Source organism: Bidens hawaiensis, unplaced genomic scaffold (assembly GCF_021521415.1).
Source record: "Bidens hawaiensis isolate Kalapana, Puna unplaced genomic scaffold, B.hawaiensis_p1.1 tig00001685_1, whole genome shotgun sequence".
NCBI classification, from domain to species: Eukaryota; Viridiplantae; Streptophyta; class Magnoliopsida; order Asterales; family Asteraceae; genus Bidens; species Bidens hawaiensis.
In genome coordinates this window covers 1,822,646-1,875,115 of record NW_027491095.1, presented here as the reverse complement: position 1 = coordinate 1,875,115, position 52,470 = coordinate 1,822,646, and the positions used below count along the sequence as shown (strand labels likewise).

Sequence of the window (52,470 nt, the reverse complement as noted above, 5' to 3'; positions counted from 1 at the left end):
AGGACTATTTAGGTAATTTTCTCTATAAATATGTTAATATAATAATTACGTGTCATAAATATATTTTCTTTAAAATTAAAATATATATATATAAAAGAGTTTAGGTTTGAAGAGTACATTAACATTCAATTTTTGAGACATCTTTATATTGAAGAAAACTATAATAATTTTTTTTAATTTGTTTACAAATATTCAGTTTTGAAAATCTTAAATGTTCCATTTTTTATATTTATTTTAAGACTATTGTGATAATTGAACAATATTGTGTTTATAAGGACAACATGAAAGTTGTTTAAAAAGGAAAAAGTTGGTGTCTTTTGGTCTATGGTCGGGTATGGAATGTAAAACATTTTTTGTGAAAAACTTTAGCTATCTTTCACATTGTAAGATCGCATTGTTTTAAATTTTGCTTCCAATAACATTGTTTCATTAAGATTTAATTATATTTTTTCTATATGTATTAAATTATTCATTATAATTTATACGTTAATTTATCCCGTGTAATACACAGGTTTTTAAAGCTAGTAAGTTAATAAATGAAATAAATCTAAGTTTCTCTCTCTCTCTCTTCTTTTTCTTCTTTCGAATTTAAAGTTGTTTTTATTTTCTTCTATAATAATAGAATTATAAAAGAAAAAAACATCCAGATTTTTTAGTTACATATATAATAACAAAAAGAACGAATTGAACTTGTTTAAATACCATATTTGATCATATTGTGACTACAATTATGGGTTTTATTTTCCGTTTTAAAAGTAAGTACACCGAAACAAATAAAGTTATCGTCCGCATGAATGTGCAAGCATATCATGCTAGCTAGTTCTTAAAAAAATCATACTAAAGCTATTCAAATATTTTTTTTGAAGAGGTATATAATTAGGAGGTGTTAGGTAAGCTTTTAAATTTGCTTATTTGTTTTTTGAAAATCAAAAACCATTTTTTAAAAGCTATATTTTGAAGCTTTTGGAGTAACTTTATCAAAAACCTTTTCTTTTAACAAATAAATAAACAAATAAGCAAGTTTTAGAAGCTCACCCAAACACCCCCTTAAAAGTATAGGTATTAAATTTAAATTTCAAAAGCATCACAAGTATTTATCTTGTATCCATATCTTGAAGATATGATGTTTACTTTTCTATATTGCAATCGCAATCGTGCAATAATACACTTTCTTAAATAATTACGAACGCTATTTGAAGGAATGGCATAAAATATATTAAGTTTTAGTATTTTTTTTTTAATAAAAGCAACTATTAAATAATAATGATGGTTTAAATCACCATGTTAAATTTTCCGGCCACACAACCTCCATTTTCAAAGCCAATTTTTTGCTTGAATTTCTTATTTAATTGCTGTGTTTTGTGAATATGAAATTGGATTTTTGTGGCTAATGGAATGAAAATTTTAACGTTTGGTTGTAAGAAATTGGAGCCGACTCGAATGATTTTATGTTTGCTTGTGAGAAATTTAATCGTTAAAAAGAGACGAACCCACAAAAAAAGTTTTGAATCCACAATTGGGTGCAGGGTGCCCCGTAATGTGGGTCGGCCAGTGGGAAAGACACTTCATGCTATTTGTTTAATTGTTACTTGGTGTTTGTGGAAAAAGAGAAATCAGTTGGTCTATTTGGGGGTCCCGATTCACGCATCGACTTTGGTGGAAGAAATTAAGATGTTGGAATATTTGCAGATAAAAAAGGGTAAAGAAACGTAGACTTACATAGAAAGATTGAGGTAGATTTTGGGTGTTTTTTATTTGTGTGTGGGTGGTGTTGGGCATTGGGCTTGTCCCTATTTGTCTTTTTGGTGTTTTGCATGCAGTGGTGTTTGTATTTGTGGCTAGTGGCTTGCTAGTATGTTTAAATAAAATTCTTAGTAGTTAAAAAAATTGTATTTGTAGTTTTTGTTTAAGTATTGAATCTAACTTTCTAAAAAAAATCATCATTATTCAATTCTAAGTCCGTTATCAATACATATAATGGGCTAAACCCTATGTAACATTTCAAGAACTTCTTTAGAATTATGTGAATCAATGAAAATAAAAGGAGAGTTGAATATTTCTTGTGGCTTCCCCTTTGCCTTCTCACCACCTCTCATTTGATCATTTCTATATATCCAGACCCTTTTGCTCTTTCATTTGAATTCAAACTTTTGTTTGATCCATCCCCTATCTTTTTCAAACCCACCCAACCGTAACTCTGCTTTCCGCCTCTCTTATAGAGACGTTTGCAGAGCTACATAGAGGCATTTTAAACACACGCAATGGTACCAACCGATCAAGCCAATAATGTGCGTGTGCATCTCATATGTATATAAAATTTTCAATATATCATGAATTAACAATATCTAATGTAATGATATAACAGGACTAACAATTGATCAAGGGGTTGCATGTGTGTTAATGCTGGTGGCTTTGGCACTAACGTATCTCATTCACTGAGGGACTTCAGGGATATCTCACGACGAGGAATGATGCAAGAGACCGAGTGTGGTTGTCTAGATTGGTCTTGGAATAAAGTTTCTTGAAGCAGATTTTATAGATATAGATGTGTCTTGTCTTGAATTGGATTTTGAGGGGTGGAATAGATGAAATGGTAGTGAAAATTATGGTTAAAATCGTGTAGATTTTTCATGAGAGTTTCTTGTTAATATTTATGAATTAAAATCTTGAATTTTCCATTTTGATACATAATGCAATTCTTATTTGGATCATCCACCATTGGTAGAAGCAAGTATATATTATGAAAGGTTTAGTATTTGTACAATAATCAAGAAACCAACAATGAATGTACTATAAAAATCTTGAAAACAATATTGTTAAACTTATGTGTTAAGTGACTTAATTCATTTTAAAATTTACATAGTTAAAACGCCAAAAAAACCAACCTTTTGCTTTGTTGCCAACTAAAACAGCCCTAACGATATTCATTTGTCGTCATGAGGCAATGAGACGTATTTCTAAATCTATTGCTAATCTCGACATGCGGTTAGATGTATAACTGGTGGCAGTCAAGTACATGAAATGAAGACTCGCTGCGGCTTATTAGTGATAATTTATGTAGTTGTATGTTGTTGATGATGTAGAGCATACTTCACAACCTCATAAAAAGATACCACAATTCCAACCGAAGGCCCTGCACGTCCCGCACGAGGACCTACACCTGTAAATAGTCCCCTCATTCCACCATCCCTGATTCAACAAACAAAAAGCTTACAGAACACAATACTAGCTAGCGCCAAATTTTCAATTTTTGTGCCAAATTTTATTATGAATAGGAACAAACCTCCAAACTTCCATTAGAGTCTGCCTTGTTGTCATCCTTAATGCTCTAGTAGGATCCTTCTGCAATAACATATAAGAAAAGAAAAAAAAACATAGGATATAAATTCATAGTTTGCGAACTCAACGCACAAAATCCAAGGTTCAAGTGAATGCCTCTATTTGTCTTCGTGTTTTTGCAACATCGAGGGGACATGTGGCAGCAGCAGCAAGGCTGCCAGCAACAAAACCCGCAGAGAAATTTGCACCAAGCACGGTCACTGCGTTGGCTTCCTCACCCACCAAACTCAATAGCCCTCTTCTTACCGGTTCAAGAGTTGACCAGCATATTGCTGAAAAAGGCACATCACGAGCCAGTTGTGCCCCAAGACCCGTCCAAAGAGCTCGATAACTTTGCACTGCAGTCCAAAATCAGTCACTTAGAATTAATAACATAACACGTGTTAAGTTTAATAGCTCACCGTTTTTCGTATTCTCTGATGTTTTAACACTAGATAACACATCCACCAACGTCTTCCACACTCCAGGAGCATATTTCCCTCTGGTGAAATCCTTGAATGCCTAAATGTACACGTATCCATATTCCCGCTCATATTTTAAACAAAAACAACTAAAAAAAACTAGTCAAATTCATAACTTAGAACTACAGAAAGTACCTGCATGCGGGTTCTAGCAAGTTCTATAGGATAGCAGGCAGTACAAGCCAACGAACGTGACAACGATCCAGCCAGTAAAGGGGCGTATGGGGTCATGCTTGGAGCATTCTGGGCTGCAAAATTTTCAAACGAATCACGGAATATGTCATAGCAAGGAAGATATATTCCCACCTGTTCAAACGAAATATTCAAAGTTAATGTAATGTCTAATCATTGGCACCAAATAATAAGCCAAACCGTCACTGAGACTTACAGTTGGTACAGCCACTGCAAGACCAGCATTTGTGCCTCTCCATAATCTTGCAACACCCTCCTGTAAAGACTCCCATTAGATATACGAAAACGACCCTGAAACTTGTAAACCTTAGATAGAACGCCAACCTGACGAATAATTTTGTAAAATACATCGAGCGTTCCTTTGTAATGAAAGCAGTCTGGCGGACAGATCGACACTGTACCATGTACCCCAGCTCGAGTGCATGATGGAGAACATCTCAGATCCGCAAACATCTAAGTAGCCAAGATTTATAGGAATTGATACATTAAAATAATCATCAAGAATATAACCACCTATTGGAAACGTTCCTTTGATAATTGGATTGCACAACGATTTGATTGAACAAAAACAACGACAACAAGGTAAGAATGAATATGAATATATGATAAAGGCAATTCGATTGAAGATAGCAATCATAGTGTACTTAATAGAGAATGCAAGTCATGATTATATTATACGCATTTGTTGGCACCAAATAAACTGTCAACCGTTTGCAGCCTATCTAACTTATCTTGATGTTTAATCCATGTTAAGACATTTATACATGTATTATAAGTATAAACCAAAGTTTAATTTAATCTACATATAATACTAATTACCCTGATTTAGAGATCAAATAAACAGATAATATATAGGAAATATAATAGTACCATGTTAGGTCCAAAAACGAGTGGTATGATTAGTCATGGGATGAGAGTAAGGAACACCAGCAGCCTGTGCTTGCAGCCTTGTCTATATATAAACATTGTGGAATCATTAATAATTAATTATCATGGTCCTAGCTCTTGGCATAATTAAAACAAGAAGAATTAAATTACAGGGGAAAGTGAGATACTTTAGCGACATCAAGAGGGTTAACAATAATGGCGGATACGAAGGCGGCAGATAAACCTCTCTCCGAAACCCCTAAGGGTTTATGTTTATGTTGTTGTTGGTGTGGTTGAGATTTAATGGGTTCAATCATGGTTGAGGAGTTCAAACTCAACGCTAGTTCATATTCATGTGAAGAAGATTGATCGGAGTTCATATACGTATAAAATTGTAGACCGTTTCCATTCAAGTATCATGAAACAGAATCAAAATTGAATTTGTGGAAACTAGTCTAAGGCTGTATTAATTCCGACGACAGCCACATTGCTACTTAGGATGGCTTCCAATGATTTTCCAAAACTAAAAAACTGTAAGCGGTGGAGAATATAAACCCACAACACTACGTACGTGGTGGCTTATGTTTACTATACGCGTGGCATCAGTTTCATCAACGTAAAAGGATGACTAAGCAGCAACCACCACCTAAAAATTGTTTGGTCAATTGGTTGCAGTAGATTCATAGGAGTAGGACTCATAAAAATTATGCAAGTCAAAGATACTACAGTATATATCTTTTCTAAATATAACCCACCTTTTAACAAGTTTAATTTCTTCATAAGTAAACTCGAACAAACTCTTTATTACACACATTTAGATCAGAAAATGAGAAGATATGGAACAGAGAGGAGGATATTGAGATATTTTGATGTAGTTTGATAATTGATTAATTGTTATCATACATGTTATCAGGAGATAACTTACTTTATATTTTCTGCATGATTACCTTCATTTCCGCATTTCCAGTCCCACGTTTCCTTATTGCATTTCATGCGTATAAAGTTATATACGCAAAATATAGAAAATTGGGCAGCCATCTTCAAAAAGTATTAAAAAAAATTATGGTGCTTTAGTAACATTTTAAATTTACAGAAAAATCATAATATTTTCTAACTTCTTCACTAACACAAAAGACTAAATCAAGAAATTAACCGTCTTGAAAGAAGAGAGACTCGGTCACATTAAAAGAAGAAGTTAAAACAATTTTAAGTAAGTGAATAGAGTAGAGCGAGGAAGGTGCCAGCGTGAACCTATATTTAACCAGTATTTTACCCGTCCGGTGGACGGGAATATCAACGCGGGTATATGACGTCTATATTATTATAAGATCCACCGATTTTAGACATTTGTCAACTTGTATGAGATTAACACGCGTTATAGTACTTACTTCTTTTGTTAGATTTGAAAAAAAAAAATTTTTTTGAAGGCCATAGGTTCTCTGTATTGTATTAAAATTTAAAAACGTAATATGTAAGTAAATATATAACGTTTATATTTCTTGTCAACATTGTTTTAGTTATTATTAGTATTTTGCAAAGCAAATGACTGGTCACTTAACATTTACACCCTATTATAATATAAATATAAAAACAGTTTTGAGTTAGTGAGACCAAATAGCACGGTCCACTTCACAATGTCAAACAATTTTGACCAAATAGCACAGTCCAAATAGCAAATTCTAAAGTAGTAGCATCCATTTCCATCCAGTACACAAAGCCCACACAGTTATTTTACTAATAACAAAACAAAAACTGTTTTACATAATTAGTAATTCAAAACATCTTAAAGATATCATTAGGGATTAGTGTTTTCAAAATTAATAACATTAAAACTTAATAAAGATGTTCACCCAAATAAAGTTACAAACTGACCAAACATCAACAAACATAACCAAAACAGTTTACTTCAAATTAAAAACACTATTCACTCCTTAAATCGCGTTGGCTTTTGCGAACGCCTCATCGGCTTCAATTGCTGCCCGACTCATCTTGAGGGCCTGAATCCTGCCATCTAGGTGTGAACGCCATCGCCGCATACTCCACCACCGCGTCCTCCGACCACCTCCACCGCTGCAATCACTGCAGCCACCTCCAACTGTCGCCACTACCAACAACAAAATATATAAAGACCAACCCATTTTAATACACCCTTATTTCTAAAACGACGAACTTCAACCCGATTCCATATTGTCCACAAACCGTTTTGAACCAAACCAATTCATATATACTTAAAAAGAAAACCATTCCCTCAACCAAATTGATACTTTTTCAAAACAGCCCGTTTCAACCCAAACTTATTATGCTCATAACCCGTTTTGACCCGAACCAAATTTATAGTTTTTAAAACAACTTGTTTCAACCTGAGATCTCATAGCTCATTTTGACCCTAACTCGTTTTAATCTGAACCAAACTGACTCTTCTTTATAACAACCCGTTTTATAGTAATGGCGCATCCTCGTCATATGAATACTAGTTTCTAATAATCCAATTTTAGCATGATAAATTCGTATATAAGCAACGCGGTCTCCCCATAACTTTGTGTATATATAACACCCCACTGCTAGGCAAAAATACTTACCTTAAAGCCGGATCCAGTTGATGGGAATTTAGAAGTTTTATCTGAAGATTTACCGTCATCAGGCAACGGAGGGAAAAGACCAGACACAGAAAAACATTTGGAAGCAGGTAACATATCTTGAGATTCAGGAACAACATAATCTTTGTTTTCTTTTTCTAGAAATTGCTCAAATTGGTATTGAACCTTGAAGATAAATAAACACACAAACTTGTAACATCTGTAGACATAAGAGGCTTTCTAATACAAAATAAGCTGAATGATAATACTAATTATTAAAATAACCTCTCCTGCATAATGAGCAAAATCAACATGCCATTTCTATGATCCATCACTATCTAAAACAAAAAACAAAGTCTACAAGTTAAATGAAGCTTCATAACTTACTACTGCAGATTGATTTCCGCCACCAAGTCGAGGAACGAAAAGTGCAAAAATATGATCCGTGAGGTACCAACTGCACTCCAGTGACAAGAAAAACCTATCACGAAAGATAACTATAGTCAAAACAGATTGGAGTCAATATTGAAGAAATCAACTTTAACAGATCATCTTTTGGGAGTTGGTGAAGTCATCACTCAAGACATGTGTTTATGAGCATGAATAATGGTAAAATTTCTGAAATATAACTAACTATATTATGTTGAAATGGAAAAAGAGGCGTATTTTAGCACACCTCAAAGCTTTTGAGCTTCCATGATTACATTTAAAGCAAGTGTTGTCTTTCCTGGCACCTCGTGCCCATAAATTTCAATAATTTTTCCCTATATATAAACTTCAGAGTATAAGTTACAAAACTAAGAGATTAAATAATATAATCAATATGTTTCATTATACCTTTGGTAGTCCTCCAATCTCAAGATTTAACGAACCAATAGATATTACCAGTTTGACTCGTGCACTGAGAAACCGGCACAAGAACGACATAGACTCTCAATCAAAAGATCCTGCAAGTTCTGATAGGGTTGAATGAAGAGCTGTTGGTTTTTCTGCAGCTTTGATGACATCATGAAGTTATACATAAGTTCCTAATTAATGTTGCCCTGCTCCATCCTTGCAAAGCTCTGCACCTGCAAACACATCTCAAATTCTATAATAATAACAATATAGTAACAAAATTGCTTCTACCTAATTGATGTATCAAGTGATTTGGGGGGTTTCCTTCTCTGATTATGTATAAACACAAACATCCCAATTATAATAACAAAACAACAGAGTAGTAATTTGATACTATTAAATAATAATAATAACCCATAGTAACCTTGAATATACAACGACAATCAAAATCTTTGATGCTTACCTCATCAATGAAATCACGAACTTGCAAAGACATCGTCGGAAACCACCCACCAGTCACCGAAGGAGATTTTGACACCCATGGTCGACGATAGGGTGACTGCATTCAATTGAAGTATGATGCTCATTCTTGTCGGTAGAAGGTTGAAGAAATAAGTATGATTCTACGAATTAAGAAGAGGTATAATAAGGTGATAGATAGATGCTCTTTCTTGTTAGTTTCTTTCGATTTACCTCATTTATTTGAGAAAATGTGTTAATTATTTGTTTGCTTGAGGTTTAGCTCGAAAATGTGAGAACTGTCTATGTTAATACTTGCATACTGGATCATGACTTATATATGTGAATACTTGTAATCCAAATGTACTAGTTTGATTGCATAAAAATGCAGCACTATGTAGCATACAATGCTTTTATACTTTGTGAATGATAAAGTGAACTTGTGGCTAAATTGCAATATAAACACATTTGGTGTCTAAGTTTCATATCATAAATAAATGTGACACAATGACCTATTTTTCTTGTTAATTTAAACACAGACTATGCTAACAAAGCAACAAGCAGAGAGGGATGCTGCAAATGCTCGTTTGGAACAGCCGAATTGTGCTTCCATCGAGATTGGCTGACCACCACGATAACAAGTACAAAGTCATCGAAGAAGCATGTGCCTTTCTAGGTCAAGTACAGAACCACATTAAAGTCATCCTGCCCAAGAATGGTTATATGTCAGCAGAATCCTATAATGTCGGAAAGAGGTCAAACATTAAAGTCAAAGTTATTCTCTCTGCCTTTAAGTTTGCCAAGAAGTCCCTCAAAGTTGATCATCTGAGTAGTGTGTTAGGGAATGCGTCTTTATTTGCATTGAGCATGTCGGCATTGTTGCATCTTCATCAGGTAGCCGACATGGACCGTTACATGCCAGATCTCCAACAAAGACACCCGATTAATAATAAACTCAACATGAATGTTACCAAGGTTCATGTTCCAGAAGGAGGTTCTTCTAACAGTCTAGACATGTTATTGGGCAGGGGTTAAAAACTAGGATTATGCAGTAAGCATGCTTTTTTGGTTCTTGCGTCGGAAGTTCGCAGTAGTTAGTTTTTGTAGTATGATCAAGTAATTGAGCAAAAGATCTGGTTAAACATCATATAATGAACCTACATTATACATTTATATAAAAGAGAAGTAGTTAACAAAAGTCATAAAACTATATACAAGCTTAACCTTATAATCAAGTTTGAATTTAACTCTTAATTTTAAACCTATAATTCCAAACCCACCAGCCACCGTAATTGAACCGATCATTTATATTTGTTTGGGATTAACTTCCACCAAACATATTGTTGTATTATACCATTTTGGTATTTTTGGTTCAACATTTGCTATCGAATTGCCTTAAATTTAATTGTTAGATTATATAATGCCTTTTTTTTAATATTTGTAATTAATATTATGGATTATATATTTTGTTGGTTTATGTAATGTCGCCTTTTGTTATATTTAGTACCAAAGTTTTAGGCTCAATCACATTGTTTGGTTATAGTTAATCGATCCATAACTGACTCGCTATAATCCCAAAACCGATTAACTAAAACTACCATAACAGATCATCAATTATAATTATCCATTAACCGACATTTCATTCATCAGTATAGGTTTAGCCCAAAACTTTCCCAACCAACCAATACACACTCCTAATATAAGGTGGCAAACTAGACTATAGTCAAATCACGTTTTTTTTTATTTGGTCTTTTGAAAACATTTCTTTGTTCAGTTATAATAATGATATTGCAGAAATTTTTTTAGAATTAGAATTCCCACTTTCCCATTGCCTCCCAAGAAATGGTTACGTTGACATTTCTTTGTTAGCTATAAAAGTCAAAAGATTTATGTAGGAAAACACATGTAGGCCACACACGTGTGACATGTCCGACTTTATTTATCAACTTGTTTAAAGTAATATAAGTACGTTTTGCCTTCCATTAAGCTTTCGGTCAAATTTCGGTTGCCCAACAAACTAAAGGTCAACACGTGGTAAAGGAAACAACGATTTTCATGTTCCTTCGACCGGACCAAAACGAGATAGCGATATGTTTGGGCTCATTTTGGTTTTCTTTATAGTTATTTAACACTACTGTCGACATCATAGTTCAAACTGGATCCCAAGCAGAAATTTGAAGTTTAATAAATCTAAATAAATGTTTAATGTTTGGAAAATAGAAATTATTGGTCTGTTTATGGTTTCCCGAAACCGGTTATTGGAAAAATATTGAACCAAGAGGTATTTATATTTACTAAAAACATTTAACATTTATTGTTATTTTTGAAAGGTCGAATATCATTAAAACAAAAATGGGACGATACACGAGTCAGGCTGTCAATTCGGCATTTGTTTATAACACGCTTAAACATGTTAATATAAAACGTACATTGTGTGATTTTTTTATATTTTTTAGTAATTGAAATTAGTAAACTAGGCTCCATCATTTCTTCTTATTGATACATGAAACTAAAAGTTGTGTTATAGTAAGGTGTTCATTGGATCAAATAACGGATTATTCGGGTTATTCGGTTCGGGTTATTCGTATTTGAAAAATTTTGGACCCTATCCGAAATCCGTTCCGAATTAGGAATATTCCTATTCGATCCGAATCTATCCGAATTTAATTTGGATCGGATTCGGATAATATCCGAATAATCCGAAATTATCCAAATAATCCGAAATAAACCTAAAAAAATTCCTATTTTTTGTTCCTAACATTTAATAGTTTAAAATCACAATAAACATACAGACCGGAAAATACGAATTACTCTTAACACAAATTTAAAGTTTAAACTTCAAATAATAGTCTAATAAATATATTAAACCGGAAAATACCACTAAAAACATATTTTTTATTCGGATTAAACGGATATCCGAATAATCCGAACAATCCGAATTTTTAAAAAATCCATATTCGAATCCGATTCGAATCCGAATTAGTTATTCGGTTATTCGGATTGATCCGATCCGAATATCCGAATAAGAATTCGGATCAGTTTATTTGGTTTTCGGGTTCGGTTCGGATTTCGGTTTTTTTCGAATTTCGGATTTCTTGAACAACTATGTTATAGACATGACATAGAAGGTAGTTAAGCGAGTCGTATTTTATGTTTGATATTTGTGTTAGCGCTTTATCTTAAACTGTTTAACACTATAAGACTAGTTTTGCCAGCCCTGCTCATAAGAAGCAAAAGTCCAAACATACAATGAAAATGAAAAAAAATAAATAAATAACAAACCCAACTGAAAATCTGGTACTCGAACGCTACAATGGAAAATTTATAAAATTAAACTCGTGTCACTTTTCCCAATCAACGTTAGGCTGTTTGCTCCTATATTTCACCCAAAAAATGAACACTAATATTGTTCATCACTTTGGCCACCGATAAAGTAATGCTATTAAAAATCATGTCATTCCTTGAATTCCTAATCAATCCAAGAAGTAACCGTTGAGATAGCTTGAATCCTCTGGCATTCCTCCATATTGCTCTTGTGTTTTTTTGGAAATTCAAGTATCTATTCCACCGAGTCGAAGTGTCCAACGTTTGGTAATTTGACCCAAGCATGTACAATGGTCCGCACCCATTTAGCCATCTGACAGTGCACCATTAGGTTGAGTGAAGATTCATAATGCATTCCACAAAGCACACACCCGAGATTTTCGATATCAATACCTCTAACTGACAAAGCTTCTTTAGTCGCAATTAGGACCAATTTCAATATATCTAAAATGGGTCTTTACAAATATATAAAATATTATTAAGATGCTTGTAGTATATTATAATGTTTACAAATATTGATTATAATAAAAAGTGGAGTGTGTCTAACAAGTGTAAGAAGTAATCTGGTGCGTTAGATATGTTGATCTGACGGTGGATATGAAAAATGTGTTTATTGTGCGGTGTATTTTATTTTAGCTGCGGTGTGTTTGTTGTGCGATGTGTTTTATTAGATCTAATGGTGAAAACACACTTTCGACACTTATTAGAAAAAAACTACTTATTATAACATTGCTCTTTACATATATTGTTATATTGTTTCTCAATTTAGATTTTATAACTATGTAATACAAAAGGTTTACTTTAAAAAGGTTGGTATTTGGTCATGTCGATCCAATAAACAACCCTAAAAGGCTAACTTGTATCGACATAAGCCAACTCATCCACTTTGTCGTCTAAAATCTAAATTACTTTACCTCTATGAAACGAAATAACAGTAATCTTGTTCTTAAATAATTAGATTTTGTTTTGGTTAAGTCAAACAATGATCTTGAAAACGATTGAAACATCCTAAATATTAACATGTGAATGATATCTTTTCTCGTTTATTTCATTATGGCATTTATCAAAAGTACAAGTTGAAAAAGCGACACGGTTTACGGTTCATAGGTCCACCACTCACCATGATTATTTACTTTAATAAATAGTTGAGTTGATTTCAATAGTTTATGAGATTTACCGTGACTTATATTTTATGTTGAATCCTTTTATTGTACAGACCTTTCTGTTTTAGCTAAAAAAATGTAATTAAAGTAACCTAAACCGTCAAATTCGTGTCGACTGTAGTGCCCAGGACCGACAACTCTTTAAGTTTTACAAATCTCTGTGTTTTATCGATCAAATAAACATTGTTTTAAATTTTTTTATTTTTTATATATTAATCTTGTTATGTGCTTAATTCGACTAGTTTATTATTATTATTATTTGGTTTTAACGCTTGGATTTTACATAAGTTGTTTATACGATACCGTAATGAACGTAACTAAAACCGAAGAAATTTGTGTTGACTCACCGCTGCAACGCCCGAGACCTACAACGCTTGGGTTTACCGACTCAATTCCGCTATGTCGAGGACCAACAGTGCTTGGGTTTTACGAACAATTGGAATTTATACGAGTGTCACTATTGTCTCCTGTGTTGACATATTAATTTTTTTAACTTAGTATCGATATTTTAACAAACTTAACGCATACCAATCGAAAAACACGTTAGTCACCGCCGCAACGCGATTACGCCAGGTAAAATACTAGCTGTGTGTAAATCTAGTTGTGTGTAAATGTAAAAATACATTGTTCAAACAAACACAGCTTAAAATTATTTTGGCCACTAAAAGTTTAAACCAGATTTGAAAAGTTTCAAATTTTCAACTGAGGCCACCAATGTTACGTCATCTTTCAACTTTAGCCAACTAAATTTCACACATTTACACTTTTGACATAAGACTTTTAGCATTTCAACTTTGTTCACGAAACTTTTATGTTGACGGTAGCATAATGATCTGACCCGATACTAACCGAGTTATAGTCGTGCCCCTACTGCACCACGCCGTTTAGGCGGTTAAAGCATCTATAAAGAGAGGTTTTGTATTATTTTTGGTTTATAACAAGGCAACCGGTGTAGGCGTTAGGTTCATTTGCGAATCAAGTTCTAGTCACCACAAAGGACGGGATCTTCAACTTGTTTTAATAAAAAAATATTATATATAAGATAGAAATATAATATTTATATGAAAGATAAAAAAGACCAATCGTTTTTTGGTGTCCTTTTTTAAAAGTTTTAGCGTTCAAAAAGTTACTTAATGTTAAAAAAACGGGGTGATGTAATGACGTTGATAAAAGGTTAAAGATGGGATCGGGAATTTCGGGATAAGTACATGTCGGTACTGGTACCAGTATTTACTGAATTTTTGCTACGATACATGTACCGTGCCTTATAGATACTGAATCGAGCATTTTCGGTACCAGTACTGATACCAAGTTTTTAAAAATATTGGGATCAGAAAAATTCAAAAATGATACCAGCATGATAATGAGCTCATCTTTAAGACTTTGCTAAAAGTTAAAATTAGTAGTTATTACTATTATGCCATCTCCACTTTATATACCCCCAAATCATTTAACATTTTTCGTTTTCATTGATTAATCAATGGTTCCGGTTACCTACTATTATATATTAAGTCTTTGTTATTTGACTATTAATAATTATAATAGATTACGTTTTACCCAAGACGGTTAACTAAAGTAATACTTTGGATCGTTGACAGTGAGTGGGCCTTTGAACCCAATTTAACAACTATAACCCACGTGACACCAGCCAGCCTATTCACGGTCCAACCTCCAAACATAATTATTTCAAAGTTATCGTGTTGTTTTTCCAAATCATTCAATCAAATTATACTGTTATGTGTTTGACTTGTTGCTAAAACTTTTTCAAAGATTAAATCTTTCTCTTCTTCAGCTAACAGGGCCATCTCATACCCACCATATAGGGCTCGGCCGACGTATAGGGCATACTTTTGGTGAGGTCCTCAAATTTTAAAATTATATATATATATGATAAATATCATTACAGAACCCTTAAATTATTAAAGAACTTGAAATAACCCTTAAAAACTAACGTTTTTATAAAAAAATGTTTTGTATGTTAATGTTAGTTGAGTGTAACTTTATCATTTTTTATATTTATATTTACGACTACAATTTTGAAAATTAGTTTTTATACATATCTGTGTTTTGTTTTACACCTATGTAAATTTGTTAGTACATACAATTTACACATGTGTAAACTTACTATTTATTTATGTAATCAAAAATTTTTATATGAAATATGATAAAACTACTCTTAAATAATGTTAATATATAAAAAAATTAAAAAAATTAAAAAAAAATGTTTGGTTGTGTAGAGTTCCTAAGAGTTCTTAACTTTTTTAGAGTTCTTAAATGATACTAACCTTATATATATATATATAACTAGTTTTTATCCCCCGTATTACGGGGGTGTTTTATATTATTTGTTTGTAGTATTTAATTATTTTTTGAATTTTTATTTTTTTATTGTATGAAAGTTAATAATATACTTATGGTTTGATGATAAATTGTTTCACAAATAAATGAGATGTTATAACTCGGTTTAAAAGCAATATGGGTATGATGAGACCTAAGACCCGTTTATTTTTTTACTATAAATCGGTTTTTTAATTATAAATTATATATATATATCTTTTTTTTAAATAAATCATATATTAATTTTTAGTATATCCTATTTTATAGGATTTTTACATCAATAATTTGGTGATATTAATTTTTAATTTAATGAGATTCTGTAACCCGTTTAATGAATATATGGGTTTGGTAAAACCCATACCCGTGAATTCGGGTCAAATGCATGAGAAGCCTCAATTTAAAAATCAAGCAAATCTGGTGACCCCAAAAAAGGGGGAGTGACCACATCGTGACACCTAGGATTTTTTGGTTTTCGTTTATATATATTATAGATAAGAAGTTTTCTAGGAATGATAAGAACCAACAAACTTTTGACATGGGGCATTACAAATTATGGTGAAAGAATAATTATAGGAAACTATGTCGGTTATAATGATGAAAGAGTAATTCTAGGAAACTATGTCGGTTATTGGTGATTTTAAATCTCAACCATTGATTAACATAATCCAATGACTATGATTTATTTCTAGTCTTCCTAGGAAACTACTTATTTTTATGATAACTCTTCCCTATATATATAAGAGATATTTTGAGGACTTGATTAGTTTTAAGAATTTTAATAACTTAATTTTGAACCACATATTTAATTAAATGTTATAAAATATGTGACTAAGATTAAATTTAATTAAAAAATAAATCAGAAAAGATAATAAAGATTTTATTATAATTACACAAGTTTAAATGTTAATTACACATGTGTAAAAATTCGATTCGGTGTGTAAAAAAATACCGTAATTTTTTGTACATCACTTACACTTACGTATTACACATGTGTAAAAAAAATAAAAATAAAAAATTGTTACGTTGAGTTCTTTCAAGTTCTTAAAACTCAAAGTGGTTCTCAAAAGAAATCAATCATATACATATATGATTGATTTCTTTTGAGAACCACTTTGAGTTTTAAGAACTTGAAAGAACTCAACGTAACAATTTTTTATTTTTATTTTTTTTACACATGTGTATATATATGATTGATTTCTTTTGATAAGCACTTTGAGTTTTAAGAACTTGAAAGAACTCAACGTAACAATTTTTTATTTTTATTTTTTTTACACATGTTTAATACGTAAGTGTAAGTGATGTACAAAAAATTACGGTATTTTTTTACACATCGAATCGACTTTTGTGTAACTAACGTTTAAACTTGTGTAATTATCAAAAATACTTATTCTCTCTCTCCTGCTTCATTTTTTAATTAAATTTAATCTCAACCACGTATTTCATATCATTTAATTAAATGTGTGGTTCAAAATTGAGTTTTTAAAGTTCTTAAAACTCACCATGGTTCTTAAAATAACCCTCCCTATATGTATATATATATTAAACATTAATAATTGAATTGAGGTGAAAAAGGCTAATATGTAACCAATATTGGCCTAAAAATCAGAAGTCCATTAAACAATCTAATAATGTATTATTGGGTGTGAGTCTACTAATGAAGTAATGAACTTATAAATAACATGATAATAAGAGCCAATTTCATTTCAGTCTTTTTATATTTAGTGAAAAATTATACTATATAATAAATAAAAGTTTTCTCATGACACATGTCATTCTCTTATACATTTTTATTTTTTGTTCCCACCTTTATCTCATATTAATTATACATTACCGTACTTTTTAAAGTTCTTTTTATATATATTTTGTTTAATGATTTCTAATTGTTTTTACAATACATATTTTATATTTTTTAAATACGTTATGTTTATTTATAAAACATTTTTATAAACTAAACATTTTCATTATTCAACGGGTTCATTGTTAAAAACACGTTGATCTTAATTTGAACCCTACCGGCATTCTTTTCACCTGTAACCGTAATATCTTTCTTTTTATTCATATTTTGTCGATCGAAACCTTATTAATTCTCCTTTATTGTACATTCTTCAACTAATCGAACGTTTTCTTCTATTGATGGTGGGTTCGTATTGTTTCGATTGTACCGTTTGTGTTCTCATAATACTATTTTACTTTAGTTGCTATCATATTTTTAATGTATTATCTAATGTTGTATCGAAAGAAGTATTTAGAGATTTATTATTTATTTTTAAGTTTGTGAATAGTAGTTGTAATTTAACTCGTACTTAATGTATTACTCAACTTTATTTATAAAAAGTTATCACTTACAAAATTTAAATTATCCAACCCGTGTAAAACACGGGTACATAATCTAGTGGTTTTATAGAAGAACAATTATTTAGTACTCGTCATAGGTATTCAAAATTTTGAAGACAATTATGTAATACGATTGTTTCAAATGGAGGTCACATTTATTTCATTTTATTACGACTATAACAAATGTCAACTAATTTATCAAGTCAAATCTCTTTTAATTTGAATTTGAATTGACTCACTGTAAGCCTCTCTGTCATTAGAGCACTTGTGTGCTCACAAAAACACCATGTCGAACGACATAGGACCTAGCCTTGGTCCTAAACTTTAACTAGATCATACTTATCCAATATTGCAAAAATCGCTAGTCGGTAGTCGGGCGATAGGATGGGGACTAGCGATTAATCAGGATTAATCGAGATTAATCGGATCGGACTTTAATATATATTTTTCAGTTTCATACATACGCGGACACATTTTTATATTTAATATTTGGTTTTATACATACACAAACATATTTTGGCCGACAATTGGTTGGAATCTCGCTGGAAACCGCTAGTTTTTTGCTGCAATCTCACCGAAAACTGCTAATTTTGGTCGAAATCTTGCCGGAAACCGCTGATTTTGGCCGGAATCTCGCTGAAAACTGCCGATTTTGGCCGGATATAACCGTTGACCGAGTAATTAGCCGACTCATCCAAAATTAGTCAGTGAAGTGGGGACTAGCGATTAATCGGGGATTAATCGGTGCCTAGTCGGGATTTTTGCAACAATGTATTTACCTACTCTATCAACTTATTTCTTTATAGATAAACAGTTTACGTGTGTGTCTCTCTATATATGTGTGTGTAAAAATCTACTAATGATAATAATACTAATTCTCAAAATACACTATATATTAATATGGATATATTGAGTTTGAATCAAATACAAATGAAATTAACGTGTCAAACGTGAGATTCAAGTAGTATAATTATATATACAAGTAGAGTATTTATGTAATTACATCATAGAGTTATATGATGTGATTACATAATTACTCTACTTAATTATCATGTTTAGCACGTTAATTTCATATGTATGTTAGTGTTCCCCTAAATATATTTGTGATTTGTTTAAAATATAGATAAGTCATGCGTAACCCACTAAGTTTTTCCGTTCCATTTTTTTCTTTATTTTTGTATGATGCTTCGGCCAAAATTGTACCTTTTCATTTACGTTATGGGCCTATGGCATTAATAGAAAAACGTAATAAATAAACATAGATAATGCCGTCGTATACAGGTCACGTGACTCCAGGTACCAAAGAAACATATATCATCACCATGATCCACAAACTACACGCTCATTGTGTGTATAAAAAGTTTTTAGTAATCATTATACTATCATTTTGATTTTTGACACATCCCAATTCCTCTGGTTTCTACCAACATTTTGGTAGAAAAACATTTTTTTAATGACAGAATTATATTAAAACAAGGACCGGCAAATGCCTAGTCACTCAAACAATATATAAGATATACAATTTACAAGTTTATCACAATAAATATTCCGTTTCCTAATTTACCCCTCTTTTATCTTGGAATCACTTAAAAAAACCTTAAAACTTTTATTTCTTCAATAGTTTTATTTGGACATGTGATTATGTTGTCAAAAGATCTTGTTATTCCTTGATTTTCATGAGCTCAAAATCATGAAACGGAATACCAATTGAATTATCAAGGTTGGTTTTTGGGTTCCATAACGTCGGCTATGGAAACTGTATAAACAGGTGGTAGCTTGCACCAACTTGATATACTTTGTCATACTGAATCCACCTATTAGCATGTTATTAGCAAATGTTCCACGGTCTCATTGTGTTCCAAACATAATCAACAAATCACCATTCCTTTTTGCATGTTCCCTCTCAAAGGGTCGTTTGAGTAGCTATTCTCTCTTGTTGGTTTTCCAACAAAAAAATATTTAATTTTCTTTAAAATCCAGTTTACCCCACTTGTATGGACTTTGAATGTCAACTACACGATGTATTACGCCTCATTTAATTGAGGGTTCTATTTATGGCAAACAAAAGTGTAAGTTTAAAAGTACTTTAAGTGACGGGTAAATTAGCTAGAAAAATTCTAAACATCTTGAGCTGAGTTGGTTGATTTTTTAACTAGTTTGGAGAATTTGCTTTCTTTTTTATCAATCAAACATCGAATAACTTTCCATCCAATCGGTCCGATTTTATTAGACAAAGTAACAAAATTAGCCATTTTCTTGGGTTGTTATGCCTCTATACTTCTATATTAAAAAGAAATACATCTATTGCAATGAGAAGCATGAAGCCAATGTTGCGTATCAACTAATTTCTCTCGCATATCAAAGTTTATTCCCATCAATTCAGGATTAGAAATTTAGAATCATGTCGTACATTAAGTACCATCAATAAACGTACCTTTAATTGACCAAATTTAGTACATACGTTATATTTTAAAATAATATTTAGTCAATGAAACTATCCCACATTTTTTAGCAGGTTGAGCTAAAAACCACACAAAAGACTACCTTCGTTAAAATTCTCAAATTTCATTCTTGAACAAAATATTGGGATCTAAACATATTTCAGTATAATATTTAAAGTATAATAGACACCAATATTTGGGATATTATAACTCTCTCTACTACTTAAAGAGTTAAAGTTTTGTACTCGAAAGTCGAAACCTATACACACAGAAATCAAAATAGGGAGTATATAATTCTTACTCATATAACTTGTATAAAAAGTATTTTGATACGTACTTGATAATATTGGCTAGTGTATTGACTCTTTAAAATCATACATAGTGACACTCTTTTCATTAAGTGGTTGACTACTTGACTATACCTTTGAAGAAGTTTTAAGGGCGCTAAATGGATCAAAAAATTTAGTTAAATGTTAAAACATAACTTCCTTTTTTTTTGTAAATCTTATATGAAAATATGATTTACAATTTTTTATTTTATTAAAACGCTATATATTTTGTAAAATCTGTTTGCAAATGTCGAAAAGTTTGGAGGTGACTTAAAAAATACAAAAATTGGGTCATATAACACATGCATAACCATAATTCTTTGTTTCTTAAATTATTACACCACTTTGCACTACCATCAAATTTCATTTCCCTCAACCCTACACACGCTCTACCTTTGATATTAATTGTCTCCACACAAAATATTTTAATTTTCATCATCATCATCATCATCATCATCATCATCATCGTACTCAGTATATCCCACCAATAGCAATGCTATGGTAGGGTCTGAGGAGGGTAAGATATGGGATAGAGAGGCTGCTTCCGGTGAGACCCCCGGCTCGATAGTAGTATTGCATCAAGCCTTGGACATAAGGCACATAGCACTCAATCATCGGGACACCGGCTGATTGGTGCATGTGCCCTTGTCTTTCGGCTATCAACGCCACCACATGATGCCTGATTAACCTTCCGCCACTTTTAACGTTATTTTCACGAGATTAGTAAAATAACGTCAAAATTAGTGCATGTGCCCTTGTCTTTCGGCTATCAACGACACCGGCTGATCGGTGCATGTGCCCTTGTCAAAATATTTTAATTTATTTATTAATATTAATATGCACGCATATATGCATGGTTAACTTTAATATCGTGATTTCATAAATTATCAAATTGGATATTGTAAGATAACCTATAATTAAATACTGGCTAGTTCGAGAGTGAGAGACAATTTTTTAATATGATTATATCGGTATTAATTGTTAGAAGGAAATTAAAATGTTTATTAAAATGAAGATTGAGACATAATAATGAGGGAAAGTTTGATTTGGTTTTTCTTTCTTATCGCCTTTGAGTGAGGATTATGGTTTGTCATAAACCCCACATGACATGCAACCTACTACAATTATTCCTCACAAAATCTAGCATTTATTTTATGTTTTTTTGAACGTCGTATTTTTCAAGTCTACATGTAATGGGATTCAATCGTTTTCGATTATTTAACGTTTCATGTCCGACTTGAAAATCCCTCTTCGAAGAGGACACCCCAAGCCAAGAGGCCTGTGGTTTTGTTTTGTTTATTCCAATTAATTATGAAATCAGTTATGTTTTTCTTTTCTTTTCTTTTGTATGGGAATTGGTTTTCATCCTAGTGATAAAGATCGATCATTGTCATTTAGAAAAAATAATTGAGACAAAGTGGAACTCTATATCACCATAACAGACCTATAATGAGATGTGCGTGCAATCATAGGAGTAATATGGGAGTTAAAAGACACAACAAATGAATTACAAACTTATTTTCGATCTATTTAACTTAGGCTATTTGTAGTGGAGGGTTACAAAATAAGGGAATTTATGACATTTGACGTCTGGTCAGTAACAGAGGAATTTTTGTTTTAGGAGTGTAATGGTGTGTGTGTATATGCCACACACAAAAGAATATAATAATAATATTCTCAAATGAATGACGGCGACAAAAACTTGTCGCTCCCCCCCCCCCCCTCCTTGTCGCCCCACATATCCCCCCGGGGGGATGAATATCGCCCAAAACTTGAGCATTCATTGTCCCATTATGTATACCGTTATTATTGGAGCTAGAGAGTTGAGAGGGCTTGTAGGTTTCGTTTTTTGGAAATCTCATGATCTCTTTATTCGTCGTGTACTAGTCACTTTTATATTAAAAGTGTTTATGTTGTTACTCATCAAATGTTTAATCGGATAATTCAAAATAAAAACAAGAATAACGCATCATAAAATGACGACATATGCTTTATGGTTGGAAAATGGAAAACTATCATAATGTTTGTTGTTGAAACAATACAACTTTTCATAAAGAAATATGTTAGTTGGCAGCTAGAATTGTTGGCGGTTATTCAGCTATGTTAGCTAGAAAGTTGTCAGTCTTCTTGAGTCTGATATGTCAGTAGTAACTAAGTTACTCATTGAGAGCGGACATTGGAGCAAATAGTAAGGTTGTTGTTTTCTTATCTTGAGGTCACGGGTTCAATGAGTGAAAACAGGCTCTTACAAAAAAAAAGGTGTGGAATAAAGCCGCACACATTGGATCGCGAAGCGATCTTGCCCCTACGCGAACGCGGTAGCCTAGCGCACCGGGTAAGCCCTTTGACTCGGTTACTACTTATCGTCCATGTTGCTACTGATAATTGACTTGTTAGCGGACTATCCACGGTTCGAATGTACTGGAAATAAGAATATTCTTTTACAAATAACATATTTACATACTTCGTAACTTGTAACAATATTTATGCTAAACTTAACTAAAATTACTAACAATATTCAAATATCGTTAATTTCTTATAAATTTTTTTATTTAAAGAAATATTCAATCTCGTAGTTTCTTCTAGTATAATCATCCAAATAGTAACATGGACGAAGCTTTGTTGTGGCCTCGGCCCCACCCCGTTTTCTTTTTCTCGGTAGTGTTAATTTACTCTTTTTTTTGTCTTAAACTTTTTATACGTATTGTAAATTTAATCGTTTTTGCCGAAAATGTTGAGCCCGGCCTACACACCCGTTCATAAAAAGTTTTGTACATATTGAGTCCGGCGCTCTTTACATTTCCCGTCCAAACTTCGTCATTGACACCAACAACTCAACAGGTATTCTAAACGAACTTAAAAATATACTATATTATTATAACCTTTTAGTTGAAACTTATTGTTCCGAAAGTAACTTATAAGAATACAATTAGAACAGAAAGTTGAAAAGTTATTTACTTTGCCATTCGTTGATAATTTGATGTCATCCCTTTATTAAATTTAAAATTATACCTCCGTCTTATATATGAACTTTTTAATCTTTTAATAGTTCTTTTGTTATCTAATTATGGAAAATTAATAAACATGGTCAGGTATAGGTTGCTTGACTTTAAAAAGGTTCTTCCGGATCTTGTAAAGTTATAATTGTATTCAATGAAAATGAAATTATGATGCATAACCCTTTTCATATGCCATGACTTGGAGACCATCACAACCACACATTTGTATCACCAAATCTTTACCTTACATTTATTTCCTACCAATTCTACATTTTCAATCAAAAATCTACTTAGTCAATTTTAAATTTATGATTCTATATAAAATCAACATTTTAAGTTATAAAGCTAAAAAAAACTAAAATTGCATAATGAAAGGAAGATTGGTGATATCAAATATCCTCAAATATAATGGCTTAAGATAACTATCACTTATTGATATAGTGGTATGTTGTCCCCATTACATATGTGATGTTCTGGGTTTAATTATTACAAATGCAAGATAAAGATGATATTAAATTGTTAAAAAGAAAAAAAATCATAACTTAAGATGGATTTACAATTGTGACTCTTGAAAAATATCCACCGGTTTAGCACGACATGTTCATTGTAAAGATAAACATTTTTTTAATGAATTTGCCAAAAATGTTCACATGAAATTTCATGAGGTTTCCGCAACACGCATCAACTCGTGATCATTTATTCACAAAGTTTGTTTTATATTACAAACCACAATAATAAGCTTATCTTTTCAGTCTCTTTCCTTGTTATTCGGTTAAAGTACATTCTTATTTAAATTTTGTTATAGTTTTATAACACTTAAGCATCTCATTCTTGGTTTCTATCTTTCTTCAATTAGAAACTTGTATATTTCCTTCCATCTGTCTTTCTTTTGTTCAAAAATACTCATAATAAAAATATGAGTAGATATGAGGAACAATAAGTGATTCCCAATAGTTGTTATAAGCATTATATAATGACTTAGAAATGGTATAGACTATAGAGTGTCAAATCAGATGAAAACCTTGACATTATCCTCATATTATAAAGATGATCTGATATAAAAAGAGATGAAAATGATCTAAGAAAACACGTTTGACCCATATGCTATTTTAGTTTTAGGAATAAAATCAATTTTCTTTTTTAAATTAAGAATTTAGTCTTCAATGTTTGTAGAACGTAACATGTTTGAAATTCATAACTAACAACCGTGAAAAGCTAACTAAATCAATGTGAAATGACTTGGCCTTACTATTAGAATAACAATTCCCTAAAACCACCATAGTTCTAAGTCATACTCAAAAGGCTTTGGTTATTCATACACCTTTTTGACATACTCAAACATCTATTATACAAGTTGTATGAGACCAATATGACTTGTATGATAAGTTGATAAGTGTATGCAAAGGGTGTAATATAACATCCCATATCGAAAACCTTCCCAGTAGTTATAACTTTAATGTCATTGAAAAGAAAGATGGATTCTAGTTTGCATGTCTGTAATTAACACTTGTAAAAATATGCCAATTTTCATAAAACTAATGTAGCGTTTGATACACATGATTTATACGCAAAATGTAATGGATTGTTATGATGGAATGAAAATTTGAGTGTTTAGTTAGTCAACCGAATGGAGTCATATTACAAAAGGAATCCAACTTTATCAAAATCATTCTTTCCTGATACTACCTTTTTTTTATTATATATTTAATTCCTCCTTCTTGCACTCTACTTTCTCTATACCACCATCTAACCACCACCGTTGCCACCATCTCCACGACCACTATCATCGCAAATGTTGCATATGTCTTTACTAACTCCTAAATTATATCAATGTCCCCCTTATGGGATTACACATAATGGGATTAGAGCATTCTCATTTCATTCTCCATCCCTGTCTCTATAATTATACTAAAAACATCATTTTTTCTCTTACATTTTCAACTAAATAATATTTTTTATACTTTTATCATTACCTTTTATCTCTCATTCACTCACAACCACTTTCAAAAACATTAAAAAATTATAGAGGTGAACAATATGTTTCTCCAAATTTAACCATGAACAATATTATATTCTCTTTTCTCCTCTCACAACAACTTTTAATAATCTCTAAAAAATGAAGACTCCCCTCACATTATTTTAGAGAATGGAATGGAAATCTCAAAAAAAAAAATGCACACCTCTATCATGTGTGCTAGTTCCAAAATGTTTTATCTTTATACTATACCAAAGAGACAAAGTAGAAGAAAGAAATATGGGGTTTGTTTTTTCATATATTTTTAAACACATAATGGTGATTTTAATTAATCTAACATATTAATTTACTTAAGTTTATGCTAATAATCAAATATCTTAAACAAGACTTGGTAGTCTAGTGGAATGTTAGAGAGCGAGTAATCCTTCCTCTCTGTAAAATAAAATGAAAAACATAAAACATGTCTAACATAAATTAACTATTTTATTTAATTTAAAATAAAAAAAACAAGTTATCGAATAAAAATAATATAATTACTTTTTCTCTCCTTTAAACTCAAAAATATATATTCACCCCCATACCACAATTCTTCATTACTTTGTGCCTTTATGAACTTGTGAGAACACGGTTGAACCGTATATGATGGCTAGTGAGCCCGACCAGCACCGCGTGCTTATCTTTTGATCTGCAGTGCACACCATATCGCCCACTAAATTCATACTTCCCACCGACCGGTCAAAACTAATAGCCACCCTTACCGCAAATCACGCCTTCCATTTAATATATTCTTATTTTAATCCTGATATAATTATATGTTTAATACGGGATCTTTATTTTAGGTAGTTTACTTAATATTCATTCATTCCGAATAAACTTAATTATAGAAAAAAAATTAAGACCAAAATTAACCATAAAATCCGATAATAAAGATATCACACGTATTATTCTTCTAGCCATAAACTCACTCAAATCTTCTTTTTTTCGAAGATACATCAAAAAGAGATCCTAAATAAAATTAATAATTTTACTATTACTATTACCACGACTACTACTGCCGTTTAACAAAACTGTGATCCGTGCAAAATTTGTTGGGCGATACAAGCGACCCAACGGCTGTTTAGACTTTAAAAACACCCCGTCATTACATCAGCGGGAAGAAAGTCGCCAGTGATGTCTTGAAAGTAATCATCGACTTTTAGCATCGACGACGATGTAACATCGAGCATCATATCGTTGCACATTCCAAAATCTTCATCCCATAACTTGTTAGCTTCCGTACCCCATATTTGTGCCTCATCAAAGGGTGTTTGTGTTTCAGCAAAGCTGTCGTCGGTTATATATTCCGTGGATGGGGCTTCACTTTCTATATAGATCGGTTCGGGTAACTCTAAGGCGAAATCGTCGACTGGGGAGTATTTTAAGAATTCCGAGTCGATTTCAATATGAGAAGCGTCTGTTGTAGGATAATTAAACAGATTATCCAAAAACGGCACATCCATTTCCAACTTGTTAAAGTCCAAATCTTCAGCGAAACTAGATTCCACAACCATTTGGGAATCCAGTTTCTCCTGACTCAACCCGTTGTCTGACTGACATTCCTCAGATTCTTTACCACTTTCAGTCCGGCAACGGGTTGTCTGTCCTACTCCTGTCTCGGTCTCAAACCGTAAGACAGAAGTAGGAGACTGAAGGTTATTCGACTCATGACCCGATTCATAACCGGAAGTCGACGGAACGCTGACTTCCGGCGTTGACTCCTTAGCCGGCGGAGTAACAAAATTAGTCAAAGCATCGGGACCACGTAGTTTAATAGCAGCATTGTCGTACACCATGGCGGCTTCCTCTGCTGTGTCATATGTTCCCAACCACAACCGAACACGTCTCGCTGGGTCCCTAATCTCAGCCGCCCATTTACCCCACGGCCGTTGTCGTACTCCTCGGAACTTCCGAACACCACCCGCCGTCACCACCGCACCGGCACCCTTCACCGCCTTCTGCTTAACCTCAATCTTTTTCCGACCACCACTTTCCGCCGTCGTCTTCCACGAGGTTTGAGTACTAATATTAACCTCGTTCACATACTTTTTCACCCGTCTTCTAACAAACAGCTCGTCCTCGTCCTCACTGGACGAATCAGTGGCGTCAGGATCCGTCATTGAAATCCGTACAACTTTCGGCAACGACGTCGTTTGCCGGTTTAACGGCTTCTTAGACTTTGCTGACGTCACTAACGGATTATAAGCAGCCACCATTGTTGTAACGTTTTTGTGTTGGGTGTATTTGATCGGACGTAACATTTCATAGCTATCCATTTTGTATATATACAAAATAATTAGCTACCAAACCGCATCCAATGGATCTTTAGTCACAAAGAAGCTTCACCCGGAATCAAAACTCAAATCAAAATAATATCAAAAGGGTGTGTGTTAAAGGGAAAAGCTAAAAAAGGATTCTTTATGAAGATTGTAGAGAGAGAAAGAGTATGAAGTGAAGGAAGACCAAAAGAATTTGAAGTTGAAGTTACGAGAGAAGGGGTAATCAGAGTTATATAGGATCCGACTACACCGTCTACGGGACAAATATAGGAAAGTAGTTATTTTAATATACTATACTTTTTAATTTAATTTAATAATTTTTTTCTTTTTTAAAATATTATTATAAAATGTTCACCACAAAATATCTCTAGCCGGTAGGCACGGTGGTAAAGTGACCGGAGAATACAGGTTATAGTTAGAGACAATGGTCCAATAAGTGAACTCGAAGCAATGCTGACTCACCACATGGTTAACTTCGTGTGTCGTGAAACCGGTCACGTGACACCCAGGATGCCCGGCTGTGTTAAAATAAAATCATCCTGCCTCAGTTTAAAACTTTAAATCAAGTAATCAGTAATGACTAAACCTCAAACAGTCAACCTCCCAGGATCCCCTATGCTTTGACCAATTTTAATTCTTTTTGGTTTTCCTAAGGCTGAGGGGTGTGGGGCGCAATCCTGGGCGCGAGAGCCCCTCCGCTCGCGTTTCGGGGCGCTAACACCACACCACCGGGGCGCGAGCCGGGGCGCGAGCGGGGCGCGAGCGCGGAAATCCAGGCAGGCGTGAGTGTGGTCGCGGGAGAAGAGAGAGGAAAAGCTGGTGGGCCCGCCCAAAAGAGCCGTTGAGCTCCGTTTTTTAAAAAAAAAAACCTTTAAAAACTCCTATATAATACCCCAAAATCAACCCATTTCAACCATATCAAAACACAACTTCAATCTCCAAACTCATATATAATATCCCAAACTCCTATATAATACCCAAAAATGTCTGGAAATTGGTACCCAATCCTAGATTCAGATTATAGTTACGACGATTTATGGTCGTCACCAGACCAATCGATGTTTTATACGGGGCCGCATTCAAAATGTCTGGAAAAGGAACGTATCCGAAAGAGGTTGATCGAAGAAGACCAAGCCGAAGAATAAGAATAATGTTTTTTTAGTACTTTAATTTTTATTTTATTTTTAGATATTAATGTGTTTTTTTTAATGTGTGTTTTTTTAATAATTTATGAGTTTTTTTAATAATACGTTTTTTGAATATATTTATAAAAAAATAAAAAAAAAATCCGCTGGAGCCCCTGCTGGAGCCCCTCCACACCAGGGCCAGGGGCTCCAGCGGGGGCTCCAACACCCATCTTATCCAGTTTCTCTCTCTGCCACACGTCACAATATTATTGGCTGGAGCCCCCACTCGCGCCCCCGTTAGAGCCCCCCACACCCCTCAGCCTAATTCATCCTCCAATTTATTAGCTGTAATATTTTGCCCTCATCTTTGGTAACAAAATCAATACCTTGTCCCTACATTCCATTTCATATTTTTCTGAAAATGAAAAACGTTACTCATAATGCATTACACTTGTAATCCTAAATTAGTCTCATTGTTCGTATTTAAACCTTGAACTTCTTGTTTAAAAGACATGAACCTCTATGAACTTCTTATATTCCATTTCACATTTAACTACTTAAAATGTTTATTTAGATATTTTGTTTTGAAGAATTGTGAAAATTTATTAAATTAAATAAACAAAAAACAAGGTGGACTTGCCTGGTTTCAGATGAAAATGCGTATTTTCGGAGTTTCGAATGTAAGCGAACAACTGTCTATGGAGCCATGGGTGTAACACCTATACATAAAAGGTTGCATTTTCATGCTCTGAACACCTAGCGACTATAAAAGATTTTAATTAATTAACTTAAAAAATTTGTAACGTATGGTTTCAAAAATCAGTATAATTAACTTTTACAGCTAATAACACAATCAATCAATATTTCAAAACTCTCTTTAAAATTTGTCATCTCGAAATCAAAGATGATGATGCTCCAATTACGTGATGGTTGAACAATGACTCATGGGATAGTTACCGAATCCAACCCAATTACCGGTTTTCTTAATTCTAAAATGCCACTCTTCTAGAATTTCAAAACACCTATTTTAACCAGTTTTTCGCAATGTAACTTTTAATTTTAAAAAACATTCTAAAATTTAGCTTGGTGAGAGTTTTAAAACTAGTTTAATAAAAAAACAACTTTATGATAAAAGTAAATGTAAAAAATAAGTATTGAGTTTTGAAAGTGAACGTAACATTTGAGACTAAATAAGCGTTTGAATGATGATCGAAATCTAATGTATTAATGACGTGACGTGTTTGTGACTGTTTGACAGATAATACAAGATATATATATGATCATATCCATTATTATTATACACGAAAAAACTTACTTATGAGTAGCTAGTCATGATGTCTCACATTAGTCGCATGACGTGTTTCTAGCTTTTTTTAAAATTTCAAGTTTCACCTTTTATAGACTTGTAGTATAATTACTGCACCGCCTTAACTGTTTTTTTTGTTTTTAAATAATTTTATTTTATATAACAACTTCAATTCGTTAACTAAAAATAACTAAACATGTGGATGTTATTAATTATTTTGAAACGTTTGATATAATTTTTAAAAAAATAAGTTGTATTTAAAATAAAATATTTTTTTTCTTATCATAAACTATACCGAGTAACGGTTTCTTATAGGTATTGTGATGAGATGAACCAGTATCAACCGAACAACATAGGCATAGATTTCGGTATCAGAACCGATATCCATATTCGTTTTTATTGTATCTATCAATATAAAACATGTTTCGATATCATTTTGCAATATATATAATGGCAACGTTGTCTTTCATATTCTTATTATTTATCTCGTATATGTATATTATAATTAATCATTTATTTGTGTTAGAGTTAGTTTTTCATGTCTTTTATTATTTATCTTGTTTATATATATTATAATTAATCATTTATTTGTGTTAGAGTTAGTTTTTCATGTTTTGGTCCTGTATGTAAGATTATATATATCTAGTTTATAATTACGTTTATGTTTTTCGGGTACGAATAAAAAAAATTAAACAATGTTTATCTAGTTTTTAATATAGATTCTTTCAATTTACTCGTTTCCAATGACACCATATTTCCGTGTTTTATTATGTTCCTCGCCTCGACTCGACCCGAATAATGATCGACCCAAAATTTTTGTAAAACGAAAAAACTGAGACCTCATTGGAAAAAAAAAATTTGGGTCCGCCATTGGTTACAGAGAAAGACTTTAAATCTTTTCGGGTTTTTGGCAAAGTACTGGCAAAGACGTTAAGATCCCTTTACGAATCAAGTTCGTGTTGCCACAACGCATGGGGTGTCTTTTTTTTAAATGGCCAACAAACATAAAATGTCTAGATGCTCCGTACAGGTGACTCGATGGCAAAAGGCTATCGCCAGCTGGCCCAAAACAGCTGTAAGGAACCCTTAAACACTTCCAAGTTATTTACAATTTTGAGAAAAATCTACCCGTCCAAAGACACACTGATAGTAAAACCCGAGCGTCCTTAGAATCGAACCGGAGATTACAAAGATATTAGGATTTCTTCATGGAACCACCCAATAAAATCTGAGTAATTTATTGAGAAATTGGATTTTAATACTCCTAACTTTCGCTTATTGGCCGTTGGCACTCCCAACTTACAAATTGGCCGCTGACACTTCTAACTTTTCACATATTTTCCTGTACCACTCCCGTCGTTAAAAATAGTAACGTCGTTAGTGTTTGGGAAAAAAGTGTAAAATGACTAAGTTAAAAGTAAAATCAATTTTTTTAAAAAAAATATATATTCTACCATCATCACCTCCCTCCATCGCCACCTATTGCCACCACCTAACACCACCACTACTTACACCGCCACCACAGCCACTCACCACCACCACCGTCACCGCTTACCACCACCACCATTGCAACCACCATAACCACTACCCCATCCGCCATCACTTGCAACCACCCCACTACCACCGCCGCTGCCTACCAACACCAACTACACGAACAGGTGGTGGTTGTGGTGGGTGGTTGCAGTGGTGATGGTGGTAGTGGAGGCTGTTGAGGGTAGGGGCAGTGGTTATGGGTGGTGGGTGGTTGTGGTGGTGGTGATAGGCGTTGGCAGGAGGTGGGTGGGCGGTGGTGGTGGTGGCGGTGGTGGGTGGTAGTAGGTAGTGGCTGAAGGTGGCGATTGGTAGTGGGTGGTAGTAGTAGTGTAGTGGAGGAAGGTGATGGTGGTGGGATATATTTAAAATAAGTTTTAATTTTACCTTTAACTTAGCCATTTTACACTTTTTGCCCAAACACTAACGACGTTAGTGTTTTTTAACGACGGAAGTAGTACAAGAAAATATGTGAAAAGTTGGGAGTGCTAACGGCCAATTTGTAAGTTGGGAGTGTCAGCGGCCAATAGGCGAAAGTTGGGAGTATTAAAATCCAATTTAATTAAAATTTTGATGTTACTGAGTTTTGAATTTGATCGTAGCACTTTTTTTACAGCAACGAAGAACGTGAGGAACCTCGTATCTGGGGCCATACCATGTACCTATGTACGTCTCTAGGTTCAACTCTGTTTCTAACTACTTTTTTCGAGATTGTTTTTTTACACACCAACCCCATTAAAATTTACCTACTTGTAAATTTCGTTATTTAATAAGCTAATAATAGATAAATAAAATATATGGCTTTTTAAAAAGGAAAAAAAATACAGAAGATATTTTTTTGAAAGGATGCTATTTAATTTAGCTTTCTATAAATGCAGTACCAATAATTTTCTTTTCTGCATGATATATCTTATTTAAAAAAATGATAATATCACTCAAACCCGGTTCAATTAGAGAATCGGTTTAATTATCACTTGTACAAAAATGGTCGATCCAACTAACAGTTGTTAGATTATTTCCAGCTAAACATGTTAGAGGTCTGATTCATGATCCGACTGTTTGGTCCTATTTCAATTTAGAAACTCAACTTTACATTACTTTGATAAATTATTGGACTTATTTAATCTACCATCCTTGGTGGGCAACTTTAGTCTTAAATCAGACAATGACGCTAGTTATTGGGTTGTAGATTCGTTAGAAGATTATTTTGCTAAGTACCTTCTTTGGCACAAATGGATTCTCCTTAAGGTAACTTGGAGACTTTTGGTCGAAATATTATCTTTTCTTCCAAACCTTAAGTTCAGGGGGGTTCTAAGTGCATCACATATGTGCCGTTTATGTTGGGAGAGGTCGAGTCACTAATTCACATTTTTCTTCATTGGATGCATATATGCTAAAACGATTTGATTACTGGCCTCTTGGTGGAGAGCTAGTGAAGTTGAGTTCGCAATCATCTACTCCACTCTAATTTTTATGGTATGCCTACAACATGTTGGTTTTTGAGAAAGTTAAAACTCCCTTATCAAAATTAGTGGATGCAATTAATGTTAATGCCTTCTTATAGATTCAACATAACTCCAATCATCAATGCATCTGGTGGCTTAAATGGAGTTGTCCTTTTATATATATGTTTCTCGTAATGTTTTTTTGTTTAGCTTTGTGCATTTTTGGCCTTGCTTTGTATTATAGTTTCGTTTTTAATAATTTCTTGTAAAAAACTGTGAATGACTTTTATTAATGTAATTAACTTTGAAATAGTACGACTTAATTATGAGTCTTATGACTTTATTGATCTTACTATGATACACTACAAGTCAATTGTGATGTTTATCGATGTAACTTTGATATTGGTACGATCATTTGCTGACTTTTATTGACCGTGTATGCTTGACTACAATCTTTAAATGGCTTTTTACCTTATTTAGACTTTTATTGGCTTGATATGACTAGAAAATTGAACTAATGATACAACGCATCATTATCAGTGACATGTCAAATGATATAGCACAAGTACACTATGGACCGTTTTCAGTCACATAATAAAGTTTCAGTTGTAAAATCTTCCATATGTATATATACGTACGTACATCAATCACAATATAACGTGTACATATGGTTAGGATATTCTGAAACAAACTGCCAACAATTACTGTTAACTAAGTTAGTATGTCTCAAACGAATTAAAATGTGCATTTCCTTTATACTAAAGTTAAGATGATCATCGACTAGTTAGTGTGGATTAGCCAAGTAAAAATGCAAGTTGTATTTCTTGGAGTTTGGCCAGTTGCCATTGAGCCAAGTGAGCCCTTAACCAAAACTGTTAAATATACAAAACAAATGGTATCAAGTACATAGAGCTCGACAAAAGAAATTATTTAAACTAGTAGTCCTTGATTTGTATTTGGTTACATTACATGTATTTGATGCTTTGCTATATTTTGTTATGCTAAAAGTCAAAATCACTAGTCACAATGTCCAAGATTAAGATTTTAAGCCAATTAAACTAACCTTTCATCAAACCCTAGATGATGTCCCCCCTTGATTCTAGCCTTCACCATATGTGTGTGCTCTATGTATGTTATACTACAGTTTTCCACACACATGCATGATGCATGCATTCTAAAGCTGTACGTTGTGCTTTAGGTGTGGACCTTGCAAGCTCACTGTAGTTTATTATTATTATTAAGAACGATTGAACTATCCTAAATACACGAGTAAGTCTCATTGAGACGGGATGTAGGGGCGAACATGTGTAGATACCCTAATTGTTCATACTTTTATTAATATATTTATATTTTATCAAATATGTGTATAAAATATAACTACATATTATACACGTAACTTACACACACGTATATTGCATACTAGAATATTGGCTCGTGTTACATACGGATGAGAAATATTTCAAACGTCATATATATGTAGATATCATAAATTTTTTTTACCGTGTTCTCTACAAAACCACATTATGCATGAAAAATATGTATAAATGGTTGAATGAGAAAATATATAAATATACAAATCATTGAGCTAAATAATATCAATACTAAAAAAGAGAACACAAAATCAGTTATAAATAATTGTGGTCCAAATCGGATTTTAAATCATTTGAAAAGAAAAGGTTGGTTATTATTATATAAAACATTAATTAGTGAGGTTATGATTGTAGAAAAACATTAATTAGTGAATTATGTTACAATTCTATAAATGGAAACCTGATGACTTGGAAGCTTATATCTTGTATTGTTTTAATAATATAGTAAGATTAACTATTTTTTTTTCTAATTTAATTGAATATATTATGATTTATTTCGTTATTTTTTTTCCTTGTAAAAATCTTTCTTTTCGTGTATGATCTTCCATATACACACACACATACATATATACATATTACATGTTTGAGATTCATGTATTATACGAGTAATTAATTAAAACTAATAAATAATTAAAATGCAAATTTTACAATTTATATTTGTCATACACTCGTCAGACTAATCCATCGTACATTTACATTAATTAAATTTGAATAATTATATAGTTACTTAGACATTATTTTTTGTTAGGCTCACCGGTTTACACCCGTCACACCGGTGAGGGATCACGTCGTGAGGTGGCACTACACAGAAACACTCCACCTAAGACACCCCCCCCCCCCCTAATGACTCATGCGTGACTTAAGGAGACTAAAGATGGTCATTTGGCTCATAAATGATAGTATTGAGGGATGTATACCCTTAATAGTATAGATATTTGGCTTTTGTATGTAAACAGTTTTGATTATTAATATGTCAAAAGTATTTTATGGGAAAAAGAAAGAAACATTTACACACACGATGTCTTTTCACCTTTTTCCAGTAAAAAGTTTTTCCCATTCCAATAAAGATTTTGTTTTGCATATATGCTAAGCAGCTTCTTTGTCAAATTGAATTACGTAGCAAATTTCCAAAGTGATTGGAATTTTTATATTATATTAGATTTTAGGAAAAATTCCCAAAATAGTCTTATTTTGGAAAGATGTTTAAAAAATATCCTCCAAATTTTAGAATTCCAAAAATATCCGGCTCTAACACATTGTCAAAGATGTGTTAGACTTCTTAACGTATTGTCGGAGATGAGTTAGACTTCCTTACACATCGACAAAGATGCGTTAGACTTTTTAATGCATCGTCAACGACGTGTTAGCCTATTGTATGTTATTATTAATGTTATATTAATATAACTATTTTACCTATATTTGTTTTTTTATAACTTTTAATATATAAGTTTTATATTATTGCGAATATACCAATAAGAAAGTTAATCAATTACTTAGAGTTTGATGATTTAATGCTTTCGTAAATAAATGAGATGTTATAACTTGTTTAAAAACTATGGGTTTGGTGAGATCCATAACCCGCTTATTATTTTTTAATATAATGTTAGAGCATCCACAACAGGCACCATTTCCTGGGTCCTGTACCGGTACCTTCAATCCCGATACCATCCCGATCTCATCCCTAATGAGATGTTATAACCCGTTTAAAGTTATCTTGGTTTGGTGAGACCCATATCCGTGAATTCAGGTCAAATGCATGAGAAGTCTTCATTTACAAATAAACCAGTCTGGTGGCTTGAGAGAATGTAAGAAGGAACCAGAGAGCTTTTAAATATTTTGTTTATATATATATATATATATATATATATATATATATATATAAGATTAAGATTCTTAGTTATATAGTTATTTTTTCTTTTCCTTTTTTTCTTTTCCTTTTTTTCTTTCATTTTTTTTTGCATTCAACATGTATTGTAATTTATTTACATCTTCATATGCTGTTTTACATTATTCACTTATATATTTGAATTTGAATTTTATTTATTGTAAGAAAGTTAATAATATACTTAAAATTTGATGATAAAAGGGTTCATAAATAAATGAGATATTATACCGGTTTAAAAGTTATATGGGTTTAGTGAGACCCATGACCCGCTTATTTTTTTTACTATAACATTTTTTCTTAATTATAAATAATATCTTTTTTTAAAAAAATGGATATTAATTTTTAGTATATCCCTATGTTATAGGATTTTCATATTAAATATTTAATAAGATTAATTTTTTATATAATGAGATCTTATAACCCGTTTAAGGTGTATTTGGGTTTGGTGAGACCCATACAAATGAAATCGGGTTAAATGCATGAGAAGTCTTCATTTAAGAATAAAAAAATCTGGCGGCTTGAGAGATTTTAGGGAACTTTCGTATATATATATTTAAGATTTAAGATATGATGGTCTTATAAATTTTAAAATACGTGTAGAATAAACATAGAACCTTTTCAAGGCAATAGTAACGCGTGACTAAAAAACCTTCTTTTTTTAATGCCACTTCACTTTCACGTAAACAAATGGATTTTATTATATTTTAATATAGTGTTAGAACATCTACAACATGCACTATTTCCCGAGGTTTGGATGAAGTGGCACTGCAGCAAACAACATCACAAATTTCATGCTGTGGAGCCAAGTTTGCGTTAAGAAGTTTGTTGTTGCAAACTTGCAACAAACGGATGATGTGGCAACCTCTCTCACATACACACATACATATTATATATATATACACACACACACACACCACACGTTTAATATTAGTTATTGGGTTTGTGAAGGTTTGTTGTTATGAAAGAAAGTTGGGTTTTTAAGAAAAGTTTGAAATGTGATGTGGTTATGATGTGACAGTTTGTGGTAGTTTGTTGTTGTAAATGCTCTTACGAAGCCTCTTTACCATTTTGTACTTATTACCAATAATTTCAGACTCGGCCCGGAAGTCGACCCGAACGCCTTACCGGCTCAAGGTCGGACCGGCCCGGGATGGCGGACCAGTGTTTGACCCGGGTGATGTCATAAATAATTTAAATAAATATAGATGCATATATATAACTCATATACATATAAAAATAATAATAACCAAAAGTTATAATAATAACAAACTTTAATGTTTATCTATGTTTTATACATTGTTTTTTAAATATATATGATATATGTATGATCAATGAAGATATCAATAAAACTTGGTTGGTTGGCTCATGAGTAATTATTAAAGTTTCTATCTCCGAAATTTCCCAAGTTCGAATCCGACATGCACATTACATTTTGAATTTAATGAAAAAAATGGTTTTACCGATTCACCCGCCGGGTCAACCGGTCGGACCGGTCCGGGCCGACCTTCCACCAGCAAAACAGGCCGGGTTTTTCAAAACGGCTCAAATACACTGACCCGACCCGTTATAGGGACCGGGTCCCGGTCCGACGGGCCGGGCCGGGCCAGGTTTAAAATCACTACTTATTACTGGATTATTTCAAATTACTTTTTTTATATATTTAAATGTTAGTATAATAGTAAATTTTAAATTGAAAATAAGACAATAAAAATGCACATCTATTTTTAAAATGATAGAAGCATGATAAAATATATGAGAAAATAAAATTACAAAAAGGAAAATCTTTTTCTTGACTTGATCAGTCCAAATGTGTTCTACCAGATTGGATCGGAGGTTGTCGTACATTTTTGTACTTTGTAATTCCAACACTAACTATTGGTAGTTTCTCTTGCATATCGATGATTTGGGTCGCAGGTGGGATACCATCTTCATTGCTTTGGAAAATTATTTGTGCCATGCCCTATAGAATAATGTTATTTATAGTAATGAAAACTTACATAACATTTAAAATTTTATCTTTCATCCATAATCAACAAGGATTTGCTATGATAGACCATTTTTTCTTAAAATCTCCAAACGTTTGTTCAATATCCTTGTACTCCACCTCATTGGCTATGTATGTTGTATAAGCATGCACTCCCAAGTGAAACTCTGTCTATGGTGTTGTCTAAAATAGTTGGCTGCTTTAAAACATTAACATCATTGTTTGATCTGACATAACAAAACGTGTGCCATATCCAAAGATCATAGGATGCCATCGCTTGAAAGCTCAATGTTGCGTGTGGATAGTTGCCCCGTTGATGTTGGTCACACCAACTATTGGACAATTTAACCTCTCCCAATGTGTACAACCGATGCTACCGATGTTACGGTTTATTCGAGACAACCGTTAATCTCCTAAGAACATAAGAGAAGAAGAGAAATAACCCAAGATAATAATTCTTTCTTATTCTTTTTCTTAAAAGAGATTACAATATATAGGAAAACAAAAGACATAAAAATAGAAAAAGATAAACAATAAGGAAACATAATTTGACTACAATGGAAACTAAATAAAAGATAAACTTTAATAATAATAACAATAATATTATAATACGATCGTATCAATTCCTGACCCCTTGAAAACGTCCTTGTCCTCAATGACGGAATGTCGTTGCCATGGTGGTCGCCACTCGAGTCGTACACCGACAAGTGGGGCGGTCTCAACGTAGCACCACGGTGGCCGCCATTCGAGTCTTCCGGTGTTATTCGGGCCAATGTCAACGAACCACCACAAGGGGTGCAACACGGGTCGCCTTGTTGTACCTTTTAACGGTGTCGGAGCCAACAAGCTAATTGTATGGTTGTAAATTTGATTGGCATCTTTATTAACCATCAAATTACAATTTTGTTGCTTATAATTACCAGTTGCATGCCCACCTAAGGTCACATCCTCCAATCCTTGAGTAACTTCCTCCTTGATAATGGTTTCATAATCAGACGTGCCAATTGCACTGAAGGAACTAGAGTGAAATTGAGTAAGCATTGTTGTAGTAAAATCATCCCAGGTGAGGAAGTCTAAACTCCGAAGCCAACCATTGAATCAACAGAATGGTTCATCATCGAAGGATTCAATGACACAGGGAAACCGCTCGTCGCCATAGATCGCGTAAAAAAGAAAATATCGTTCTGCCTGAGAGATTCATAGGGCGGGATTAGATCCGGTAAAACGAGGTAGTTGTGGATGCTCCCACAAGAGTTCTCCCAAAGCCATCTAGGTTAAGGCTCGATGAAAGCACCAATTGTTACGGTTTATTCGAGACAACCATCAATCTCCCAAGAACATAAGAGAAGAAGAGAAAATAACCCAAGATAATAATTATTTCTTATTCTTTTTCTTAATAGAGATTACAATATATAGGAAAACAAAAGACATAAAAATAGAAAAAGATAAACAATAAGGAAACATAATTTGACTACAATGGAAACTAAATAAAAGATAAACTTTAATAATAATAATAATAATGATATTATAATACGATCGTATCAACCGAGCATATCGAGAAAGCCGTGTACAAATTCACGAACATCTTAAATATTTTAAATGCCCAACCAAGTAGCGCTTTTCAAATCAATCCCCCCCCCCCCCCGGGGGGGCGGATGATATGGATGATGTATCAGATCCAAATTTTTCTTTGATAAAATCTTGGGAGATAATGTAAGTTTTAGGAAGAGAAGAGAGATTTATAAACGTGTTGGAGTTGAGTTTATATATGGTTGTAAAATGTTTTTTTACCTGCCTTCAATGATCATATTAACCCTATAATACACGTGAGACTGTCATCGTTGGCAAAACGTGGCAAAAACACCCACACCGTAGCAGTATGGGGGCATTTTGAGTTTATTTCGGGCATCTACGCAACCCCATTCTGGATGCCCTAAGTCAAAATGTGCATCCCTTCTTCTACACCATAATTAAAAACATGAATTGAACTACTGATGACCATAACTATTTAAAGAAAATGTAATATAATTCACATATGCTTCTTTGTCAAATTAAATTAGGCACTGTTTACTAGTCCTAGCTGGTGATACGCCGGGTTTAGGGCGCCCACAATCGAGACGTAGGAGAGCCAAGCATTATTACTTTGGAGGTATAAAAAGAAAATTTTAACCGTATGTCAACAATTATTCATACCCTAGCAGACTTGGACGACTAAGGGGGCTATTCTTTCCCAAAAACACTTCTTGATCATCAAGTTTCTATGTTTTCAAGATTCCAATCAACCATTGAGATATTCGTGATGAAGATGCAAGGCTAAGCTATTCGTGACTCCTTTAGGTGTAAGGTTTATATAAGAATTGATTATTTAATGATATTTATCTATGTTTGGAACTGAAATTTGATTACTCATTCGGTTAATCTAGCTTTCACATTTTTATTGGTTAAATAGTTGATTATTTGGATTTGTTATCATAAGTTATTTGGTTTGAAATCATTAACGCTTAGGATTAAGTTTTTATTGTCCTTTATTCTCCAACAATCAACTAATGATTATTATTGAGTCTTATATTTAAGTTATGGTACTTCATTAGACAATATCTAATTGTGTCAATTAGTAAAATTTAGTTATGTTAATCAAATCACCAAACTAAAGTGACTTTTAAGTATTTATCAATCATAATCAACAAATCATGTATTTATGGTTTTCAATTTGGTAGGAGTTAAGTTTTTCATAACCCGAACCCTAAAGTGTGGTCACCATTTCTTCAATTCTTTTTACAATCAAAGTTTATTTGTGTTCTCTTATTGTTTTCAATATAAATTTTATCTTTAAAGTTAACTTGGTATCGCCTGTCCAAATTAATTAAGTTAAACAATGAATTATAATAAAATTTTTCACTGATTCATGTGGACACGACCTTACTTCCCCGTACTAGTTACATGTGATTAAGACCCAAAGTTACTTTATTTTTTTATATTAAACCATGACATCTACATCATGTGGCGTTGGCCCAATATTGGGTTTACATGGTTGTGGGAAAATGGATGAAATTGCGTACAAATGTATCAAGGTTTAACAACAAATACAACAAAAAGTGAGAAAATCAGTGAGGCAATCAGGCAAATGACCAAAACATAAAGTTGTATTGAATATCGTGTTGATATGGTGGGTCGTTTTCTGTAAGGACAATTTGGAATATTGTGAGAAAATCAACAATGTGGGCTCGCATCTCGTTGATGGGTCAACGGTAAAAAAAGAAACACTGTGAATCGTTAAGGAAGCTCCGAATTCAATAACATCGTTCTCAATGCTCTGGATTCAATAATGTAACACCCGCCCCTCGCACCATCAATATTGTCCGCTCTACCCACAAAGAACTCACGGATTTGTTTTTGGTTGCCCAAAACGCGTTGGTGATTGATGAGGCAGGACATTTACTTATGAACCAAGGATCTCTCTTGTCCACGGCCGATGTGTGATAGCCTAAGAGTGGGACGATGTTGTGTTTGCCAAGGGTGTTACAAACAACCCCCCTTTGGACTCATCGTCTGATATAATGCTAAATATATATGTTTCCCTTGTTTATTTTATTTAATATTTTAATTGTTTTTGTTCGTTTTTAGTCAAGATTTGTATACTACTAACGTTTTTGTGTGTCGTAGGTTCCGGGATTTGATCGTGATTAAAAAGGGCGAAAAACGAGCCGAAACGGAGATCCGGAACGCGTCAGGAAGAACCGGAACAGAGAACCGGTCAGACCGGACTGGTCTGACCGGCCCCATTGGAAAAGCACGCCGCGCCTAGGGGAAAGGCAAAAAGCCCTTAGCGCGGCGTTTAGGCACTACTGATGGGTTTTTAATTCGTTTTTGGTTATTGTCGGGCCTGGTTTTCGCTATTTAAACAACTTTAACTTAAACCTGACATAACCTGAAAGCCACCAGCCGAATCAGAGAGTTTTTTGAGCTATCTTACGAGTCTTGTGGTGATTTTGAAGGCAAGAAAACATCCGGTGAAGAGCTAGACGTTTAAGATCGAAAAATACGGGTTTTATCGCTTTTAATCTTTCGTTCTTTATTATTTCACCATGTTTTCAGTTTTTATTAATTTGTTTGATTTAGACTATATGATGCTAGGCTAAACTTCATAAAATGCCTAGATCGTGATGAACCATAGTTCGGTTTAATTTTATTTGGATTTTCGTTTCGTTATGGATTTTATGTTCTAAGTAAACGGTTGAGTTTTATTTAGTTGATGCGTATAATTGCTTGGTTTTGTTTACTTGAATTTATTGTTTCACATTGCCTTTGTTGATTGTTTCATAGGATAGGGTTTTGTTAGGTCATTTACTGTGTGTTCTTGACTAGTTTATGATTGATATCGATTAAGATAATAGAAACAATAAAATCAATTAAACAAATAAAAGTGAGCTGCCAGTCTAAAAAGCTGTAAAGTGATAGGCTATTAATAGATCTTTGCTTGTCGGGATTGCTAGATTTAGTTATTCGTAAGGAGTCCGTCTAGGTTTGATTGTCAGCTTAGTCTATTAAATTAATTGGGTTTGCTTTGCTATCTTTTGAATTCCGCGCTGTAAGGTAGGTTTTCGTCATAAAAGATACTTAGACATAAGCAATTAAAACCGTAAGGAAGTTTAATATAAAACTGGTGAGTATTAAAACTTGTTAGAAATTCATAGGCGTCTTCTTGAAGTTCAAGGGTCCTGTTCGGGTTTTCTGTCAAGGGTTTATCTTTTAATCCCGGTTCCATAACTTGCGTCTTTCCATTTAAATTAATAACCGTAACTTTGGGGATTCCGGCCTGGGTAGTTATTTTAATCATCTGATTCAATCCAAGTTCTCTTAATTGTTTTCTTTAGTTTAAAATAATTAGGGTTTAAGTTTTATTAATTAATTAATAAGTAATGATTATGTTTTATTATTATAATAATTAGGGTTTGTTTTATTATTATATTAACTAGTTTATTAATAGTTTAATTAAAGTAATCATTAGTTAATTATTATTAGAGTTTTAATTAATTAGTTTTAAAATCCCTCTCAAATATTATTAATAAATAGCCGTGTCTTGTAGTTGAGTCTAATTTGCTAGTTTCAAATTAAAGAGTCTCGTGGGTTCGATATCCAGACTTACTTAGCTGTACTAGAGTCTACCGGTTCACTTGCCGGTTAGTAGTTTAAGTTAAGTTTAAGGGTCTGGAGTATTACTCAGTGTCTAGATTAGTTTACTTTTAGTTAATAATTATTTGACTATTTCAAGCACATCAAGTTTTTGGCGCCGTTGCCGGGGACTCTTAGCGATTGCGTTATTAGCTTTGATTAGATTTACTTGCTATATACGTGCTATTTGTGTTTGTTTTTGTTTTGAGTCGTAGGAGTCTATTTGTTCGTGTCTTTTATTTCTTTTGAGTCGTAGATATGTGTGAGATTTGTGGCGGACCCCATTTTACTCCTATATGTCCACAATATGTGGGGTGTTTGGCACATCATTATACTAACCCTTCTGTGCAGCCGGTGCAAAATTTTTCACAGGGACCTTTTCCGTATTATTTTGATAATTCGTATCAGCAACCTCAGCAAAACCATGAGCAGTGTTACGATCAATTTTCTAAAAGCCTTTCTGATGAGGATGTAGCTGCTATGGGTAGGATAGAAAAGATGTTGGTCCAATACATGGCTACAGATACCCAAAAGATGTTAGTTGAGCATGATACCATCTTCAAAAATCACCAGGATATTATTACAAATCTCCAACGTCAAGTAGAAGAAATTTCTAGGAGACTGGATGAAGAAGATGAAATGGAGAGGTTGAGACCGTTGGAATATGTTGAGCAGTCAGATGAGGAGATCGCTCAAGTAACGGAGAAAAAATTGGATGTTGAAGTCCCACCTCCGGTTTCACATGCTATTATTGATTTTTGGAGTGACTCTGATGATGAGATAAACGAAGATGAGAGTGTGCAGCTGGAGAAACAACCGACACCTGGTTATAAGTATGATGCGGAAGACAACTATTTGGGATACATGAATCGATTGGGCGAGTTTTTCCCGATGTTTCCAGAAGAAGGGAAAGAGCCAATCATGGAGTATATAGATGATTCAAAGGAGAACATTCTAGATACGGAGACATGAGTGGCTGATAAAGTCCCACCTCAGGCCACACAGGTATGCGTTGTTGATTTTGCAGGTTGTTACAGTGACTCTGATGATGAAATAAATGAAGAAGAGTGGGCTGCTTATCAGAGGTCTTTAGTAAAGAAAGAAGAGATAGAGTTTGACGTGGATTTGGGGGATTCACTTGAGTTGATGTTTGGCGTTGAGGAAGAGGTTGTGAATGAATTGAGTGAGGAAGATGAATTCCTTGATCTGGAGTTGGATGGATTGTCAGAGTATGACGAGGGGGGTACATTGGATGTTAATGCGGATGTTGCGTTTTTCGAGGCCCTACTTGTAGAGGACAGTGTAGATGGGGATGTGGTGTTAGAGGAAGAACACTATTGCCGACTCGTGAATTGTGTTTTGAATGCTTCTCGGGAATTAAAACCACAGGAGAAGGTCGAGGGTGATAGGTTACCTAAAAACCGAAGTTGCGTATATTTTAGGAGATGGTCTACGGGAGTGAAAAAACCATTAAATGTCAAACACGACCAGTCTTCTCGATACTTACAACGCATTCGGCTCTTGCCAGGTAAGTTTAAATATAGGTGGTCTGACCCGTTATTGATTTTTAATTCTAAGTTAATATTTTGCGGGTACATCATTGATATATTACTGTTTGATAAATTCCGGGTGGAACTAAACGGTTTAGATAGGGTCCAGATCAAGGAGAAACCTCCTGATTATGTTTAAGTGTGGGGTGGTTTCGCGGAGTTTGTATAATTAATCGAGTCACTAACGTAGTTTTTTGTAGTTCTTTTTTGTTTTTGTATTTTTGAGTTTTGCTAGGTAAAAGAAAGATTGAGTGAACTAGAGAGATAATCCCCAAGGAAGAGTATATTGAAAATGACAAGTGTGGGGATGGAGTAGCAGTGGAGCCGTATACTTTATATTTATTTATTTGCTGCTAATTATTCATGGTTTATTAGTGGGTTGACGTACTTTAATTGCATAATATCTATCATTATGATAAGATACATTTATAGATATGTTTGTTTTGTTTTGCCGCTTACGTTCGTGTGTGAGAGAAGGAGTTACCATTTGCTGAGCACGTTCGTAGTTGGAGGGCATTCATGGAAGAAGACTTTAGCATCATGTTTCATTCGCATATTACCAGCTAAGTCTTTTCCATTATCTAGCTTATTAACTTTTTATATTATTTTTGTTTTTAATTTTAGAGTCTTAATTTTGTAGTCCGACTTTATTTTATTTTTGTTTTAAGTCGTCCTTATCCTTGCATTGAGGACAATGCAAAATTTAAGTGTGGGGATAATATATTTGAGTCGTAGTTTAAATTGAGTTTATGTTAAAAAAAATAGAAAAAATAAAAAATAGAAAAAAATTGAAAAATGTTTTAAAAATGTCCCTTAAGTCTAGTTTTTGTTGCGTTAAAGTAGGAGACGATGATATTTATCGGAAATTGGTTTTTCAAACTACTAATAATATGAGATAAATAAAAGAAAGCGCAGTTAACTTGGGATGTGCCGGTAGGCTCAGCCTTAGAAATGAAAGGGCAAATTTGATAAAATGGGTCGGAAATCTTTTGTGAGTAAAGCGCTTTGTCCGTGGAAAATAAGTAATGAAAGGTCGGGCCATACTCAAGCCTCAAATTTTGGTATGAAAAAGTGAAAATATTATAAATTTTAAAAATCTGAATACGTTATCATATGATGCTTGGGTAGGTTTAACGTTAGAGTATGCTGTGTAGCCTGTGATATAAACTTAAAACTGCTAGTTTAGTGTTTTACACCTCATCGACGTATGGTTTTATAACCTTAAATCCTGTATAGATGGGATGCTTCGGGTCCAGAGACCATGGGTCTGTATGCCGGCTATTCATCTGGGTATTCACAATTTCTAAGTGGGGTTGTGGATATTTAAAATAAAGCCAAAAAGAGCAAACCCTTATAAGTCTATAAACATGATCACAAGAGTACAAAATTCACTACAGACTTGATCATCCACGCTGTTAGCCATGTGGGGTCCCCTTGCTCGCATCTCATTACCATTAAGAAACGGACCACAAGGGACACGCTACATATAAGCCCTACAGATGAAATTTTGCATACTCACCTATGGTGAAGGGTTCGGGGTGTTGCTTGATAACGGGGGTATGTCATGTTATGGGGAACACTAGCTATAAATTAATTGAACCTTAATTGTATCAAATGGCTGCTTGGTAGACTTTAATGCTTAAGCTAGGTGGATAAACAATACCCTTGATCGTCTTAGCTATTCATGAAAAAAATAGAGCAACAAAAGTTTTAAATCTGCTAATTTTGAGGTTTAAGTCAAGTTGGGGTGGTCTGGTCCGGTAAAAGCTGAAAATAAGCTGGTCTTAATTGTGTAAACCACTGAGTAAAAAAATTGTCGGATCATATTTGTCCCGGTAAAGATTAAGGCATGGGTTTAAGTGGACAACAATATCGGTGATCGCGGTTTTTGCGTTTTTATGAGCTTTAAAAATTAAGCTATTTGTTTGTTTGATTTTAATTTCCCGATTCTGATCCAACTGCATCAAACTTTTTCAGGGACGAAAAAAGAATAAGTGTGGGAATATTTGATATAATGCTAAATATATATGTTTCCCTTGTTTATTTTATTAATATTTTAATTGTTTTTGTTCGTTTTTAGTCAAGATTTGTATACTACTAAAGTTTTGTGTGTCGTAGGTTCCGGGATTTGATCTTGATTAAAAAGGGTGAAAAACGAGCTAAAACGAGACGAAACGGAGATCCGGAACGCGTCAGGAAGAACCGAAACAGAGAACCGGTCTGACCGGGCCGGTCTGACCGGCCCCCTTGGAAAAGCACGCCGCGCTGCGCCTAGGTGAAAGGCAAAAAGCCCTTAGCGCGGCGTCTAGGCACTATTGATGGGTTTTTAATTCGTTTTTTGTTATTATCGGTCCTGGTTTTCGCTATTTAAACACCTTTAACTTAAACCTGACATAACCTGAAAGCCACCAGCCGAATCGGAGAGTTTTTTGAGCTATCTTACGAGTCTTGTGGTGATTTTGAAGGCAAGAGAACATCCGGTGAAGAGCTAGACGTTTAAGATCGAAGAATACGGGTTTTATCGCCTTTAATCTTTCGTTCTTTATTATTTCACAATGTTTTCAGTTTTTATTAATTTGTTTGATTTAGACTATATGATGCTAGGCTAAACTTCGTAAACTGTATAGGTCGTGATGAACCTTAGTTCGGTTTAAGTTTATTTGGATTTTCGTTTCGTTATGGATTTTATGTTCTAAGTAAACGGTTGAGTTTTATTTAGTTGATGCGTATGATTGCTTGGTTTTGTTTACTTGAATTTATTGTTTCACATTGCCTTTGTTGATTGTTTCATAGGATAGGGTTTTGTTAGGTCATTTACTGTGTGTTCTTGACTAGTTTATGATTGATATCGATTAAGATCATAGAAACAATAAAATCAATTAAACAAATAAAAGTGAGCTGCGAGTCTAAAAAGCTGTAAAGTGATAGGCTATTAATAGATCTTTGCTTGTCGGGATTGCTAGATTTAGTTCTTCGTAAGGAGTCCGTCTAGGTTTGATTGTCAGCTTAGTCTATTAAATTAATTGGGTTTGCTTTGCTATCTTTTGAATTCCGCGCTGTAAGATAGGTTTTCGTCATAAAAGATACTTAGACATAAGCAATTAAAACCGTAAGGAAGATTAATATAAAACTGATGAGTCTTAAAACTTGTTAGAAATCCATAGGCGTCTTCTTGAAGTTCAAGGGTCCTGTTAGGGTTTTCTGTCAAAGGTCTATCATTTGATCCCGGTTCCATAACTTGCGTATTTCCATTTTAATTAATAACCGTAACTTTGGGGATTCCGGCCTGGGTAGTTATTTTAATCATCTGATTCAATCCAAGTTCTCTTAATTGTTTTCTTTAGTTTAAAATAATTAGGGTTTAAGTTTTATTAATTAATTAATAAGTAATGATTATGTTTTATTATTTTTATAATAATTAGGGCTTGTTTTATTATTATATTAACTAGTTTATTAATAGTTTAATTAAAGTAATCATTAGTTAATTATTATTAGAGTTTTAATTAATTAGTTTTAAAATCTCTCTCAAATATTATTAATAAATAGTCGTGTCTTGTAGTTGAGTCTAATTTGCTAGTTTCGTAATTTAATGAGTCTCGTGGGTTCGATATCCGGACTTACTTAGCTGTACTAGAGTCTACCGGTTCACTTGCCGGTTAGTAGTTTAAGTTAAGTTTATGGGTCTAGAGTATTACTTAGTGTCTAGATTAGTTTATTTTTAGTTAATAATTATTTGACTACTTTAAGCACATCATCGTCCTCGATGAGGCATGTCCCATCATCCCGAACGGCACAAGAGTGGCTCTGATACCACCTGTAACACCCCGCCCCTCGCACCACCAATATTGTCCGCTCTGCCCACAAAGAGCTTACGGATTTGTTTTTGGTTGCCCAAAACGCGTTGGTGATTGAAAAGGCAGGACATTTACTTATGAACCAAGGATCTCTCTTGTCCACGACCGATGTGGGATAGCCTAAGAGTGGGACGATGTTGTGTTTGCCAAGGGTGTTACAAATAACATCATTCTCCACGAAACCGATGGCGAGTTTGAAATGGAACCCTAACCAGTTCGTAAATCTGGGGGAAATAATAAAGGGAAACATACCTCTTATTTGTATGCGAAATATAGAAGGAGCATTGACAAAATCACGGGAAAGATATCAGATCGAACTCGTGGACTTAAAGAAGAAAAACATAAGCTTGAGGGAAGAGAGACGCGAGATGTAACAGCCCCAATTTTGGGCCTAAATTTTTTTTCTTTTTCTAGTATGATTTATGTAATAGTCTAGTTAAGACCAACACGTAACACTTATAAAATTATCGTACCAAGACACATATGTTGTTATATAACCAACAAAAATTATATTAAATGTTTATTAATAAAAAAAAGAAAACTTTGAGAGAGTCACATAACTAAACCATATAACTGCTTATCAAGTTTAATTATTTATTTAACTTGCACCAAACATGCCATTACATAAATATAGCATATCATTATTTATGAACTTAGCTAATAAAATTTATACAAATCCCACTCTTTCTCCTAATTTTCGTTCACCACACACCCACCTACTTTGTTTGAGATAAAATCTCAAAGATTGAGTAAATCTCATATTTATCCTACCAAATCTTTGCAAATATTTAGGCCTCAGAGGATCTTCAGGAAATCACGTAACCTCCCTCTTCACCCTTTCCTGATCGACTTCTTCCTCCCCACGCTCTCTCTCTCTCTATTCGAACTTTCATCTCCTCCAGTAGATGAACATCTGATCTCTCTATAAAGCAAGAACTTCATCAAGATTGATTTCCTATAACCCTCTAGTTAGTATGCTTCACATCTCTCTCTCTCTACAATCTGTTACAGAGCATCAAAAACCATCATTCATCATCATACAAATCAATTCATCCTCCTGAAATCAATAATCATGGATTGACAATCCATGTAAGCTGCAATAATCATCCTCTATTCAAGCTTTAATTTAATCCCTTTATTCCCAGCCTTTAATTAGACCAGGGAGCCCTCTGATCATCTCTGGTTTGCTGCTGCGTTCGCTCAAGAGAAAGAGCACAAACATCCTTCAATAGGTTATCACACTCCTCTTATATTATCTTATATCATATAATACCACTCTATACCCAGTCTGAAATTCATCCCAAAAACTACATGTCCATTCTATTTGGTTGTTATGATCTAACCTAAGATGGATACCTGAAGCCATCATCATTCAGGCTATAACATACACCTTCACAACTTTGTAAGTTTGATATACACATCAATTAATTTAATTTGATCTAAACACTCCTGGGCTGTTTCACAGAAAATCACAGCTCCTATGAGCTCTTATTATCAACCATATCAGGCCCAAATCTGATATCTCAAGCTTGGTTCTCAAAACACAGGGTCGATCGGTAACACAAAACTAACTATGTCTTGTAAATCTTCATGATTATTTCTTTTATACAAGTTCTAACCTTCCTCAAACTCATTTACACAGAAAATACTTCAGCCCTCATCAAGTTCCTAGAATGAGAAAAGGTAATCCGAAAACCTTTATTAAAACCTTCATATTCTCACTTTGATCATGCAGATTTTATAGGTTCTGCTCTAAATTCGTTACCCTACCATTATCAGATCTTCTTAACAGAGTATTTTGATCTCCTGAGCGTCTTAAAACCTGTTTATTTCAGTCTCAACGCCTGGTAATGATTCCTAACCCTTTTGCTCGTTTATTGCATTTAATTTCAAGATTTTTCACACTAATTAGGCACCGTTGATATCATACATACATCGTATTCTACAAATAATTATTATCACACTATATGACTAATATAATCTGCACAAATCATTTAGTGCACTAAAAACCCGCCCACGCGTGACCCGTACGTTATAACCTACGCCTCACACATAGTTTGTCCACTAATTCGAAAACCCTTAAAAGCTATGAAAAAGAATATTAGAATATAGTTATTACATACCAAAATAATTAACTCAGGAAAAAGAATCACATTATTTTTGTCCTACGGTTTGATCACCCGATTATTAACAGGTTAAAAACCCGAAACCATATCAAATATTAATATTTTTGGACCTAGGCATTTCCTAAACCTATATCTACTTTAATATCATAAAAATGAGTTTATAACAAGTCCAAGTACTGGTATAACAGTTATTATAATTATTTTTTTAACAATACAAATCTAAGAATCTAAAAATATTAAATGTTGTATATATTTGTTTTTTACCAATCTTATAAAGTTAAATTTTGAGAGTAATTTATATAAATATATTTCAGACTGTTGCTCTTAAAACCGCATAATAAACGATTCACAGTTAATAGACATTTCTCTGACTTTTTACACAAACATGATATTTTCTTGAAAATTTTGCTTAAAAATATTATAAAATAGTTTACTAATTTCTAAAATAGCAACCTATTGACCAACAACGAGATTACCCTTTGAAAACGTGGTTTCTACCGAAACCGAGAAAGCGAACGTGTCTTTTGAACCACATGATTTTTATAGAATACTTAAGCCCATAATATTTAGTTACTAATTTTTTTAATCCAAAAGCCATAAACTTATTATTATTCTTTTTTTTTAAAAAATTTTTTGAACATAACCACATAACTAAGGGAGTAGTTTTGCCAATATCTTATCATGATACCCAAGGGACCACCTGACCGAAATCTCCATTTTTTTCAATATGTGAATACCTATCCTTAAGTATTCATAAAAATAGATATATAAAAGCCTACGAACATGTGTTTTAAGCAAAACCAAACGGACAAGCCTTATGGTGCCAACGGAACTAACTATACAAAGTGATTCATTGGTTGGACTTAAACTAACCGATTATTATGAGCTACATACCTGTTATAAGTAGAACAAAATCTTAAATAATATTTTCAATTATTAATCTAACTCTACTAAGTTGAAAACCCCAACTTTTCTGACTTTAGAAACTTTAACTTGATAAGATATTATTTAACTTGTTATTTATCCTGTCACATGACTAATAATACCATATAATAATATAGCTTAAGTCTAAAACACATAATATTACAACTTTCTAATTAAGGATACTTCGTTCCTCCATGTATCGTTATATGCAAACCGTAATCCTTATAACTTAAATAAAACGTAACCTTA

At 33.3% G+C, this 52,470-nt stretch overlaps 1 protein-coding gene, 1 long non-coding RNA gene and 2 pseudogenes across 4 annotated transcripts; 1 reads left to right on the top strand and 3 right to left on the bottom strand.

The window, feature by feature from the left end:
- Positions 1–1,944: 1,944 nt before the first annotated feature.
- Positions 1,945–5,236, bottom strand: LOC143591312 (mitochondrial carrier protein MTM1-like; annotated as a pseudogene). The gene is made up of 9 exons (XR_013145642.1): positions 5,048–5,236; positions 4,863–4,944; positions 4,317–4,445; positions 4,189–4,248; positions 3,936–4,106; positions 3,741–3,840; positions 3,436–3,677; positions 3,284–3,342; positions 1,945–3,189 (listed from the first exon to the last, which is right to left on the bottom strand). The product of XR_013145642.1 is annotated as a mitochondrial carrier protein MTM1-like (transcript).
- A 1,415-nt stretch (positions 5,237–6,651) lies between these two features.
- On the bottom strand, positions 6,652–8,884 carry LOC143591304 (uncharacterized). Of its 2 annotated transcripts, XR_013145641.1 has the most exons (4): positions 8,736–8,884; positions 7,823–8,505; positions 7,439–7,621; positions 6,652–6,963 (listed from the first exon to the last, which is right to left on the bottom strand). It is a non-coding gene; the product is annotated as an uncharacterized LOC143591304 (long non-coding RNA). The 2 variants fall into 2 exon arrangements; XR_013145640.1 differs by having other exon boundaries at positions 6,652–7,621.
- A 389-nt stretch (positions 8,885–9,273) lies between these two features.
- Positions 9,274–9,766, top strand: LOC143591297 (plastid division protein PDV1 pseudogene; annotated as a pseudogene).
- A 16,678-nt stretch (positions 9,767–26,444) lies between these two features.
- On the bottom strand, positions 26,445–28,584 carry LOC143593012 (ethylene-responsive transcription factor CRF4-like). Its single transcript, XM_077072767.1, has one exon. The coding sequence runs from the start codon at positions 27,943–27,945 to the stop codon at positions 26,758–26,760; it is 1,188 nt and encodes a 395-aa protein (XP_076928882.1). The 5' UTR covers positions 27,946–28,584; the 3' UTR covers positions 26,445–26,757.
- Between the last annotated feature and the right edge of the window lie 23,886 nt (positions 28,585–52,470).

Bases quoted from the DNA above. Each gene is read 5' to 3' on its own strand.
- LOC143593012 (XM_077072767.1), bottom strand. From the start codon at position 27,945: ATGGATAGCTATGAAATGTTACGTCCGATCAAATACACCCAACACAAA.